The following is a 72089-nucleotide window of genomic DNA, read 5'->3' as shown; positions in this document are numbered from 1 at the left end:
ATTGACCAAAATTGTCAAATGACCCCTTAAAGAGTTATTGCCCTACAAAGACTTTTTTCACAATTTGTTCATCATGTTGACTTACTTTAAAAAATCTTCTCCTTTGAAACTGCTGTATCAATTTTAGCCAAACTTAGGCTAAATGAGTTTCAGAGTATCTAGTATAAATTTTATATTTTATTTCCTTGTATGTCAAGAAACATAGCTCCTATGGCTAAAATAGAACATAGGAGAAAATTGGACAATTCAAAGATCATTTAAATAAATTGAAAAGCCAAAATAATCATTGATGAGAGATTTAACAAAAACAATTAAGGTGAGCGATTCAGGCTCTCGAGAGACTCTTGTTAAGTTAAAATATGTTTGAATTAAAAAAAAAAAATTCATACAGACTTTGTCCCCTTTCACAGGTAATGCCTGCCTCATATTAAGCAATACGAGATCTGATAATAACTCAATATGAATGAAATCTTTAATCGAAATCCCGGTTTTATTAAATGTTCCTTATGTTACTATATGTCTTCATCGCCTCCCCCCGCCCGTTATAACATCAAATAGTTAAAATGGCATTGTAAAGTGACGTACAGCTGGATGCAAACCAAGCGGAACATAGAGTAAACGCACATTAACCTCGCGTGCACATATTTCATTTGTCAACTTCAATTTTTGATTTATTACTTGTAATTATGTTTACGCAGTCACAATGGCAATTTCAAATTGTACATATTTACCTGTGAAGTGCAATACGAAAATACGCTTTTACTATTCCCATTAACTACTTGTGATAATAATTAATATGTTTTTGGGGTTGACTGATGTTCAAATAATAAATACATAAAGTATTGTTTAACTTATCTTTTCAGAAATAGTTTTAAAAGGTAAATACTGTAAAACATAAAAACAGTTGTATACGTTAACAACAATTAATATTCATCACGGTATGTTTAACTATGCAATGATTTAAGACGAGACACATATTGTGCCTCTTTTCTTTTCACTGGTGGTCTTCCGCATCACCAAGTCAATGACAACCAGGAATAAGATGGGTGACATGATACAGCCCTGTCGTAATCCAGATGTTACTTTAAACCAGTCAGTTTTTCCTTGTTGTTGAGTATTACAGCACTGTCAAATGCCTTCTTGAAATCGATAGCGTTGATCTATAGGGTGTCTTTCAATCTTTACACTGCTCAATGATGTTCTTAAGAGTTAATATTTGATCAATGCATCTATTCCCTTTTCTAAACCCAGCGTGTTCCAGTCTCAACCTGTCATCCAGTTGTTTGGAGTCCATCCTGTTTTAGAGTATACCGCAAAACTTTTTACTTGGGATTGAGAGTGTTGTCACAATACCAAAGATCACATTTCTTCTTTAGTTTAACGATAAGACCTTTCACCCCAGTCTTCAGGGATTTCTTCCCTTATGTCTTTGAAGAGATCATGTATTATGACTGTTGCTATGTTGATGTCAGCTTGAAGTCCATCTATGCCTGCTGCCTTACCTGATTTAATGGACTTACTTTCCGTTGTTATTTCTTCTTTAGATGGTGGGTCAGTGCATATATTTTATTCTTAAAGTTGGGGTGCTCCCTGGAATTCGTATATTGGCTCTAAACATACTTAAAGTGTTCTACCCAACGTGCAGCTTGTTTCCTTTCTGTTGTAATGATTTTTCCATATTTGTCTTTAACTGGTTGTTTGGATTGTCCACATATTAGTAGTTCTTTTGTGATATTGTAGACTGTCCTAATATCACCTCTTGCGGCAGCCTATTCTGCTTCTTCAGCTCGTACTTCCAAAAGGTTCTTTTTATCTTTTCTAGCTTTTTTCTTTACCTTCTTATCTTTCTCTGCCTATTCTTTCTGTGTTTGTTCTTTTAACCTTGGTGACCTAGTGCTGAGGACCTTTTCTTTGAGTTTGCTCTTTTATCGATTGCTTTCCGTGTCTAATGTTAACCATTGTTCACTGCTGCTGTTACGGAAGCCAATGATCTGTTTACTTGTGATTTGATACACCTCTGTGATCTTTTCCTACTTTTTTTCTATGGAACTGTCTTCAGTTTGATCAAGATCCTCTAATACTCAAAATCTGTTTCTGAGTTCATTGACAAACTTTTGCGTGATTTCAGGTTCTTTCAGACGTTCGACATTGAAGATCTTTCTCACAGATTTGTTATTGTCTGGTACCTTTTTCAGCTTCACTTGGAGTTGCTGTTGACATCTGCTCTAAATGCTCGTGTATCGGGTAATATCGTCTCCGTTTGCCATTTATCTGATTATTTATGTGATCGATCTGATTTTTGTCCCTGTTGTTGGAAAATTCAACGTAGTTTTGTGTATGTCTTTAGGCTTAAAAAGGGTCCCTCCAATTACCAATTCATTAAAACACATATATGCCAGTCTCTCTCCATTCTGATTCATCACACCATGACCTTAATTTCCCATAACTTTGTCATATTCTGTATTTAAATTCCCAACCTTAGCTTTTTAGTCTCCTATAATAAGAACAGTGGTGTTTTGCCTTTCTGATCATGAAGATCTTCATAATAAGCGTCTTAATTTCTTCTTCTGCATCGTTTGTAGGCAAGTAGCACCGAATTGTTGTTGTCTTGGCATTGCTAGAATCAAGGCAAGCTCTGATCAATCGCTCATTTATAAGTTCCCATTCTATCAAGCTCTTTGTACATTCCTTATTCATAATGCCACTCCTTCTGTACGTTGGTTGTCATTTCTGCCGGAGTATATGATGGTATGACCCTGTGTGATTATTTTTCCTGACTGTCCAGCTGCATTCACTGATGCCTAATATTCATAATGTGTACCTTTCCGTCTCTTTTATTACTTGTACAGTTTTGAGATCTGGAACATAGTTCTTACATTCCACGTGCAAATCTTAATGGTCTTTTTTGGGTCCATGAGATTCCGGTTCCTGTCAAAGGTCTACCGAGTTGGGCTTTTCTCCTTGTACGATCATATTGCTGCTGGTGCAGCCCGTCATCCCATGTGTGTCTGCTGTTTATTGATTTTTTGTGTTGATTTCTGTAATAAGTTGTTGTTTTATAAGATGAGGGTATTAGCCTAATGATTAACCCCCGACTTGGAGGATCAGGGGTTTTATCTTTGAGATTCCCGTCCTCTAGATCAGTTGCCTCGCTTGGCTAATAAGTGGTGATCTACCCAGTTTGTTTATAGTTCTCTCTCTTATACAGGTTGCCTTACCTTGCTTACAATCCCTTTCGGGCTGACTATTCACCCATAGCTTGGGCAAGGTTGATGGGTGCTTGGGCATATCCACATACCGGTCGGCCCACACACTGCATCTCTGGTGTCCTTGCTTCTCCAAGATCATCTGCAGGTTTAGACTAGGATACAAGACCCTAGTTATCGAGTGTTTTCGCTAGGAGGAGCTGTAGAGGTCTTAAACTGGTAATCCCTTAATGTTTTACTTATCTATCGCAAGCAGTTTATTGATTGTCTTTAATTACTAGAAATGAAATGTGCACAGCCTCAGTTTTCAACATAATCATCTTTGTAATACAGGTATTAAGACATATGAAATAGTGATCTCTGGTTCTTTTAATTAGTTTTGAAAGATACATATAATTAGATCCTGCTCAATATTGCTTATTAGATACAAATTACATCTTATTTAACCCAGTCCAGGCAAATGAAACCAAAACAAACTTGTACTTTCAAAGACATGCATGTCCATATTTGAAGCTGATCTCACATAAAAGACCACTTTTACTGAATTATTTTTTTCTGTCTGTACTTAAAAGAGGGACGAAAGATATTAAAGGGACAGTCAAACTCATAAATCTAAAACAAACTGACAACGCCATGGCTAAAAATGAAAAAGACAAACAGAAAAACAATAGTATACATGACACAACATAGAAAACTAAAGAATAAACAACACGAACCCCACCAAAAACTAGGGGTGATCTCAGGTGCTCCGGAAGGGTAAGCAGATCCTGCTCCACATGCGGCACCCGTCGTGTTGCTTATGTCATTACAAATCCGGTAATTCTTATTCGGTAGGTCAAATCCATGAAAGGGAAGGGGATTGAAGTTACGACGTAAGGAACATATCCGATATCATTTGTGAAACGGTTATTCCATAACGGTCAACCAACTCGTGATGGCGTCCGTTAAATTTACGAAGGGACGATTTCAACTTCACCATTTGGAACTCTTGGTTTAATACTTCCTTGTGCGCAGAAACCCTCTATCAAGAAAATCATGATAGGAAATGCAAGCACGGGAATATCGTATCAATTGGGAGATATATACCCCGTATGCAGGTGCTGCTGGAATGTTGCTACTTAGAAAGGAAAGTTCACAATTGAAAAGCTGAAATCATCTCTTTTGTCGTAAAGTTTTGTTTTCAACCGACTCTCATTGTCAATTTCTAGATGTAAGTCAAGATATGAAACCGACTTAACTGTATCTGTAGTATCCTTTATCTTCAATTCGATGGGATAGATGCGTTCCACAAAGTCACCAAATTTTGAATTGTTTAGTGGAAGAACGTCATCTATATAGCGGAAAGTAGATATAAAGGATATTGCTAACTTCTTATCTTTCTTCCTAAGAAGTTCCTGCATGAAGTCAGCCTCATAATAATAAAGAAACAAGTCAGCAAGTAAATTTGTATTTGGTTTTTGTCTATAACCTTATTTTGTCTGACTTATGCATTATGTATAAGTGGAAGAGCCTTATTACCACCAAACACTGATCAAGTTCCAATAAGGGTGGTGTCACTTTATAAGTTCACTAGATATGTCATGTACAAAAGGGAAACATTGCTTAATGCAAGAACTTTGATTCTCCCGCGAAACGAGTGAGCTGATAATTGAATAAATACAGATCATGATAAAAACAGCTTTATGTTGTTATTTTCAATGTTTTGATAATCTTTCAATATTAATTATACATTTATCTTTAGGAGACCACTTGACAATTTGTTTTTTTTTAAATCCAAAATTGTTACGAGGACTTTTAAAACTACATTTAGTACATACAGAATACAGTAAATTCATGCACACATTTCAAATAAAGTGTGTGTATGTGGGGGGGGGGGAACCAACAGATTATAATACATCTAGAGGTCAACATTTACGTTTTAAACATCCACCTATTTTATTGTTAAGTTGTTAATCTAAAATATAAGAAATACTAGAACACACCCATATCTATATCGCTAGACCGCCATGACTGAATTTAAGTATCTTATTAAGTGTAAGCCTTATTGTAGCATGGATTTTTAGTATTGGTATTGCTATCTGATAAAGTAATGCTAATTATAAGATGCACAGTTTTCTCTGCTTTCAAAATCTGTCTGTTTGAACCCGTCGATCTTAAACTTATCAATTATTGGTATTATTAATTATTTGGAAAACGTAAGAGCCTGGAATGAAGTAATTTTTAATCAACAGCATTGTCATATACTAGTTACAAATAAAGTTGAATTCTTCGATTCGCCGTTTTTACGGTAGTCGGCATGGAAACTATTAAGTATTGTCTCTTCTTTTACCCAAAACCACAGCACACGTCAATACTGTTGGGTTTGCTATTCATTAATCATTTATACTCATACTCTTGACATTGTCTTTTGTTTATTCCACAGGAACAACATCAGATTGACCCTTATTTACTAGGTAAGTGTTATACATTTGTTAATCTGTATTTGTTTTCTCCAATTTCTCACTGAGGCATTAGATAAATTACACTAGTAGCACTATTTTAGTCTGAAATGGTAATTTTGGTCTTATGAAGTCTTACTTGTATGTTTATCCATCTGATGATTTAAGCCTTTTTCTATTGACTTTTATAGTTCGTTCTTATGTTGTACCGTTATACCACTGTCCTTGGTTAGGAGGAGGGTTTGGATCCCGCTAACATATTTAACCCCGCCACATTCTGTATGTATGTGCCTGTCCAAATTCAGGAGCCTGTAATTCAGTAGTTGTTTGTTTATGTTTTACATATTTGTTTTTCGTTCATTTTATGTACATAAATAAGGCCGTTTGTTTTCTCCTTTGAATTGTTTTACATTGTCATTTTGGGGGCTTTTAAAGCTGACTATGCTGTATTGGCTTTGCTCAATGTTGAAGGCGTACGGCTACCTATAGTTGCTAACTGCTGCGTCATTTTGGTCTCTTGTGGACAGTTGTCTCATTGGCAATCATACAACACCTCTTTTTTATATTATATATTCACCTTCAAATATGATCCAAGTTGTCAAAATGATTTCATACCACATCTCTTTTTTATATATTTGCATTTGCATTTGCATTTGCAGGTAGGGAAATTCGTCAAGACTTTTTTTAGACTTTCAGGGCCCGTGTAACACTTATCAATTCAAAATTTTAAAAAGTTTAGAAATTTTAGATTTTTGGGATTTTGATCAAAGTTTTAAAATATCAAAATTTCAAATTGTGTTAAAGTTTTGAAATTTTGAAATTTTAACTAAGTTATAAGAATCAAAATTCTAAATATCGTTTATAAATTTGATAGTTTAAAAATAGACTGAAGCAAGGATTTGTATATTAAGACAAATCATCGTTTGTAGTAATATGTGAGAATACAACTATCAGTCGAAAAAAATTGTTATAAAAAATTCTATTGTATGACTTACTTTTATAACTATAATCATATCAGAAATCCTTAAAATATAAATCGTACATTTTAATTTTCACGGCTGATTTTTTTTTCTTTCTGAATTATTAGTTGGTTATTAGCTACGCAAAAAGTCGTTGTTGTGCTATAAAACGCGCTATCAGATGATTAACGAGTAAGACTTAAAATGAAATTAATCCACTCCCGGCATGCAAAAAGACTTAAACTACGTCACATAAGTCAGAAGTTTGAATAAATAAAATTAATAATTTCCAATTTTATTCTTTATTAGATTTCATATCCAGATAAAACTTGGTGAATAAGTTTTTTATGGTATTATGAACATAATAAGATGATAGTTAAAAAATCGCGAAGTTTCCCTTTAATGCAATGTTCATTTGGGTATCTAGTCTATGGATTGTAATCGGGGAGTTTATCCATTCATATTTATGGCTGACAATTTCTTAAAATAGAACTTAGTGATCAAATAAAGTTTTGGCTTTCATCTCAAAAACTAAAGCAGTAAGTGTTTGACATGAAATAAAACATTTACTATACACACTAATAAATTTGAATTGAGAAATTAAATGTATATTTGCGGTCAAGTTCAAAGGTCAAGGTCGTGCTTTAAAGGTTGTTCTTTGTAGATGATTGCATTTCCTCTGATATAATGAAATATAGAAACAAACGAACTGGTGCATAATGTTCAGGTTATTTACTTAACATATGGTCCGAGACATTTAAATGAGAACAGGGTTTTCACTGGGAATTTGTCTTGTTTTGACACCTCTTTCGCCAAAGCAATATTTTACGACACCCTCAATTATTTTTTAACATTCCCACTCAAACGGTAACATAACCTTCTCTTGATTTTTAATTGATTTTGTTTAATCTGACCTTTTATTAGATTAACCGGACATAAAAGGGAATTTCTGCAAAAAAATGAAAAATTGATATTTTGTTTTTTAAGGCCACACCAATTTGATTCCTTGTTCGACGGACCCGCCCGCACCTATTTTTTTCAAAACAATTGTTATGCCCCACCTATGATAGTAGAGGGGCATTATGTTTTCTGGTCTGTGTCTCCGTTCGTCCGTCTGTGCGTCCATGCGTCCGTTCGCTTCAGGTTAAAGTTTTTGGTCAAGGTAGTTTTTAAAGAAGTTGAAGTTCAATCAACTTGAAACTTAGTACACATGTTCCCCATGATATGATCTTTCTAATTGTATTGCCAAATTATAGTTTTTACCCCAATTTTATGGTCCACTGAAAATAGAAAATGATAGTGTGAAGTTCAGGTTAAAGTTTAATCAACTTGAAGCTTAGTACACAGGTTTCCTATGATATGATCTTTCTAATTTTAATTCAAAATTAAAGTTTTGACCCCAATTTCACGGTCTACTGAACATAGAAAATGATAGTGCGAGTGGGGCATACGTGTACTATGGACACATTCTTGTTTGATTTTTTTTATATTCCCGCTTCCCGCATCCGGAAATGTAATCATGTCCATTTCCCGCACCGTTGTTTTTGTGAATATTATAAAAAGATATCAACATTTGTTTTAAAATCACAGTCTAATCTGTATATAACGACTTTAAACATAAAATCACCCCAACACCTTGGTGTTAATATCTGTGAGAATATTTGCTTCAGCATGAAACCTATTTATCCAAAGAGGGAGTGCTCCGATATTAATTTAGAACAGCGCGGAAATACCTGTAAAGGACAAACAATTGGTTTCTTTCCCTCTTACTTATATTCCCTGTCAAAACATGGTCGCTGTTAGAATTAAGAACGAAAAAATTCTGAAGGATTTGCCTTCAACTGCAATTATATTGTATGCTGACGAAACAAAACTATCTATAGCTACTGCATGTGTATGCACCTGTCCTGATTGATTCAGGAGCCTGTCGTTCTGAAGTTATCGTTTGTTGATGTTGTTCATAATTTGGTATTTTCCTGTTTGGATATATATATAAATTAGACCGTTGGTTTTCCTGTTGGAATTGTGTACGCTAATAATTTTTGGGTCCTTTATAGCTTGCTGTTTGGTCTGTATCAAAGCCCTGTGTAAAAGGCCGTACTATGACCTGTGTTTGTTACTATCAGGTTGAGAACAACCCTCCCTCAGATAAGGGGTCGTTTTATTGATGTAGAAAAGAAAAATAGAAATACCAAGGATGTGTATAGTTCTTCTATACAAACCTTTGAAACTTAGAATTTTGTACTCAAAAAGAGGAGAGTTGCATCATATTTTAAACAACTTTTTCTAAAAGAGGGGGTCCACCTATTTTGAATAAAATTAAAATTTTAAAGTAAATGTGTTAAAATTCTTGGACATATTTTGACCATTTAATACCAGATAGATATATAGTTCTTTGAGAAAATATGAGCTCTTTTATGCCAACAAATATATTATAACTTATATTGATCCCTCATAAAACATTAAAAGGGATATTTATAACAGTAAGAGGTTGCCCCCCAACTGATTATGACTTATATGGAGAATTGTCTCATTGTCTGTCACACACACATAGACCAGATGTAACTATTTCTTGGTGAACAGGGAAAAAATACATCAGAAATTAAAGAAATGTCAACGTACAAGTGATAAATCAAGATTTAATATTGTCAAAATCTATTTTTTAATGTTTACACAAAAAAATTATAATCGCTCGCCATTACTTTTCAAGCTTCGACACTAAAATTTGCAAATTAAATATTTGTTTATTAAAATTTTCCAATCGCTCGCTCGCCCCATATTTTGGAGTCCAAAAATCCGTAGAACAAGAAATTAAATTGGTGTGGCCTAAGCATAAAATACCACGATCATAAATAAAACACTTTTATTCTCTATGTAAAGAGATCAAAATAGATTTTTGAAATTCACTATCAGTTCTCGACATATCGCCATTTTGTCGGCATGCCCAATCTAAAAAAAACCACGTGATATCTGTAAACCACAAAGAACAAAAAGAATGGAGGATTTACGGACCGTGCGTTAAAAACTCCCATCATCCGGGGATTACCGTAAACAGTCATTCAGTGTCAAAATGTCTTGTCAAGCGTACGGTTGTTCTGTTCGACAAGGTTATGACAAAAGTCTACATAGTTTTCCCAATCCCACAAAAAAAGAAAGAACTGTATCAGACATGGTTGTACATTATTACATTAATGAAAGGGAAGGGGATTGTAGTTAAAACGTAAGGAACATATCCGATATCATTTGTGAAACGGTTCTTCCGCAACGGTCAACCAACTCGTGATGGCGTCCATAGAATTTACGAAGAGATGATTTCAACTTCTCCATTTGGAACTCTTGGTTAAATCACTGATTTAGAAAAAGATCCATGTGTATTCCTCTTTTATATAAATTGCATTGATCTATATAAATAATAGTTACGTATTAAGGCAAGATAATTTTTCAAATTATTAAAGTTAAAATAGCATATTTTTAATCATGATATTTAACGGCTATTGAGCAATGTTCGGAAGAGGTTTTAGATGGGACATTATATGTTGATATATTATATATTCCCAGATTGTCATGGTTATAGATATTGTTACGGCCAGAAATCGCCTTTAAATTGTAGCCAACAAAAGACACAAATCAATAATAAAATTTAACAAGATTTATTATACAAAAGTTTACAAAAGGTATTACACAAATATTACTGCCAACTTCACTGTCAAAATATGAATCCGTTCTTTTATCTTTATCTGTATCCGGAAATCATTCGGAATCCAATCTGAATGTTACGTTCACTACTAGGGTCACAATCCAGTATGATGCTGTTTGTAGAATAAAAGTGTCAATCCAAATGCTGTGAATACTAATATCTATCGATGTCTGAGTCTAAGTCTAATTCTAATTCTGAGAGTTTAACTTAAGTGACTGTATATATATATAGTTGTTACGGAAAACTCTAGAAACACTCTATAAATGGAAAGTTCTAAAGAAGTATAACGGAAGTTTCTGGAAAAATGTAGACGTTTAAATTACACATCTTTTATAAGGATCATTCTAGAATCGTCAAATAGAAAGTTCCAATCATTCCATAAGTATCTGAGATTGATCCAGTGATTTCTAAACTGCACAGTTATAGGATTATTTGGTAAACAACTATCAGGCCATACAACACAAATTAGGTCAACATAAATTAACATAATAATTATAATATCATAACAATATTATGTAAATATCGAAATATTGGAAATCTCAATTTGTTATTAAAAGTGTTTTTTTTTTTAACTAAATAATCTTTAAATTATAACAAATTGATATACGGGATTCATTCGGAAGGGTCACTTATAAAGACACTTGATAGTTAAATGTGTGACCCTATCCTTTAAAATTTATTTACGTTATCTTATTATATATATATACTTTGGCTTCCTCCCGAATTGATAAAAGTAAGTAATTATTGATAGATGTCGTGTCAGAGCGACACGTTCAGTTAGGTATTACAAGGACGTATTGGAAATTCCAGTGACATCCTGTCGACTAAAGTTTCGTAAAACACAATAATATATAATACAGGTTCATGCATGGCCTCTTTATTGAGGTACCCAGTATGGACAGGTAACATTTACTGAACCGCATGTATTTGTGTCTTACGTTGTTTATCTTGTGCGTGTTTGAAATTATAATTCCACCTGTTAATTATTGATGTCCTGAAAATAATATTATCCACTAGTTTTGGTGATGATAAGTTTAAAACATTTATAAACATGACTTTTGAAATTTTTGGTAAAATGAATACTGATTCTTGACCCTTGTTTTAAGAAAAAAAATTCTTCACGCAAATACAAGCTGTTGCCGATTGGTAAACATGCAGATATAAAGTAATGCAGCACTTGTAGTCACTATCAATATTAATTTATTGAGGATAAGAGAGTCCCTTCTATGTCTATGGCCCTATCTTTATAAGGATTAGAACGACAGGGGAAATAGAGAACAATATAGAGAATGATCGACGAAAAGGGAAATACTTATTGTATAGGATCGGAGATAAAGACAGGCATAGTGGTAAAAATGTTGGCTTGACAAAGTGATTGCTCGCTTTGATATTTTGAGTTATACAATATCACACATCGTGTTCCTAATTGGTATTAACGTGCACTAACTTGATGTGTTAAGTTTCTGCATAGCATTGTTAAAAATAATTAAGTATCCGATTTGTTTTATCGTAGCGTCACTGTGTTTCTTTGTTAAATAGATTTAGTTAATGATTGCATAATTAAGAATAAATTTGTATAAAAACTTAATACCCGTTTAGTTATTGCCTAAAGTAAAAAATGTATGTCTGAGTCAAACGACATAATAACCCGGTAATACTAGTACGACTCGAGTATAGCATATTATAATTCATAATCACTATGGTTGTATTGGAAATCTTTTCATACTGATTTACAACTCATGGTCCGACTTTTATGTAATATTTGCCACATGACGCTAATTTTCCTTTCTACCACCATCATCTTGTTCATTTAATATTGATGTATACAATACTCCTATATAAAAAATAGGAGTAATATATCTTCAGAGCTTCTCCTTGGTATACACTTGTGAAATATATAGACAAAATTCGGTATTGAAGTAAATCTACATCTCACAAACACAATTTTTGAAAATGATTTTGAATGAACACCCACCAAACCAATACAAACGCATGGCAAGATTTAATCATGCAGGCATTTGGTTTTCGTCAGACACAATATAAATAATCACTTTCATAAACATATATGTGCATGCTGTTTCAAATATCAAGAACAAGCTGTCAATGTCTATAATTGTTAATACCAAATTGTGGTATAGTAAATTAAACAGATGTGCAATAATTATTAATTGGGAAATGTAACATTTAATTTTTAAGATTTAAAGTACTATTTTTTAACTTTATATTTTAATTTTATGCTAATTGCATAGAATGTAATCAAAACTTGTTTCATTTTAATATTCACGGTATACACTTCCAGAAATTAAAATAAGTTATGTTTATTTTCAATTAATTTATACAATTTAATTATTGTTTCTCAATTGTCATCGGGTATTTCATCTTGATGCATAAAACACGCTATACTCTTTCTGCTAATCCATTCAAAATGACAACATTAACACCTGTGTACGCGTGAATGCACACCTGCGTACGCCTGATGCTATATTGCTGCAAGGTAAAAGTTAAGATGAATTCTCCTCAGATCGAGAAATAAACAATGACTTTAAAAACATAATATACACACTCTGTTTACACATATTTTGTATTGAATATGTTGAAAAGGTTATCAAAGTTATCACGGTAAATGAAACGTAAAATACTTTTAGTTTAATATTAGTAAAAAAAGTTCAATAGATATTTTAGGCAAAAATCTCAACAATAATTTATGGAATTCATTCGGAAATATTAGATATTTAGATAATTTCATACAGGAAGTTTTATTCAATCAATACAAAACGGTACACGCATAATCATTTTCTTGTATTCTCATATTGTGATTATTCACTACGACAAACGGTCATCTGTGTGCTTTTACTTTCGTTAAATTTAGATAAGCAATTAAGACTTTCACGTATTTTATTATTTCCCAGGATTCAGCAAATCAGGTTATAACGTCAAAACCCACACACGTAGGTCAACCAAAAAAGTTACAAATACTTGAGTTTCTTCGTTATTAGAACATTGTAGAAGGAATATAGATTTAAAACTTTGTGAATGTGTTTTTATGTTTACATGGACATATTTAGATGATAAGTAAAAATATTGCGGACTTTCCCTTTAACGTGGAATTATATCTTATCCGACAGTTCAAGTTGAACACGCTTTTTAATAATCCAACGTAAACATTTTACAAAAAACGCATACTAAATTATGAAAGAGAGGTGATCGTAATCCTAACATATTCAAGCTCATATTTCAATGACAGACTGACAACGCAATGGTAAAAAGGCAAAAAAAACAACAACAACACTACACAATACACAACTTAGAAAACTAAAAACTAATTAAAACGAAGCACACCAAAAACCGGGGGTTACCCTTCTATTTAAGGTAGATCATAAGTAAATAATTTTTGAGACAGAATTTTCTTTTACTTAGCCAAAATGAAGATTTTAGTATGCTCTTTTCAGAAATGTAATAAAAAGTATGGGTCACCGTGCTATTTTTCAAGCTATGTGTCGTTGAAAATTGGCTAAATTTGGTTAGATTGTTAATGGAAAAACACATTTGTGTGCATAAAAAAAAATCTATGAGATAGAATTTTTAAATAAATTGTGAAAAGATAGGTTTTGTACTATAGTTTAAGAAAATGAAAAGAAAAAATGGTGTCACCGCACTTGTTTTCTTGTTACAAGTAAAAATAAAAAATTTCCCTATCAGTCTAGTGTAAATTTTGTACTAAAAGGGTTATCTTCCCTTAAATGACTCATTTTAAAAATAATGATTCTAAATGCCAAAACAAATATATATGTTCAAATATTTTGAATTATAAAATAAACTACCAACTTTTCTTTATATTATCAAACATTCTAACCTTTAAATTGTAAATCTGTCTCCAAATATGCAGATTTAGTCAAATAACTAGACCGAATTTTTACTGTGATTATACAATCCAAGATGGCGGTATACGCTGGTATACCATGTATCTACCTTAAGACTTTGGTAAATTTTGTAAACTTACGAGAAAAAAAACGGTGTTTACAGGCGTTGAAGGCACATATTTTTCGTATTGAAAAATTTTTGAAATGACGCACCCAACAACTGAGAATGTAAAGAAAGGAATAACTTGCACATATTTGTTCAAATATTGCGTCAACAGAAAACTTGTTCCTACAGCATTGTATTGTACATTGTATTCATTATTTATTGTATGATATCACTTTTTTGTAGCTGATTTAATTCCAACTGAAATAAATTCAATGACTGACAAAAGATCTGTTCCTTTGTATCTCAACTTACTTGAGTCAGGCTCTGAAAAAAAGAGAGAAATACGTTTAGTCATAGTTGGGAAGAAAGGTGCTGGAAAAACATCATTCATTAAAAGATTGTTCAACAAAGAAAAGAAAGTGGATGGACAAACTTCTTTTACAGAAGATACAGGAGATGAAACAAGTACCAACGGAATCGAGATTCACAGAGTAAAATGTAAAGCGGAATCTAGTGATGGTACATGGAATATTTTAGACGGTATGATGTTTAAACTTTTTAACTGCTTCTCCATTTTCATAAATTAGAAAAAAAATAAGTGTTATCGTTTGGTTTGTTATATCAAACTGTCATTTATAATCAAAATTTACAAATATTTTGTGAGTTTTTGTATCATCCTTTTACGTAAGCAACAATAATTTTCTCCACTTTGTATTCATTTCAAAATTATCAAATTATTCCTTGTTTAGGTTATTATACTCTGATGTTGATGTACACACGATCACCTAATCAAATGCCACATTCATTTAAATGTTACAATGACGTTAATGATACCATAATACAACTTTACGTGTATCTTAACAACTTAAACCGTGTTGAGTAGCTGATAATATGAGACACAGACACATCGCCAACCAGTTATGGATGATGACTGTAAAACTTACACTTTTTTTCAAATAAAGTAGTTGTACGTCATCACCATATTGAAATAGTATTGTGTAAAGTATTATATCATACATCTGTTGATAAATATATGTAAATGTATCTTCTAAAAGAAATGCACTACGAACTAATTGTGGTCTCTGACCATCATGACCTGTTGTGTTCTCCACAACGACATTACTTTTCGAAGTGCTACCATTTCCACATCTTACAAGACTTTCTTGGATTCTTAGTTCTTCTGGTCTATCAAAAGTTCCTACTGGCATGGAATGGAAACAGCTGATGTGCGATATATGGTATCCCTCATGTGCGCAATTCCCTTAATAACAGACTGTGAGTGTTCAAGAATATTTATATTCCTTTTCCCGTTTTTAACTGCGCAAATGTCCCAATTACTAGATTTATTGATGTTCATTACAGTGTTTATTCGATTGACTTTGATTCCCATCGAAGATTTAAGAATTTCAGCGGCATCTCTATGCTTGTCCATGTAATGTTCGATTACGTTATATCCTTTAATCGGTTAATTCATGTCCGGATGTGAGCCAAGTAGGAATGGCACCTCTAAACTATTTTATTTTTCCTCTTTGCTTTTCAATTTGAAGTACAAAATGTACCCATCCCTCATATGGAATTTCGCTGCAATTTGCCGAACGGACTATTAGTTCACCATCCATCAATTTACTCAATGGTCTGATTTCAGTTTCATTCATCTTTCCTTTAGCCTTTGAACTGGGATGATTGATATCTGTGCTCCCGTCTTCCATAAAAGTCGAAAGTCTTTCTCGTTCAAGAAGCAGTCACGATCCAAATAGTTTCACTAAAAGTTTTGTTTTGTTTTGACGAAAGCTGAAATACAGTTCCTTTCAATTCACTTATAGACACTTTCCAAACACTCGGATCCTGTCTGTCTTGTTTGTCTTTGGCTCTGAACCTATTTTTGCATCCAGATTTGAAATGTTCGGAACTTCCACAAATCCAACAATGCGAACATTGTCCTCCATTACCTGATTGTTGACATTGCGGACATCCTGGCTTTCTCTCTCGTGTGGTCTTGTTTGCCGTATGTTGTTGTTGTTGTTGTTGTGGTGTAGGTGGTTTATAATCTTTTGTGACTAGCTGTCTGATTTCTGCCAATTCCCTTTTAAATTCATTCTTGAATTCTCCGAAAACATCGCTCTCTTCTGTCGCTTCTATTTTATTTACTTTACCCCTGGACCCTTTAATTTTTGCTAATCTTTCATTCTCTCGTTACACTATTTGGTTTAATGATGATATGAAGGTTTGTCCCCCACATTCTTATCGCTCAGAACTTGTCTCATCTCTTGCCTGATGTTGTCCCTTTGTATGCCTGTCATCAGACTGTGCAGAAACATAGCTTGAACTAGATCTGGATGATATTGATGTTCATCCTCAGTTTCATTGGATGCAAAAATCACTCTCCGTCTTATATCAAGAGCCCTGGAGGATTTTCTTTTTGCGATTGTGAGATATTGCAAAGTTCTGTATATAACTCTGTCGCCGTCTTTTCGCGATAATGAGCTATGAGTTTTCATCTCAAGGTTGATAGAGACAATAACCCCTACTTTCTAAGTAGTTACGTAAACTAGACCCTGCAGTAATCGACCGTTTTACAACTTGAATGATTTCTTTGTCATAGTATCCTTTTTCCGTCCCTTCCTCTATTTGACGAATTAGGCTTCTTTTGAGTCGCCAATTGTCCAGAAATCTTGAAATCTTTTCTCCATAATGAACATTTGTCCTTAAATAATGCTGTTATTTCATCGTTGTTTTTCTTTTTAAATGATATTTCGGGATCATCAACTTCTTCTTTCTTGTCTTTAGTTGTTTCTTCTTTTCTTTCAGCTACCAGTATTTCAGTTGGTTATTTACTCCCGATAAGATCATTGATTTGTAAAAAGTAAAATCACAAAAGAACTGAACTTAGAGGAAAATCAAAGTTAAAGTCCATAATCACATGACAAAATCAAATAACAAAACGCATCAAAATCGAATGGACAAGAACTGTTATGTTCCTGACTTGGTACGGGCATTTTGAAATGTATAAAATGGTGGATTAAACCTTGTTCTATAGCGCTAACCCTCTCACGTTAATGACAGTCTCATCAAATTCCGTTATATTTACATTAATAGGGTCGTGGTTCCTTTATCTCCATCTTTCAGCTTCTCTTGCAATAACTGTGTGATCAACTTAATTGCCTTTACCTTGGTTAATTGCGAAACGTCCTCGGCAGGTATTCCTAGTTCGGTAATCAGGATCTTTAAAACAACCAACCTGTCCTCCTCCTTCTCTGTTTCTTTAACCATTGTTTGATCTTTTAGTTTATTGTCATATTTGCAGACAACATATCTCGGACGAGCCCCAAGAAAATGTTACCCGGGTCTGGTTGGTACCTGGGAAAGAATAAAGAATTAAATACATGTTCATAATATTTATTTTACATTTGGTATGTCGGCGTATCAGCAATATAATGATAAGGAATTAATATACTGTTCATAGGTTTTACAAATAACAACATATCTGACATACTTAATAACCATATTCGTGTACTTGGTGAATAATTTACTTAATACATTTCTTAAACTCTGTTATGTCTAGGAGTCAATTGAACTTAAATGTTCACTTTAATAGGTCTTTAAATACTTTTTACGAATTGAACGAACTTCATTATTTAATTTAAATAACTTGTCAAAACATGTATTTAAATAACTAATCTTTCTTTTCACAAAACAATATATGTATTTCCGTAAATCAAAGATGTTTTTATTTCGCAGAACGTTCATCAGAACATTTACGGTAATCTATTTTTTCCTTGGAAACTATTCACTGATACCAATTCGTGGTAAACTTGAGGGTCTATAAGGGAAAATGAGATAAGAAAATAATACAAAATAATAACTAATTAACGGGTATAGAGCTACAAAAAAATGTATAAAACTAATCTAATAACACTAATATAAATGTAATAAAGCATTCAATGTATTTTATACTAGATCACAGCTCTATATCGAGGTATCACGCGAATCCCTTTGTTCTCTGAAGACACGTGTTATTCGTACATTCTCATTCATTTCATGAGAAACAATAATACACTTATCAACAAATTTAATACTTTCTATCGATAGTTTAAACTGGTGCATAGTGAATACTATAAAGAATAAAAAAATTATAAATACATTTTCATGATATTTCTTTTACATGTGGTATGTCGGCTTATCAGCAATATAATGATAAAACCCGATGCATCTCGCAGGATACACATGATACCGTAAATCACATATTAAGCAACTGTATCGAAGAAGAGGGACGCCATGGCTAAAAATGAAAAAGACAAAGAGACAAACAATAGTACACATGACACAACATAGAAAACTAAAGAATACACAACACGAACACCACCAAAACTAGGTGTGATCTCAGGTGCTTCGGAAATTGTAACTATAATGATATAATAAAACATAGGGTCCCTACTTTTTACAAAACTTCACTGTCACACATCTATACATTTTCCACTTTATCTTTATTTTTGTCGGGATTTTTCCCGAAATGTGTTTCAGATCCGTTTGTCAACATGCTTTGCCAACATATCTGTTATAAATAATAATGTTGAAAATAATTTTGGGACATTTCCCGAATTAAAAGTTGTCACATAAATCTTTCCCACAAATTTTTTAAAACTTTCATATATTTTGGGAAATTTCCCGAACATTAAATGTAAATTTTATCAATTATATAAAATTGATAGAATATTGTAAAAAAAATGTGTTTCTTTCTGAAATCTGCTTTCAATTGATGGTAAACAATGAAAAAGTTTATAAAAAGGGATAAAATGGAGTTTACTCTTTAAAATATATTTAGATATGTACACATGCACACATACAACATGATACGTAAAGGCCAATCGATGAACAGACTGTATGTTACTGCCAATTAGACAGTTGGTTTCCAGGGAAATGCTGTCTTATTTTTTTAATAACGTCCTCTCAATATGGAACCACTTATTTGGGCTAAGATAGAAAGAAGAAATAAGAAAGTAGGATGCTGTAAATAAAAAAAAACAATTAGGACAGAACCAATAAATAGTATGTTTAAATTGCAGATTTATTTGTTGAATATGTTATTTCCCTTGAACATGTTGAAGGATGATGTTTACCAAGTTGAGGCTTATTTTTTTGCTTTTTGAGGACCAAATTTGAAAATTGTCCCAACTAGCTGTCTTTTGTTTGTTTTATGTATGGCCTCCAGAGTGTGTCCATTAACATCGATCTGGTAATATTGATGTCAAATAAAAAAAAAACTATATTCTTTCGATATGATCCTGAAAAATCCTTGATGACAGTTGTAAATAAAGGCAACAGTAGTATACCGCTGTTCAAAACTCATAAATCAATGGACAAAAAACAAAATCGGGGAAAACAAACCAAAACCGAGGGAAACGCATTAAATATAAGAGGAGAACAACAACACAACACCGAAACGCAACACACACAGAAACGGATCAAGCAACAGACAAAACACCACGAGAATAACAAATATAACATCAAAACCAAATACATGAATTTGGGATAGACAAGTACCGTGCCACGTCTTATCTCAATATCTCAAAAATAAGAGAAAACACAAACGACTCAACGTTAAAATGCAACACACTCAGAAAAGAACAATATTATAACAATGGTCATCTTCCTGACTTGGTACAGCACACTTTTAAAGGGGAATAAAAGTGGTGGGTTGAACCTGGTTTTATGGCATACCAAACCGCGCACTTTAATGGCAAAGTTAAATATAACATTGAAATGACAACATAATATTACAGGACTACAATACAAATAAAAAGAAGAACATATTAGACGAAGAAAAGCATGATTAATAGATAACAAAAAGCATCAGGTTTAAAATTCAATACGCCAAAAACGCGTCTTGTCCACACAAGACTCACCAGTGACTCCCAGACATAAAAGATCGAAAGTGAAAAAAAGTACAAAGTTGTACAGCACTGAAGATCAAAAGTTGAAAAGGTTTTGCCAAATACGGCATTGTTTGTATGCCCGGGATAAGAACATTCTTATTATACAGAACAATTCATGCTATTGCAAATAGTAAATATTATCAAATGAATATGAAAGAGATATACGTAATGAAACTGAAGTATTAACTAATTACAGAAAACTAAACCCGAATACATAACGCCCAGATATAAAAGATCGAAAGTGAAAAAAGTACAAAGTTGTACAGCACTGAAGATCAAAAGTTGAAAAGGTTTTGCCAAATACGGCATTATTTTTATGCCCGGGATAAGAACACTACTATATAGAACGATTCATGCTATTGCAAACAGTAAATTTTAACAAATGTAACATTAATGCAAAGAGCTATAGCCATTTCCGCGTTAATTCTTTTCATTCGATAAGATAGGTAAATCATGTTTTAAATAGCCGATAGATGCTACTTATAGCACATGCACATACGTCATATTTTTTTTTTTATACCTTGAACAGGTATTTCTACAAAAAACAAGGCCAGGACTATTGATTTTGTTATATTGACTATATAACATCCTTTATGCGCATAAGGTACCATACCAGGTAACTTGTCAACCAGCCAAATAATATCGAACAAATTCAAATGGGATGTTGTTTTTCTCTTTTGAATATATGTATATCAGTCTTTTAAGGTTTTATCGTCTGTAAAATAAGATAAGATAATATATATTTTAACCGGAGAACATCTTACATCAGTTGGTCATAGAACACCTTGTGTTACGAACACATGTTATATTGCCTTTTCTGGCATTTTAACAAATCGACCCTTCGTTGTGATACAGATGCAATAGCTTTTTGATGCTTTACCTACAATCACGATTTGTAGTGTAATTGATTTGTTCTGTGGTGTTGTTTTATTTTCTGATGACTGTGCAGGGACGGTGGTAAAAAATTCAGTACTTAGTATAGTTTCTACACAGTTAGTGAATTTGCGACAAAATTGCTGTTGACTGCATTTGTAACATATAATACCATGTTTAAAAAAAGGTGTCGAAAAATTGTTTGTGTTGATTTGTATACAATGGCCTCATTTTAAGTTATGTGTATATTACATCCCTTCGTAAATTTTACGGACGCCATCACGAGTTGGTTGACCGTTATGGAATAACCGTTTCACAAATGATATCGGATATGTTCCTTACGTCGAAACTACAATCCCCTTCCCTTTCATGAATTTGACCTACCGAATTAGACTATTTACCGGATTTGTAATCACATAAGCAACACGACGGATGCCGCATGTGGAGCAGGATCTGCTTACCCTTCAGGAGCACCTGAGATCACCCCTAGTTTTTGGTGGGGTTCGTGTTGTTTATTCTTTAGTTTTCTATGTTGTGTCATGTGTACTATTGTTTTTCTGTTTGTCTTTTTCATTTTTAGCCATGGCGTTGTCAGTTTGTTTTAGATTTACGAGTTTGACTGTCCCTTTGGTATATTTCGTCCCTCTTTTACACTCAAATCATCAATTCAGTAAATAGATATAGCAAATCAGAAAATTGATGTTCCTCAAGATTATCTAGAAGTAGTACGATCTCTTGTAAAAGCAAATGAGGACATATTCGCTGATGGCGATTTAGGGGGAACTGACACCGTTAAAATGTTTATTGACACGGGAAATCATCACCCTATTAAATTAAAACCATATAGAACTCCTATACATAAAAGGCCAATATTTAATAAAGCAATTGATGAAATGCTGGAAGCAAATATTATAAGAAGGTCTAGATCACCATGGTCATTTCCAATTGTCGTTGTTGATAAAAAGGATGGATCTAAAAGATTTTGTATTGGTGTTCATTTATTGAACCGTATAACGAAAGTTATCTCTCATCCTTTACCATGGATAGACGATATTTTGACACAATTAGATAAATCAAGGTATTTTACAAGCTTGGACTTAAAAAGTGGATACTGGCAAATAAACATGAAAGAAAGTGACAAGGAAAAGACTGCATTCACTTGTCATAGGGGTCTTTTTGAATTCAATGTTATGCCTTTTGGACTTAGTATTTTTAGCCAACTAATATCTATTGCAGTGCAAGGATTAGACAAATTTGCGGTCGCCAATTTGGATGATATTTTAATCTTTTCTAAAACATTTGAAGACCATTTACGTCACATCTAGACAGTGTTTGATAGGTTGAGACAACATAATTTGAAGTTGAAATTAAAAAAATATAGTTTTATTAAAGAAGAAACTAAGTATTTGTTTTTTTTTAATAACGCGTGAAGGTGTTAGACCAGATCAAGATAAAGTAAAAGCTATTCAAACGATTCCGATACCCTAAACTGTGAAAGAAGTTAGAGGTTTTATTGGTAAGTGTAGTTACTACAGAAGATTCATTCCGAATTTTTCTAAAATCGCGGAACCTCTTGTCAATTTAACGAGAAAATGTGCGAAATATTCTTGGTCAGAGGATTGTGACGTAGGCTTTAATTACTTGAAGAATAGTTTAACAGTAGTACCTCTACTTGCATATCCAAACCCTAATTTGCCTTATGTCTTGTACACTGATGCAAGTGATACATGTGTTGGTGCATGATTGAAACAGATAACAGAGGAACAAAATGCAGTTGAAAAACCTATTTACTTTCTATCGCATGAATTAAGCGAGACTCAAACTCGGTGGTCAACTGTTGAAAAAAAAGCGTTTGCTATTAATTATGCACTACAGAAATTAGATTTTTATTTGCACGGAGCAAACTTTATCATCAAAGCGGATCATAAACCTTTGAAATATTTACAAGATTCTCCGATGAAAAACAAAAAGCTACAAATGTGGTCTTTAGAGTCATCTGGGTACAATTGTAAGATTGCGTACATAGCAGGAGAAACAAACTATTGTGTAGATCTTTTATCAAGAACTCCGCAAAGTGATGAAGATAAGGGAATAAGTAATGTAACTGTCGATCCCGATATAAATGATAATACGTATGAAATTAATTCAATTAATTCAAATAAATTAAACACAAGAAAATTTGCTACTTGCACTGTAGAACAACCAGATTTACCTAGTAAGGAGACTTTTCAAAATGAAGATTCAGATATGAATTAGAACAAGCAAAAGATTTGAACATTGTTAAGGTTAAGAGGGAAATTGAAACAGGTACAGCGAGTAGCTCTATACAAAGTCAATTCATTACTATTGAAGATGCTGTTTACAAAAAAAAATGTATTTTCTGTCACAGCCTGATATTGATCCTCTTATCCGATTATATGTTCCAGAACATTTAAGGGATATCGTCGTTCAATATCATGATAATAATGGTCATTTAGGTATTGAAAAAGCATATGACAGTATAAAGCTACGGTATTATCAACATTACATTACATTTTAGTATAACAACACAAAAAAATGCAAAAAGTCTATGCGAGATTCAACCTGATCTTCAAAACAATCTTTGATTAGTAGTTCTATGCCATACGGATGGAGCCACGGCGACACTTAACTATAATGTTTTCTTAAGGAGTTATATCAGTTCAATTTAGCGATGTTACATTTGTTTCATAAAAAAGTTGTTTTGTATGTAATAAAGACACCAAACCAATTGCATTTTTGAGGGGAAAAGTAGTATAAATTACAACAGTCACAAAAAACATAACTTTTTTTTTTTGGTTTCAAATGGCCTTCTGAGGGGATTCCCTGTTTTCCCACCTAAAAACACCCTAAATTCCACATATTGGTTTTTCATCCTTTTTGAGGGTTAAATTAACTATCTATCACATATATCATAATATATGTAAATCAAGATATTGATCAAAAAGCATTTTTATTTTTTGTTTTTATAGTAAATTCTATTCTGTCGGCTCTTTTTGAAAATGGCCCTTCTGTGAAAAAAATTCACGGCAAATTTATCTAATATACCTCTTTGTCAATCACCATGGTATTTTCATAAATATTTCTGAAGCATCTAGTAATTGCATTGTCTTGTCCTTCCTTAATGGTCACTGTCTAAAATATATATATAGTTATTTAGTAATATTATTCTGACTTGAATTGACTTGTACGGATGAAAGATATAAAGTTAGAGGAAGATTGTGGGGTTCATTGTCGAAAAGCAAACTTACTGTTATCATAAATATTATCAATAGTTTAAGTTGGATGATTACTTATGAAAGTGGTAGAAAAAAGATACGGTAGATACCAAATGGACAAATAACCAACGGTTATGACAAGAAAAGAAAAAATTACAAACAAAAACATTCACAAAAGACTAAATATAAAACTAAAGACTGAACAACACGAACCACACCACAATATGATGGTTATTACAGATCCTGCTCCTGATGTTGCCTCCAAAACAATTTTGGTAATAAATCACTTTGAACTTCGGTAATATCGAGGAATAATGGACATTAGGACTGGCAATTGGAACAGGTCTGTAGTCATCAATGACACAGATATTTCACAACAGAATGTTGCTACATAGAAATAGACGAATCGCAACTCTTTGCCATGGTGTTTTGATCTCGATTGGCCATCAATTTCAATGTCCTGAATATAAGTCAATATATGAGCTAGACACAAATATATCGCCGGCTCCTAGTTCAATATCATATAAGTTGAAACAGTATTCAATAAGGGGATATTATGTATATAGCACAATTGAATTGAAAGTATAATACCAGTTTGTTTTAATCCCTTTTTAGAAGCGATATACATGTAGGTATGAAGCTATATAGGTCACTTAGTCAAATGACCAGTTCATAGCTGTAAGCTGTGTAAGGTTAAAGATCCTTTGAAACGGAAATCTTTATTACTCGCATTGTATTATTCTTGAGTATTGTTACTGCGGACATGGTAGATGAGTCATTGATATGGGAACTTTTGACTAAAGACGAATGCCTACAAAGTCTTTCTGTAAATCATGACTTTAGAGAAAGTATTATGATATAACAGCTATATAGAGATTGAAAACGAATATTGAGTTAGAATATATACTGTTCTTTGTGCAGCAATAAATAATGACCCAAATTCCTTCGTCGTTTAGTTTCAGTCTGGTTTAAAAGTGTTTTTTAAATATCAAACCTTCATTGAATTGTATTCAACTTGGAAAAAACGCCTTTACATCGACGTTTTTACCTTGTAATACTGTTTATTGTATATGTGTTAATCAGTAATCAGATTTTGCCTTTCTCATTCTATCTTGTCAAATTTAAGTGTATCTTGGAAGAAGAAGAATACAACCTTTTTCAATTCTTGTTATTTCGAAGAGAACATTAAATTATGATGGGTGGCGAAGTTGCATTGTGATTTGAATGTTGCTTATTTGTATTATTTTTAGATAAACATGTTTTTTACTGTGTTTCTTCTTAAACACAAAATAAAAGCAAAAACAAAAAGTTGTTAGTTTAATTTTATAATGACAGGCAACTCTGAAGAAACTGAACTATATGCACGAATATTAAAACCATTAGAAGCTAAACTAAAAAAAGAAGCCAGCGGGACCACCAAGACAACAACTGCAGCAACCACAACCACAACCGGAGGTGTTTCTGAATCAACGAATTCAGAGAAAAAGCGAAAATCTCAAGTCAACCTGCAAGAAGCCAAACAAGTTAGATTTCAAGTCGGCAATAAACCTAAAACAGCAACTGTACATCAATTTAAGCCTCCAGTAGTCACTCCTAATCATGACAACCAAAAAATTGCTGATGATTTAACAGCCATGCTTCAATTTAGTGTAAATTTGCATGACAGTCAGGAGTATGCCACACTATTGTTTTGGGATTTTGCTGGAGATGAAGAATTTTACCATACGCATCAAACTTTCCTGTCCCCGGATGCAATATATGTTGTTGTTACAAATCTCAGTGAGGTTGATGACAAAGATGCACATGGTAAGTTTGTGTAATGTAATCTATAATTTGTTCTTTCCTTGAAATACAACAAAATCTGGTTCATTATCGATTAATTAAAAATTAGGTCATTTCTTTCTATGAGATTTAATTTTCTCGTTTTATCTACTCTTTATTTTAATATGTCTTTAAAAACAATTGCGGTTGAATAAGTTGATGTTTATTTTTTTCATTCTAATAAAGTAAGTTCTTTCGTTTATATCTTGATTTCCTCCGTATATAATGTCATTATATGACAAAGTATTCCAGTAGTGTTTGTTTTGTTGTTCGCTATATATGGACCTTACACTGTTAATATACTACATGTATATATAGTTTTATCCTGCAATTGGGTGTTCTTCTATACAGATACAGCCCTACAGATATCGCTATGCTGTATCTGTATACTATGCAGATATCGCTTTAAAGCGCCGACCACTGGCGGACTGAGTATTGTTTGAACCTGTGTGACCTCAGAATGTGTATTCCAATTGCATTCCAATGACGATGACAATTGTCGATTTCAAAACTTGAATGTGTATGATTGTGTTACAAATTCAACCATGTCAATTTCGGTATGCAGGTTTAGTGAATGTCAAGTCTGAAGCGTAGGACAACTCGTACACTTCTGTTACAAATTAGACAATGTTTTGTTATTTGTTTTTACTGTTGAAATTAGTTGTTATGTTATAATAGATAATTATTCACCTTTAGCGATGTATTATTGTTGACCATTCGAGATTCTTTTTTGCGAACCCGTCTTCAGCGTAATGTGTGATTTTGATATTACTACGCGGGCCTCAAGGGATAATCTCGATTACAAATCGAAAATAAATGCTTAATATGTTAGTTTTTGTGTATTTCAAAACACAAACAAAATACAGAATTAATTGCAGGATCAAGACAATAACCGTACTCGAAACAGGTGTAGTAGCTCGCTAAAAGCTCGCATACACCTTGTTTCCTAGCCTCGTACAAATACAGCTGATATTAAAAGACACTAAACAGTTATTGTCTATGTAACCATCATCATTGGTCATCAATGATACTTTCACCACCTACTGATAGCAGGATATATAGTTAATCTCACAAACAATGACTTAACGCAGATATACTAGATGACAGAATCACTTGTTATATTTTAAAAAAACCATAATGCTATTGTGTAAAATTCATCAAAGAAACAGGTTTATAATTTGGTACGGTACGTCTTCGTGAGAATCATCGTTGGAGGTATAATAAAAAAAAACAGGTGGAGTGCAAACCTAAATAAATCAAAAACTAAATTGTTGGAACTTGTTCCAAATACGACTGAGGCCATCTATACACAGTTTATTTATCACATATTAAAATCAAGGATGAGTCATATAAATACCAAAAAAATGGCAAATCCTTTAATCTCCTTTAAAGATTCACGCACAACTTATACCTGTTCTCCATCGAATCGTTCGCAGTTATTCCTACTCAGTTTTATTGTCTTATGGTATATATATATATATATATATATATATGGAAGTCTATAAAAAGGACCAACCAGCAAATTTTCTATGTACCGGATCGTCTAGAATAGGCGATACTATGCAGATAAGGAAACAATTATATCAGTCTAAAAATTTGCCCAACGGCACTGATAAATGATGTAATTATACGAAAATGTTGTTATTAAATCGTGTTGACAAATATTTCGGCTCAACTAATGGCCTTCCTCAGTGTCAAAAGTTTTATCAATACTGATACATATTGTATACAGTGTAAAAATAGATCAGTAATAATACAGGTAAGCTTTGGTCGATTGATTTTAATCCAAAATCCTGAATATCATAATATAAACAAAACACTATAATTCAAAATTATTACTTTGGGATTTCATAAGGCATATTTCGTTAAAAGTGACTAATAAAAAGGTAAAACATGCTACACAGAAAAACAAGTGGTCAGTATGCTGGAGTTTCTTATCGACAACATATTTGTTGAGTTAGGAGGTAGACTTTTCCACCAAGTTGTCGGCATTCTTATGGGAACAAACTGTGCGCCTCTTCTTGCCGACCTCTTCTTATTTTCTTATGAATCGGAGTTCCTCCAGACACTTGTCAAAAACAAAAGAACCAAAGAAGCCAGATTATTTAATTTCACTTTCAGATTTATTGATGATGTTCTTTCCATAAACAATCCGAACTTTTCTGATTGGGTTCCATTAAAATATCCTCCAGAACTAGAGATTAAAGAAACAACAGACACGGCTTCCTCCGCCTCATTGTTAGACTTCTATCTCCAATTTGACTTACACAGTCATCTCAGTACCAGAATCTATGACAAACGAGACGATTTTTATTTTGAAATTAAAAATTTCCCCCACCTTAGTAGCAATATACCAACTTCACCTGCATATGTGATATATATTTCCCAACTTATTCGATATTCAAGAGCTAGCAGCTCCTACTCAGACTTTGTAAAACGTCATCAGTGTCTGAGTAGAAAGTTGATGAACCAGGGGTATGTCAAAGAACGTCTCGTCCTTTTTCTAAAAAAGTTCATTGAAGGTACCAAGACCTTGTTGATAAATATTCCGTATCAACTTCACAATTAATACACGATGGTCTTGATGTAAAGATTCTGCGTACTGATGTTGTTTATCATCTTAACAACGTGTTTTATAGTTCTTTCATTTGTCTTTGTTCTATTATTAATATTACTTTTACCGTTGAATGGTTTTATGTGATATCCGTTTGACGTGGCTCGGTACTTGTACATCTCGTCAATGTGTTTGTATTGTCTTTCATTTTTAGCTGGTGAGTTTTGTATAAGCGACTTTTTGTATTTTTTTGGTTCTTATAACGTGACTCTGTACTTTAAAAGATCCCGTCAGTATGATTTTGTTCTATTTTTATGTCATTATGATATACATTTGTATTTATATTATGAATTACAAAATACGTTGAACCATAAACATAAAAATCATTCAATCGCGTAGTGGAATTAACTATTTGTGGATTCTTATACATTCTATATATACTTTTGGACTATTTTCAATCTCGGTCTTTTTCTGAAATTTATTCTTACATACTTTTGATTTGTTAACCCTATATGCTTACATTGCCTATGTAAATTTTTCAAAAATCGGATGCACATTGAAAGACAAATCTATGTGACGTATAAAATTTTCTGACGTCAGACACACAAATCAATGAATGTGTTTGTAGATAAATGTTTTTGTGTTTTGTTCCTTTTAAAATTGTTATACGATGATGACTGATGCACCCATATTTTGACTGTTTTATTTATTGTGTCTGTTTAGTTAACGCATCAATGTAAATACAACAGAATTTGATGAGACTGTCATCAAAGTGAGAGGGTTAGCGCTATAAAACCAGGTTTAATCCACCATTTTCTACATTTGAAAATGCCTGTACCAAGTCAGGAATATGACAGTTCTTGTCCATTCGTTTTTTATGCGTTTTCTTATTTGATTTTGCCATGTGATTATGGACTTTCCGAATTGGTTTTTCTCTAAGTTCAGTATTTTTGTTTTTTAACTTTTTAATATACGTGACTGTATATTAACAATAAAAATGAGTGAAAAGCTTTTGTATAAAGGAACTTAATGTGCATCATCCAAACGGCATTAATAAGAAATACTAACAGTATTGTTTTCCACTCATTTTTATTGTTAATATACACAGTCACGTATATTGAATTAAAGTGTTCTGTTTATATTATGATATTCAGGATTTTGGATTAAAATCAATGTACCAAAACTTACCTGTATTATTTTGGCTTTAATATAAGACAGACATTACCTGTGAAAGGGGATGAAGTCTTTATGAATTGATAGTATTTTTTTTATTTCAAACATATTTGAACTTCAAATTCTGTTTCAAAAAAAGAAATTGAAATACCATAACGTTTCCAATTTTGGTTCTGTTGCTGCGGATTTTAGTTATGACGTTATTTAAGTTATGACGTCATATTCAATGTAAACGCTATGACAAATGAGACCTGAAGAACCAAGTAGCCTTCTGCGCAAATGCAGGAAAATAAAAAAAAGTCTGAAAATAAAAAAGTTAACGATTTTGGGTTCGATAGTAGAATGATTTTTTTGTAGGATTTTTTTTTAAATTGAGATTATGTTTTATTAGGTCTTTCCACTTTTCTGTGGAAAGACCTATTGGTTTTCTTCTGGTTTTTAGGTCTTTTCATTTTTTCTTGGAAAGTCCTATTGGGTTTTCTTTTGATTATTATTTTTTCTTCCGCCAATTTTTTTTCCCTCGATGCTAATTTGTTTTCCAAGATTTCGCTTAGATATTTGAAATATGATATTGAACAGTTTATACGCTTTTAAAACTGACTTGGCTTAACCGTATTCTTTCCCATATAAGAATTATCTCCCTCAGAATGTTCTGTTTTATTTTGACCGAAGCCGTATAGAGATTCCATATGAGAGTTATTTGCCCTTATGTATTTGATATAAGTGAAATGGACTTTCAACAGGAAAACCATAAGTGATTAAGGCCTAGGGTCTTTTGATTTAAGGTCCTTGGTCCAAAAAAATGAAAATGAGATCAAGGTCAAAGGTCAAGGTTATGGTAAAAATTTTGATTTTGGCTTGTGATCTCTTATTTTCAGAAATTATATAAGGTATCGACAAAATATTTTCACCAAATTGTTAGTTGTGACATGTCGTCAAACTTAAATTTTAGTCGAAAGGGTACGTAGACATTTGATGCGAGTTTTCCCCCTCTAATATCCCATATCAATCGTATGCTAATATAACTCATGTACAGTAATAAGTAGAGGCCTGTAGTCGTTTTTGATTTGAGGTCCTTGGTCTATGATCTTCAAATTGAGCTCAAATTAAGTCATATGTTAATTTAACGTTCTAGATTTTGACGTTTGCTTTTACTTCATAAGTATACCTGATCAAGCCATGGGACTTTTGTAATAGGTTGCAAGCAATGTGACCTTAAAAAACCAACCGGAAGTGACCTTTTGTAAACCGGAAGTAGGTATTTTTTGTACTAAATTAATGTAAAAGTATATAGAACCATATGTTTTTGAAATTAGTTTTATGTTGACTGTCAAACAATACCGTAAGTAAAATAAAATTTTAATATTATCATTTTAAATTGATCCTTACTGGTGGAAAGACCTTCACCTGTTCTGTGAACAATTGTTTCTTAATTATTATTATTGTCTTCCTCCAAATGTCGTTATCGCGTACAATTTATGTTTCCCAATATGTCGTTTAGGTATTTTTATATAGCCTCATACAATTTATGCGCTTTTTTTTCACCCATTCTTAAACAAAAAAATTCTTTGTAGGAGTTATCTCCCCGAACACCATTTTCCTTGTGACTACATCTCCACCGTATGAACACTCCATATGAGAGTAATTGCCCCTTATGTGTTTGATATAAGTTATATGGTTTTATCTTGTAAACCATAAGTGAAAGATACCTTGGGTGTTTTGATTTAAGGTCCTTGGTGAAAAAAAATGAAAATTAGGTCAAGGTCAAAGGTCAAGGTAATATTTCAAATTTTGATTATGACTTATTTTGACTTATTTTCGAAAACCTTTTAAGATATCGACAATAGTTTTTTTTTACTAAATTGTTAGTTGCGACATGTCGTAACATGTAAGTTTTGGTTGAGAGGGTTCGTAAACAATAAATAGGAGTTTTGGCCAATCTAATAAGTATAATTTTTCGTAAAGTGATAAAACTCATTAACCATACATATAACAGACCAATGGTCTTTTGATTTGGGGTCCTTTGTTTATGACCTTGAATTTGAAGTCAAGGTCATTGGTTGATTGGACGTTCTAGATTTTGCTATAAATTCATATGTGTCCATCATCAATCAATAAGAACTGACACTTTTAACTGAAGTTTGAAGTTTTCCTTTCAAAATATATTGTTATTGGTTTAAAGCTGGATATGAAATTTCAAACTGAATTTTCATTGTTTTATATCAAAACAGATCTCTATGGGTGGAAAGACCATCAATTGTTCAGAGTTCATTTTTAATTTTTTTTATTGATTTTTCTGCCGTATTTAGGGACTTTGAAGCAAGAACAAATTTACCTTAAAACAAAACATTTGAGAAGCAACTACTCTTATAATAGTTATCAAAGGTACCAGGATTATAATTTAGTACGTACGCCAGACGCGCGTTTCGTCTACATAAGACTCATCAGTGACGCTCATATCGAAATATTTATAAAGCCAAACAAGTACAAAGTTGAAGAGCATTGAGGATCCAAAATTCCAAAAAGTTGTGCCAAATACGGGCTAAGATATTGATTGCTTCAAACTTAATGTATCCTATCTGCACCACAATCACGCAAATATATTGCACTAGTTTTTTTCATATATATCTTGAAAAAGTGTTAAAGAAAATGCTTAATTGTCAAAATGGGGAGTATGACCTTGACCTTTGAATTTTATATAACGTTCTTAGTTAGGGTACACGGACCTCAAATAACAAGACTCTATGTTTATACGGGTAACTGGTTTATGAGTTACAAAACATAACGAAAAATTGTATTTGGTAATGGTAGATAACAATTAACGATTTTAGGGAATTGCTTCGTTTCAAAATATCCTTGGGATGTAACGAACTAATATAGAAAAAGAATGTGTCGTTATCTTTTTAGTTAAAGAGGAGATACACTCACGAGTAAAAACAGTGTTTGGGGAGATTACTTGTCTAATAAAAAAAAGTCTTCGGCTAAAAAAGATGAGTTGTGACAGCGCAATGACTGTTCAAAATGCATTATCACAGCGAGATCTTCGTAAATAAATGTTTGCAGGTCATAAATCGATGCCATCTTTATATCGTTAGAAAAGGGTAATGACGGAAGAAAAAAAAAGATAAAATCATAACAAATACAAAAGTGCTCTCCACAGAAAGGTAAAAAGACCTAATAATGACAAGAATAAATACAAAAGGTATTTCCGCAGAAAAGTGTTTTGTAATGAATATTACCGTACAAGATTGAATGTGAAACACCTGAACGTATAAAATGTCTGCATTACCATTTGCTTTTTTATTATTTTTCAATTTAAAAATATTTTCTCTATTTTGTTGTATATACAAACCATCCGCTTATTATAAGGACATAAACATTGTTTTACAGTCATTATATAAGTCCCTGTTTGCACATTCAAATAAAAATATACACTATCGTGTTTTGTGGAAAAAAAAACATATGCTATATTCTTATTCATATACCTATGAAATACTTACAAAGCAAATACAAGTGCAGATGCTTTTCATGTATATGAACATTGTGCACTACCTACTTTAATGTAAGATGTTAAATAATGTACAGCTCATGCTGAGTGCATACGATATTTAAATTAAGGGTAACTTCAATTTGAGGAGAGGAAATCAAGACTAGCTGGCTTTTAAGTTGGGTAAACTTTTTTTTCAAAATTGGCGGCAACTTATAGTAGCTTGCGATGTTTCTGTCTCAAACTTGTTTGGAGCCAGAGCAGTTCCTGAGTATTTGTGAAAATAATACCACACATACTGAATTTCAGATGAACCGTTTAAATACATGTGTCAACGTATGTCCATCAACAAACCAATGGTGTAAAACAGGATTTAAAAATTCTTCGAGATGAAGATTGTAAGACATATTCAAGGCGTAACATTGTCGACCTGTTTTATAAACAAAATAACTATGTTAATTAATAAGTATCTACTGATTTTGTTTGCAACAAGCTAGGCCTTAAAAGGGTCGTAGCGCACCTCCTCAATTTAATATGACTAATAGTATTGATATGTTCATTATCAAGGAACAATTGCTGTCAGCAAGAGGTCTTGGCAACTTTCAACTAATATTTGTTTTAATTTTAACATTTATCGCATACGCATAGTTATTTGTAAGTTTAGATTTTTTTCTAATCCTAAAAGACCAGCAGCGTGTACAATACACAATTGAAATATTTGCTTGTAAAACCTGATTGCATTTTAGGTAAGTTGGATGCAATTACAATGCTGATATGAAATTAATATATTCTAGATATGTTTGAATTGTGGATGAACTCAATCCATTGCTATTGCACCCTTGAACATGAGAAAAATAGACCTGCAGGTACTACTGATGAAATGAAATCTCCACCAGTGATTCTTGTTGGTTCTCATAAAGATAAAGTTATGCCTACAGAAGAAAAGAAGGTATGTAAGAAACATGTGCAATTAACATTAAACGTTATACACAAAGCTACGAACCATTAATATGATTTCTTTTAATTGATACTGTTAGTTTTATATGCAGTGTTTTTTAAAAGATTGTATTTTCCGTTTTGTTTGTATACAATTGTTCAAGAGGGAAGATTAAATGCTCCGAAATATCATATGTTGACTAAAAAACAACGTTTACGCTAACTGTCTGTTTTTGCTAGATTGTATCGTAAACTGTTATATTATGTCACAAGATTAACACATCATCATTTATATCATTTTCAGTATGAATTATCTCCCTTTAAGATGCAATTAAATGAATGTTAGTATATTAATCAATTTTCATGTTATTAATAGATTTATTCGTGTTTAGTTCCTATTTCAGCACTTTTGGCTATTTTGTTGCGTTTTTTTTTCTTTTGCTAGAGGTAGCCTATGTGTCCATATTGATCTAGCCATCTTATACAAAGTATTGATTCCTTATGAACTTACTGTGCTAGGTAAAGTAAAAAGTAAAAGAGTTCCAAATCATTAAGTTCTGATACATGTTATTCAAAGTAAAATAACATATTCAATAAATTAGAAAAATAATGAACCATAGTTTTTGCAATAATAATACTGACAAAGAAGGAGCTTATTTAAGAATGAGATTTTTTATTAATTTTCAATTTTCAATTTCAAATTGTACAACCCTTGAATAATCTTTAATCCGCCTAATACAGACTCAAATTTGTTATTTTAATGTTAAAACACATATATCTTGTTCAAACATGAACACGTTGATATGTATATAAAATATGAAGTTAACATGAGATAAAATAAAACATATAATGCAATACATTATTATTTTGTATGCCCCACCTACGATAGTAGAGGGGCATTATGTTTTCTGGTCTGTAGCTCCGTTCGTTCGTCCGTTCGTCCGTCTGTGCGTCCGTTCGTCCGTTCAGGTTAAAGTTTTTGGTCAAGGTAGTTTTTGATGAAGCTGAAGTCCAATCAACTTGAAACTTAGTACACTTGTTGCTTATGATATGATCTTTCTAATTTTAAAGCCAAATTAGACTTTTGACTCCAATTTGATGGTCCACTGAACATAGAAAATGGAATTGGGAGTTTCAGGTTAAAGTTTTTGGTTAAGGTAGTTTTTGATGAAGCTGAAGTCCAATCAACTTGAAACTTAGTACATATGTTCCCTATAGTATGATCTTTCGTATTTTAATGCCAAATAAGATTATTACCCAATTTCATGGTCCATGGAACATGGAAAAGAATAGTGCAAGTGGGGCATCCGTGTACTTTGGACACATTCTTGTTTGTTAAAGTTCTTAAAACATTATTAGTTATGGAATCTTTGAAAATTATTGGGGTTTATATTATAAATAAGAAGGAGTCATCCATGTTCACCACTATTGGTATTTTACTATAATAAATGCACAGCTGATAGATTTCTCCTTTCTTTGGTATCAGGTTTTGTCAACAAGGCATAACGGTTTTAATGAAGTGTATACATACGTACGCGACATAATGGCACACCTGTTTTCAAATTCGTCCTTGTATACCCTTTTTTTTTTTTTTAAACATAATCTTTATGGTTGATAATTCATGTTTTCAAGCCAAAAAGTGTTTTGAAGCGTTTGTTTGCCAATATTCTTCTTTCACTTAATATGTTGTCTACTAGAGGCTCTTCTGTTGGTCTCTAGGCTATGCACAGCAAAATGAAATATGCAATGATTTCATCAGCATCGTCTCATTGGCAATCATACCACATCTTCGTTTGTTTTGATAGATGTCCCCTTTTCTATGAATTATATTTTTTAGCGAAACCTCGACTTTAAATTGTAAATTGCAATAACTCTGGGGATAAACGGGGAAAGTAGCTGGACCACAAACTGTTTTTGATTTATTCATTCTTACAGTAGGTCTGCTACCACTACACATGTAAGTGCAATTGATAAAGCCATTCGATGCCTCGGATTCTGTAAAAGAAAAAAAAATGCACGTAGGGCGGAAAGTCTTAGGAATTAGGAAACTTACTTGTAGAAAGAGAACAATATAAGATACATGCAAAAGTGAAACCTCAGTATTCATCACTGCTTTGGAATACTGCACAACCCTTTGAACATTTAAGCATTGATTTTAAACTAATACGAATTTCAGTTGACAATGTACATTGTGTGCATCTGCTTGTATTTCCTATCTTAAAAGCTGTTCAAACCACATATTGTTTATACTGGCATACGTAATATATTTATTTTCAATGTAAAAATGATTGAACTGAATAAAATTGTCATTTATTACAAAAATAGCCAGTCTTTTGCTTCAGTTTTACGTCATTCATGTTGGACGTTGAATGACAAAAAAAATGTGTTGCATGTTGATTAAGTCCTAACCTGCTTTGACCAATCTTTTTGACTGCTTTCCAAGTTAACGTTAAACAAAACTAAACATTTTTTGTTTGTTATCAATGGATATCGCCAACACAATTTTGGCACAACGTTTAGAATTTTGGGTCCTAAATGCTCTTCAACTTTATATGGCTTTATTACTTTCTTGATCTGAGCGTCACTGATGCGTCATATGGAGACGGAACGCGCGTCTGGCATATTAAATTATAATCCTGGTACCTTTCATATTTTTTTTTTCAAAAAAATCTGAGACTTTGTGAGTCACAACTTGGTAAGTGGTTACAAAAAAATCATGAATGTTCTTGCATTTGTACTGTTTTCCTGTCATCTAATTGTGTAAGTGCTATATTTAACATGACCAGTGTTATATTATAGTTCGTTTCTGTATGTGTTACATTTAAACTTTGTGTTTCTGTTGTGTCGTAGTTCTCCTCTTTTATTTGATGTATTTCCATCAGTTTTAGTTTTTAACCCGGATTTGTTCATTTCTCAATTGATTTATGAATTTCGAACAGCGGTATACTACTGTTGCATTTATTTACATATCATTGCATTATTTCCTAAATACGTTTTAACTTCAAAGTTGACAGCCATATTTACGTTAATATTTCGACGTATCACACACAGGAACTTTTTCAATAAGTAAAAATCTGAACATGAAGACATATAGTTTGAAGATCGAATTGTGCAACATTCAAATATAACCAGCAGTCCAAATCAATATAAGTACTATTGGTACGTTTTGTTGGGACTATCATAAAAGATAATGACTTGTGATTTTGATGAAAAAAAATAACCAATATTGTTGCTTTAAATTACTCAGAGAGTATTGAAATTAAACACAAGAAGGTAGGTTCTAAAATAAGCTATATAAGCTTTAAGACAATAAAAGAAAGAATGGTGTCACCAACCTTGTTTTCTGGCTGCAAGTACATATTGAAAAATTTTCTATAAACACAAAAATATATTTTACAACTATTCACTGCCCTTAGTGATTAGTGGATTGTTACAGGGAACATCAGGAGGAGCTTGGACTCCCGATGGATATTGTAACAAGACCATATTTGAAAAAAATATTTAATGATGTTGAAAAAAAAACAAGAGAAAAACAAAAAAATAACAAATTCAAGCATCAATTTATAGCATATAATACATCAATACATTTCAGGAAATTTCATTTTGAGCATTTCAGTTGATTGTCTTATAGATGCGAATCTAGTGCATTTATACGACATTATGTATGACAAATACCAAATCCCTCACAGATTATTTCAAATTATGTTATCTGAGATAATTTTATATTGTAGATTGAGACCATATGTGGAGAAAAACTGAAAGCATTTCTTGATGGTGTTTCACTTGCTGCACGTAGCCATATACGGTATATAAGATATATTTCCAATAGAACTGATAATGATGATATTTTTCGTGAAATAAGAAAATTCATCTTAGAATTGGCAACCTCAATGCAAACATGGAATACAGACCATCCTTTAAAATTCATACAGCTGGAAAAATGTCTACAAGAGAAAAAAAAGAAGTTGCACATTCCAATTATTTCTTTTGATGATATTCAGGACATCTCTAATAAATTATCAAAACCATTAAAAAAAGAGGAACTTAAGTTGTTCCTAGAGTATCACCATGCCACCAGAGCTTTGATCTATTTTGAAGATCTTCTCAAGTTTATCATTTTAGATACACAGTGGTTGTCTCATATCTTTAAATGTATAGTTACAACAGAGAAATGTCAATCCGAGTTTCTCAACTGTAAAATGAATCAAGAATTGGATGATCTACATAATAAAGGAATACTACAAATAACACTTTTAGACGAAATATTTAAAGATAAAACCAATGTTTTGCATCAGCATGTTGGACATAAGGATGAGATTCTAAAGGTTATGGAGAAATTTGATATCATTATACCTGCAACCGAAGACGGGGTTGGTAAAAAACCTTTGTATTATGTTCCTTGCATGGTCAAACGAAAACCAGAAGGGGACATTTATGATATGATAAATGCGACAACAGATAAGTGTAAAAAATCAACTTGGTTGTGTTTCAAATTTGAGTTTCTACCACCACATCTAATAAATCATTTGATTGCTTCATTGATAAACTATGGTGTCGCAAAGGTTGCTAGTTCTCAACAGAAGGAACCTCAACTCTGTTTATTCAAAGACACCGTAGTCTTTCAGCTGAAAAACACACAGTCTATGAAGTTACTTGTCATGGCAGGTGCAAATGTAGTTAAGATTCAAGTTCTAGATTTTAGGGACATAAATGAAAATATGGATGATGAGTCTATTTTCTTAACAATTGCCAGGAATGTGACTGAGAAATTAAAAAATATAGTATATTCGAGATTCAAGATGTCAAATGTATCATTTAAGACCAAGTGGGAATGTGGCCTTATAACGCCAGAGCTGGTTAAAGAATACCATGACTTTAGCAGAGACAATACTGAAGATTATCGCTGCGAAATATGTGAATCACACCACCGTTTCAAGAATGAATGGGCGGTAAGTGTATTTTATCTTCATAAAATTCATTCTGATATGCTATGATATAACCACATTTTACCGTTCAGTTTCCTAATACATTTTTAAAGTATATCTCAACCCATTATTTTCAAGTCCATTACTTAATGAGCTCACAAAGATTTTAAAGATGTGCTTTTAAAAGAAATTTAAAAATTTGTTACGGTAGCCCATCATGCGTGCCATCATATTGCGCAATACCTTTAAAGACTCTTTAAGATGTTGGTACCTGTTGATAATGAATTTGAATGACAGATTGATGACTTCAAATTTCATATTCCGCAAATAATGCATTACTTGTGTTATGGCCGAAGTCACCTTTCAATTGTAGCCAACAAAAGACACATATCAATAATAAAATTTAACAAGATTTATAATACAAAAGTTTACAAGAAGTATTTTGCAAATATTACTGTCAACTTAACTGTCAAAATATGAGTCCAATCTTTTATCTTTATTTGTATCCGGAAATCTTCCTCGGAATCCAATCTGAATATTACGTTCACTACTAAGGTTACAATCCAGTATGATGTTGTTTGAGAATTAAAGTGTCAATCCAAATGCTGTGAATACTAATGTCTATCGATGTCTAAGTCTAAGTCTAAGTCTAAAAGTTGAACTTTAGTGTCTGTTTGTATATAGTTGTCACGGAAACTTCTAGAATACTGTGAAAACGGAATGTCCTGGAAAACTAGAAGGGAAGATTCTAGAAACTGGTAGAAGTTTGAAAAACGAATCTTTTATTAGGATCATTCTGGAATAATTATGTAAGTTAAATGGAAAGTTCCAATCATTCCATCAGTATCAATGATTGTTCCAGTAATTTCTAAACTGTACAGTTCCAAGATTATTCTGTAAATAACTGCCAGGCCACGCATCAGATATTAGGTCAACATAAATAAATATAATAATTACAATATCCATAACAATGTGAATATAGCTATGTAATGCCTAAGTAATTTGTTTGACTTTTAGTATCGACGGACTCGCAATATTTCAATACAGAAGAAGAATTGGTTTAATGCTTATGCTGTTGAAATCGACCCAATGCGATCGGATTTTATCTGTGTATAACTGATTGACATACTGTATATATTATTAGTGACTGAAGAACAAAACAGCGATTGTTTTCCCCTAAATTCTTATCAACCCAGGATAATATTTTGCAAACAAATGCTGTCTGAGCGAATGAAGGAATATCAGATCAAGTAGGGGAGAATTTGTTCATAGTTCCTTAACATTATATCATAATACCATAAAGGAGACCAATTTACTATTATGCGCTAAGTTACGACATTCATTCTTTTGGACTACGATTTTTTTTAAATAAGAAATGTCATTAAAATATTGGATTGCTACTGAATAAAAATGGCCGCCTTGTAATACTTCGGGGACATTGAAACTGTTGACGTATTCTTATTAGGAGTGTTCAAGAAAAGGTTTTCCCATATATGTCATCTTATAATGAAACTGCGGAAAAGTGACATTTTAACCCACCTATTTCTCAAGTAAAAAATAAAAGAGTTGATATTTGTTATTTAATCAACATAATGTGTTTGAAGAAAATAATTATGGTTTTAATTTGGAACGCCTTTTGAATGAAATTCCTGTATTTTTTTTTTAAATCAGACCCTTCAAACTGTAAAAATTAGATCATGTTAGTAATTTTTATTCTTTGTGTAATTCGAACTATACACTTCCATGACTAATTCATTAAAAGCGACTTTGATTTGAAAGACATTGATATTTTGTCACAAAACGCGAAATTGAGAAGTTAGCAGCAAGAAATTATTTAGAGATGGTTTAAACAGGGGCACTATAAAAGAGTAATACAAAAAAAATGTACAATCATTTCAGAAGTCCCAGAGATCGGAAGCTGCTCAAGAAATCATCCAATACACAGGAAGCACTATTCCTAAACAGGCTGTTGATATTACGGTAATAGTCTATTGTTGAAAATATTAAGAAAGCATACAAATTTGTAACCAATTGGATATCACCTTTCTTTCTGAAGTATATAAAATAAATATCAGTGAATATTGCCTTAGTTCTATAGAATGTTATATAGTTTTTAGTATTATCAACATATTTACCCAGTCAGTTAGTGACTGCAATTGGTTTTCGACTCCATGTATGGATCCTTCGAGGAGGATTTTAATCAGTTTGTCAGGGGTTGTGGCGGCCATTTAGGTAGATACAGAAAACAAATAAGATAGCAAGAAATCATTAGGAAAATGAAAGTGTTTATAAAAAGAATAAACATTTTGAAATCGTATGTGAACTCTTTATATGATGTACTGCCCTTAATTACATCAGGTCTTTACTATAGTTGTTAATTTGTGTATACTTGTTGTTTATTGCAGAGTTGTTTCATTGACAAGCATGCTTCATCTTCCTAATTTTTATATTCAACAAAATAACAGACATGTCTTATATACCATATTAAACAATTTATAAGCTTTTAAATGTTTCTGTAATTTTCTCTATTTTAACCGTTGTTTTAATTTAATAAAATTGAGAATGGAAACGGGGAATGTGTCAAAGAGACAACAACCCGCCCAAAAAGCAGATAAAAGCCGAAGTCTTCCTATGGGTCTCCAATGCAGCAAGAAAATACCGCATCGGAGGCGTACTGTAGCTGGTCCCTAAACAAACGAGTATACCAGTTCAGTGATAATTGATTCCACTATTTTTTTCAGGAAAAGCAATTAGAAGGATATGTACTTTCGGAATCAGTAAAAAGGGGTTAACTTTTTTTAACAGGAAGTATCAGATAATAGAAGAACAGAAAAAAGAGCTATTTATTTCAGGAGTCTATCTTATGACACCGTTTTTTTTATGAAAAGATGTTTTTTGTTATTATATATAAGAAAAAAAAAGTTATATATATTGAAGTTTATTTTACTTTTCTCTTAACATGTTAAGATGACAAGTGTTTTTAAATTGTTTAGATCTTTTATAATTATTAAATTAAAACGAAACAATAAATCGTTGCAGCTGTCAAAGAGTTCTGAATATACTCCACGATCTCTTCCCTACGAAGAAAGCACCTGTCGACAACAAGCTATTGCTAAAAAGGTAATAAATGTTGTTAAATAACACACAAGCCGGCGAAATGATTTAAAACATTTTGGGTGATTCCTATATCTGTTTTCTGTTACATATAACTGTTTAAGGTGGTATGGGAGTCTAAAATAAAAATGATAGAATTTGTTCATACTTTGTCAAAATGTAGTATCTATTGATACATGTTCAAAAATATTATAAAAATGATAGGTCACCGCACATTTTCTCAAGCTACAGGTTGTGACAAAATGACAAATTTTGTATGGACTATACAGGAAAAACAACATTTTGTGAATAGAAACTAAACAAAATGATAGAATTGTAAAATAAATTAGGAAAAGATTGCTTTCAGACAATGCTTTGAGAATATAAAAAGAAAAGATAGGGTCACCGTACGTTTTTTCCAGATAAAAGAGAAAAATAGGAAAATTTCATGTAGAGTCCTTCAGAAAATGCACTGTTTTAGAGTTACCTCCCCTTTAATTACCAATTTGAAAATATTCAAAAACAACCAAAAATAATCTACACTTGTAAAAATATTAATATTCTTAAGTTATATTCTTATAAATTGGTTCTTTTAAATGAAAATTCACATTAAATATCTGCATTCCTGCATAAAATTTTGATAACTTGATAGAAAATATGGACCTTAGATTCTCTGTTTTTTACAATCCAAGATGGCGAAAGACACCCATACCACCTTAAATCATTTCTTAAAAAATTCAAAACGAAAAGTTTCTTATCAAAAGACAAAATTATAATCTCTAACACATCAAAAAGATTAAAATGGAAAACAACTATCATATTCCTGACTGGTATTTACATAAAATAGGGAATGGAAATGGGGAATGTGTCAAAGAGACACCAACCAGACCATAGAACAAATAACAGCAATAGGTTACACATAGGTCTTCAATGCATCGAGAAACTCTCGCACCCAGAGGCGTCGTTCAGCTGGCCCCTAAACAAATATCTATACTAGTACAGTGATAATGGACGCCGTTCTTAATTCCAAATTATACACAAGAAACTAAAATTGAAAATCATAAAGACTAACAAAGGCCAGAGGCTCTTGACTCGCAAAAATGATATACCCTTTATGAAGAAAGATGTAAGTAAAACCAGTTTTTTTTTAAACTTTAGATTAATGTGTTAGAGCTTTTGATTTTGTCATTGACTACGGACTTTCTTTTTGTAATTTTCCTCGGAATTCGGTAGTTTTGATGTATAGAATAGAAAAACAATGTTTATATTACCAACTTTGTACAGTTAGAAAAAAGGAGATTAAGACGTGGTTTAATAGCTAGCTTTTCCTCTCAATTGTACACCAGTCGCATATAATTTCCTTTTATTGACAACAAACAAACAAAATAAGTTTAATTGTCAAAAACGGGTGGGTAGTCAACATGGTGTAATAATCATAAACACTATAAAACAATCAAATATGCCAACAAAGAACAAAATAGATAACATAAATAATCAACAAGGAAAGACAAGAATACACACATTGGCCATAGCACAATAACACAGTGACGAAGTTGATGAAATCCAATCCATGACAAAGGAATATTACCTTAATTGAACTAAACAGTAAAGGTAATACTTTACAAATGCAAATAAAAGAACCCGATAAGACGCACCTAAGATAATTTACAACACCAGCACCTATCTATAAGTCAAGTCCATAATGTATTATTTGTAAAGTTGATACGGAATAATTTCGGAATATTTATCCTTTACAATCCCCTTCCCTTTCATGCATGTGACCTACCGAAATAGACCATTTACCGGATTTGCTTGAACACAAGCAACACGACGGGTGCCACATGTGGAGCAGGATCTGCCTACCCTTCCGAGGCACGTGAGATTGTTAGGCAAAATAGTGTCCTGGAAAATTGTGTCCACATGGACATTATTTCATAGAATTTAGGTATTCAAAAATGTCCATTGCCATGGATTATTGTCCCCTAAATGGACAGATTGTCATAGCAATATCTATAAAATAGTGTCCACTTGACTACAGAATGTTATGAAATAGAGGAAGTTATTTCATGGTGGACATTTATTAAATCCTACTATTATTAACAAATTATGTCCTCCAAGGGAAGTAATACAATGGTCATTATAATGTTTTATTATGCTTGAATTTTAATAAAATAAGAAAGTTTAATTAGAAATTGATTAATATAAACAAAATAAAAAATGGATGGAAAGGAATACAGAGAAATTTACAACTATATAAGTTATAAGAAATATCCTGATAATACAAATCTAAATGAAAGAAAAACTATAAGAAGGAAATGTGAAAAGTTTAAAATTAAAATTGAAGAACTGTACTATGACAAGAAGGCAAAAGAAAATATGGAAAAACTAGTGGTACACTGTGACAAGCTAGATGCTGTTTTATTCATATGTCATATTCAAGTAATTCCTGTCAAAGTAACAAAATTAGTGTATTATAAATTAGTAGGTATAGATTAGAATACATTTAGTAATATATTTTATTTAGGGGACGACCATTTGATATTCTGGGGGGGGGGGCAGGAGGATTTGTTTTTGATCGGTTATTTATTTTTGTTAACTGAGAGGACAGATTATTCATTTTCTGCACTATTGAAGCAAGATTTTTCATTTTTTATAAAGCAAGGGACTGATTATTTATTTTTTACCACTATATTTATGATATTCGAAAACATACATTTTTTTTAAATATTTGTTAATTAAGAATAATTACATATAGGAAGATGTGGTGTGAGTGCCAATGAGACAACTCTCCATCCAAAAAGCCATTTAAAAAGGTAAACCATTAATACATGTATAGTCAAGTCATTGTGTACCATTTACTCAGAATACTAGAAGATCATTATCCCCTTCAGAAATTTTAAGATGCAAGATTTCATTCATAACCTCAGTCACATAAGTGAGGACAATATATACAAACATTTTAAGATAGTACATATAAGCGAGAAAGGACAAACGAAACACAAATACATAGTAATAAGTATATTACAAAAGACAATTGGTATAATTAGATTAAGTATTTTATAATTTTCTTAATGAACTGAATCATTTATATTCCCAAGCAATATACACATATTGCATACATACATAGTATTAAAGTTAATTTAGTTTGGTTTTACCTAGCCTCTTTCAAAAGTATTGTCAAACATATCTCGGCGAGCAGAGCGAGGCAAACATTTTTTGAAGGGTTTTGGAACCGCTGAAGGCCCAATAAGCTATAGACCTGCTGAGTTATTTATTTTCAATACATTGCAAGTCAGGTAATTTATTTTCAAACTACCACAGAACAAACCATTTATTTTTGTGATTATCAAGGCTGAGTTATTTATTTTCAAAATCCTCCTTGCCCTCCCCAGAATATCAAATGGTCGTCCCCTTAATCATATATATATAAAAAAAGTCCAGGAGGACGAAAATGTCCTGTGAAAAAATTACCACTGGCAGGTGGACATCTTATCACTGAAGTATAGTATTTAATTATGTCCACTTTCAGGGACACTTTTTCATACCTGAGGACAGTTTCTCATAGAAAATGTGTCCAGGACACATATAAATAAGGAAATAGTGTCCCGAGACCGTATTTACTAGGAAATAATGTCCGGTGGACACTTTTCATTGGGGACATTATTAAATCCTACAAGATCACCCCTAGTATTTTTGTGTGGTTCGTGTTGCTTATTCTTGAGTTTTCTATGTTTTGTCAAGTGTACCATTGTTTGTCTGTTTTTTTTTTTATTTTTAACCATGGCGTTGTCAGTTTATTTTCGATTTATGGGTTTAACTGTCCCTCTGGTATCTTTCGTTCATATCTTTTATTTTAACAAGGTACTGTAAAAAACATTTAAAATAACCCTCGCAGTAATACGATTTACATACAAGGAAAACATGGAAAATAGTATTTCAGGTTATGTCCACAGGGACAACAACATCTTAATTATAAATAGATACTAGTGTCTCTTAAAACGGACTTTGATCGATCCCGTCATTATGTGTTGTTCTATTATAAATTTGATAATAATCTGAACGACAAACGACAAAAATTATCTCACTCGCCATATATGGATTCTGAAAAAATCTAAAGAACTTCTGGATAACTTTAAATGTTGGTCTGCTTCTGTAAATAATTCTTAAATAACTTGTGATTTTTTAACCCTGCATTCCACCATTCCCCATGTGAAGTTATGATTGTTTTGAATATACATTGAATGACAAAATTACTTCCTATGTGACGTTTATTTTTCTGACGCCAAACACGCGAAACAGTGAATGTGGTTTTTTTTTTAATTTAAGAGATGCTTTTTGTGCTTTTTAGTAAATGTTTGTTTAATCTGAGATTGCAAGACATTGATGATGGCTATAACCATATTTTCACTATTTTACCGATTATTTCTGTTTTGTTCACGCATCGTTGTAATATAAAATCGAAATTTGATGCAACTGTCATACAAGTGAGAGGTTTAGCGCTACAAAACCAGGTTCAATCCACCATTTTATATATTGAAAAATGCCTGTTCAAGTCAGGAATATGACAGTTGTTCTCCATTCATTTGATGTGTTTTGTCGTTTGATTTTTACATTTGATCATGAATTTTCCGTTTTGAATATTTCTCGGAGTTCATTTTTTGTTATGATTTTACCTTTTACACTATTAATCTGATTAATTTGATATTCTATAAGATACCTGCTTGTTTTTATCCATTCTCAAACATGTCTTGTACCAAGTCAGGAATATGACAGAAGTTATCAAATAGATCGATTCGATGTGTGTTGGCGTTCGATGTTGTTGCACTTCGGTGTATCTGTTGTTCATTTGTTTTCCTCTTATAGTTGATGTGTTTCCCAGGGTTTTGGTTTTCAACCCGGATTTGTGTTTTGTTTTCTCATTCGATTATTGACTTTTGAACACCTGTATACTACTGTTTACCACATCTTCTTTTCTTTATGTAGGACTATGAACCGCGATTTACTCAGAATCGCGATTGTCACGTTGAAGTGCGTTGGTTAAAATGCATCGATGGCGACATTGTGACAGTAAGTTGTTTTTAGATAAGTAGATACGACGAAGTGCGATGGTCTCACTGTGATGTTGTATATACTAGCTAAATGCGAGGGTCTCAAGTTAAACCCCCATTTAATGTTGCGATGTTGCCACGATCGCATTTTGAAGATCATGTTTTAATTCTGGCCAGGTGAAGGTAAAGACTTGTGTCATATTTTAAGTACATGACAGTATGGAGTCAGAAATAGACAGGATCGCTCGGGATAAGTAGAATGAATTTGAGTTGGATTACATGATTTAAAATTGAGTGTTCAATTGCGATTTAAAAAAGGGGTTCAGCGCGGCGGATAAAAATAATTGTATCAAATACCTGTATACTACCAAGTAACTTGTTCTTGTCATAGCTAAAAAATTGCTCACAACACTCATTTATCATTTCATCTAATATCATAACAGTTTTTTAGAAATAAAAAATACATGTTTGCTTGACTCATAGTGACACGTGACGCTTGTTCTGTCAAAGGCCTGATAATTAACTGCTTCTTCGCTGAGCAGAAATTGAGAAGTACACAAAGTTGGGACCATTCAGGTTTATTTTAGCCTTTCCCATTTCCCGCACCCGGAGGCGTCCTTCAGCTGGCCCTAAACAAATATATACTAGTTCAGTGATAATGAACGCCATACTAATTTCCAAATTGTACACATGAATCTAAAATTAAAATAATACAAGACTAACAAAGGCCAGAGGCTCCTGACTATACATGCTTCCGACCATCAGTTTGCACATGTGCAGACCATGATCATCTTTTAGCCACCTTGTCAGACTTCGATTATCATATGTAACCTCCACCTTATATGCTCAAAACTGTTCTGGTCTTGAATCGTTCGTTTTATTTTGTATCCATATGTGTACACATGAAACCTTCATTCTATTCTTATTCGTGTGCCTGTGATCCATTAAGTTTGATAACGTTATATTTGAAAACGCAATAATATGCAAACGTCAAGCACAACCATTGCACTTTAGAGAAAGGACAATCGCACTTCGCCGTTGACCATTGCACTTCAGCCTCTTCATCGTGTCCTTATTGACCTCCGAGTCCTACATGCATATTGCATGTTCTAAATACGCTCTTTTTTTCCTTTTTCAAGTTGACATGAAGAAATTATAGTTGTTGATTCACCTGTTACAGGTGTCTTTAAATAGTCGAAATTATTAACGGATCATGGTCAAAATTAATAGTCAGGACAGGTATCTTCTTTTTTAACTTCTGGCGGGACATTGTTGAAATAGATCACCAAACGGCGTTCAACCATGAACAAATGAGAACAGTAAGGCCCTTAAAAAGAATCACAGCCCTTCAAGAGTTAGAGCAAATGGGGTTTGTGGGATGTGCCCAAATCGGCACGAATTGTTTTCGCTCTATTAAACTGTTAACTTGTCTTTTACTGACATGATACGCAGGTGCATAACATGAAATAACAGTTATTATTAGGTATTTCAACTCGGTGAAAATTTACTAATCGAATACTCGTTGGATTTACCGAGCGATACTTGAGTATTCGCTCGGAAAACATAAACAAAATAGAAATAAAAAAATGTACCAATGTATTGCGGGTCTTTCTTGTATGAACACAAAACCATCAACGTTATCTGATATGTTCCTTACGTCGTAACTACAATCCCCTTCCCTTTCATGTGACCTACCGAATTTATTGGATTTGTTATCACATAAGCAACACGACGGGTAACTTCTGGCGGGACATTGTTGAAAGCAGGCGTATGTCGGAGCAACATTCCAGCAACACCTGCATACGGGGTACATATATCCCAATAGATAAGATATTCTCGTGCTTGTATTTCCTATCATTATTTTCTTGTTAGCGAATTTTTGCTCTCACAGAAGCTTTTAAACCAAGAGTTCCAAATGGTGAAGTTTAAATCATCCCATCACGAGTTAGTTGAACGTTAAGGAATAACCATTTCACAGATGATATCGGATTAGTTCTTTACGTTGTAACTACAATTCGCTTTTCCCTTCATGAATGTGACCTACCGAATTAGACTATTAACATGTGAAGCAGGATTTAATTGCCCTTCCGGAGCACTTGTGATTACCCCCAGTTTTTTGTGGGGTTCGTCTTGCTTATGTTTGAGTTTTGATGTGTTGTGTCAAGTGTAATATTGTTTGTCTGTTTGTCTTTTTCAAATTTTAGCCATGGCGTTGTCAGTTTATTTTCGATTGATGAGTTTAAATGTCCTCTGGTATCTTTCGTCCCTTTCTTATGTTCCGTGAAATACACAAATCAAAACTTGTAGTTCCGGGTGGCAGATAATGAATCTGGTAACCTGGGCTACTTCTCAAGATTCTAATACGAACAACAAAAACCATAATACACGCTTTAAAAAAACAACATCCAACAAAAATAAAATTACTCAACGGAATTATAGACAGGAAACATAAAAAAAAATTTTTTTTATTAAATTTTCAATTCAAACTTATTGGTTTTTTTTAGTGTTCACAGGACGCCCTCGATAACTTAGAATGTAGAGGTAAGTTTTGCTAATTTGTAAATGTGTTCCTCTAGTTCAAATGTGATATTTCCCATTCTTATATCCATAACATGTTATTCTTAAATGTTGATATTTACTAAAATAGAATAGAATGTTAACTGTTATACATATATTAATTTAAGACCCCCTGTTATGTTATATATGTATAAAAAAAAATCGAGTTTTATACTAAATCTTGTGTATATAATTATTGCGTTTGGGCTTGTATTATATTTTTACCTCCGGCTTATATAATCCGTTTATCCTTTTTCGAATCTTAAAAAATTCAGGAGTCTATTTTAAATTGATATACATTATATGGACTTCATTATATTTAGCTAAAACAACTATTTGTTTGGATTTAATAATTTCTATGTACAATAAACGGCAAAATATAGACAATCAATTAAAAGGTTAAACCTTTATTCAATTTTGTGTAGTTCAAGCTTCACAAATATTTTTTGTCATGCATCCGATTTCACCTTTAAAGATGCACACGCCTGATAAAGCTAATTTGTTTAGCGAAATATTTTGCGTGAAATATATCTAAAATATAATTTAATTTTGGATGTAACGCGTCTTCTGATTGGCTGGCGTAATTTTGTTATGAGCCCATAGACATAATTTAGTCATGTGACCGTGACATCATCAACGTTTTTTCATGGTTTTCTACGGTTTAAAAAGGAATTTAGAATTAAATTATAAGAAATGACTGTAAATAAAGGCAACAGTAGTATACCGCTGTTCAAAACTCATAAATCCATGGACAAAAAACAAAATCGGGGTAACAAACTAAAACCGAGGGAAACGCATTAAATATAAGAGGAGAACAACGACACAACACCGAAACGCAACACACACAGAAACGGACCAAGCAACAGACAAAACAAGAATGTAACTTTAACACACTTATGAGTGTTATAACATTAGTTGTTATTTAAGGAATGACTGTAATACGCGCGTAATTCAGTGTACACCAAATTTTTTATGTTATTTCTTCATAGACAAAAAAATATTACAGTCATTCCTTAAATAACAACTAATGTTATAACACTTATAAGTGTGTTAAAGTTACATTCTTAGACACTTATATAATCTAATTTAGTAACTGCATCAGTTTATTTACAAACTGATCAACTCCTAGATAGATTAAATGTTGATTGTTGCTATTTTTAGACGCTATATATATGATGTATAGAGAGAGAGTCTATAAGAATCTACCAACCAGTAAATTTAATAGGTATTGGATCATCAAAATTGACAATACTACACAAACAGGAAAAATTATATGGTATAAACGATTGTGTGAGATTCGCGAAAGCAAATTTACAGATCTAACATTGTTGGGTTGATGTTTAGACAAGTTGAATTTACATAATGTACACAGCCATGTATCACCATCATTGATAAATTTGTTGTAGAGTTGTCACTGACTCAGACATACTTATAAATATAATTATTTTCTGTGACTAAAATTTACATTAATTTGTAGGATCCTTTACTATAGATAATTGAGCTGATCTGTAACAATAATATCTCCATGCCTTATATATCATGTACTGTAGTACGACGCTAGATTAAAACTGACGAGGAAATGTAACACACGGCCACTAAAAGCTTTATTATTGTGAATCCCAGGTGGTCGTGTGGTCTAGCGGGACGGCTACAGTGCAGGTGATTTGTGTCACGATATCTCAGTAGCATGGGTTCGAATCCCGGCGATGGAAGAACAAAAAATTTGCGAAAGCAAATTTACCGATCTAACATTTTTGGGTTGATGTTTAGACGAATATATATATATAAACATATACAAGTAAAAATTGAAAACAACGTTCAAACCTATAACTGTCTTTGATAAAAACTACATTTTTATACTTGTGGATGTAAAACAAACAACTTGGAGAGGGTTCTAAATACAGCCATACCGTCACAACGCAAAACATATGTTGAAATAAAAAGATATGTATTGCACTTATATATTTAGGAACGACATTTAAGATGTTTTAAAGGGAAAATTCGCGATTTTTTACTTATGGTTTGAATATGTTCATTTTGGCATAATATATATATATATATATATTCACAAAGTGTTATCGCTATGTGTTAAGTAATAAAGGAGACATTCAATATTTAATGAAAAAATATTAACTACTTCATGTAGGTCGTGACGTTTTCTCCTGGTTTTTGCATGCCGGGATTTAAAATACAATCATTAAAAGTCTTGGTTTTTAATCATATTTTAACGTAATCGTAAGCGCGCCGATGACTAATGATATATCTAAACACCATCCAATAATAAGACAATAAAACGCACAGTTGTACACATTCATGAGATCAATTTTCTATGTTAAACATAAATATTCGATTTATTTTAGTAGAAAACAAAAAAAGTTATATATTTTTTTAATTAAAGCTGTTTCGGAATTATAAGGTGAACAAATTAAAAAATATATTTATCTGTAAAAACAATATTTGTGTGTACTCTTTTTTAACTTTTCCCGCTATGACTAGGTGTATACGATTTGTGTATGCACGGTTCTGTGACAACACTCGTGGAAGGCTTGTTAAATTATTATTTGCACTTCGGTATATAACCAGGCCTGTAGGACACACCTTGCTAGGTGTGACTGTCTTTTCGGATCAGTGGATTATGAAACAAGAGGTAGCATTTAATACACACATTTAAAATACATAGTCTAGTTGGTGACAAATAAAAGTACTTCGCCGTGGAATTATTTGTCAGAATGAAAACATCTTGTCCTTTCCCATTACTTGGCGTCTGTCGTCCGTCGTCGTCGTCGTCCTGCGTCCGTCGTCGTTAACTTTTACAAAAATCTCCTCCTCTGAAACTACTAAACCAATTCAAACCAAACTTTATCTGATTTATCTAGAATAAAGTTTGTGTTTTAATTCCCATTTCATCAAAAAAAACATGGCCGCCATGGCTAAAAATAGAACATAGGGTTAAACTTCAGTTTTTGGTTTATAACTAAAAAAACAAAGCATTTAGAGCAAATCTGACAGGGGGTAAAATTGTTGATATCTGCCCTGAAATTTTCAGATGAATCAGACAACCCATTGTTGGGTTGCTGCCCCTAAATGGGTAATTATAAGGAAATTATACTGTTTTTGGTTATTATCTTGAATATTATTATAGATGGAGATAAACTGTAAACAGCAATTTTTACTAACATTTTCCACTGAAACTACACGGACTGGCAAGAATACCCCTAAGGCGGACAAGCAGTTTAATCTTTGAATTTCTGTCATTGAATACCAAGAAAGGAAATAATTCCCGAAATTAATTTGAAACTTTGATACTCAATAGTTGTCCTAGAAAATATTCACATCCTTTAAAGCCATGATAATTAGTGTACGTCCATATATAACATTCATTTCGGAACATGAATTATGGCATGAAGCACTATCAGACACATGTTCACATTATTATACATTATACCCCACAATTGTGATGATGACGAATTTCTTCTATTTTTCGTGCACAATCTAATTGAAATATAAATCTGTGATTTTACTATGTCCATACCTTCGCTAAACCAAAGCAGAAACATATATACGTATATATATACATATATATTGCAAAAGTAAATAAACACATATATATATATATATATATCAAGAAAGGAAATAATTCCCGAAATTACTTTGAAACTTTGATACTCAATAGTTGTCCTGGAAAATATTCACATTCTTCAGAGCCATGATAATTATAAAAAGCAGAGACATATATACGTGTATCAAGTATGTTCAAGCATACATGTCTATATATTATATGTATTTGTATATTTGTCTCTGACCAAAGCACGTTAGATATCGACCTGCATTTAAATCAAATTGGTTCTCTTCTTCTTTTTCTTCTTTTGGTATACTCTAGTTCATCGCCATCCGATGATTAAATACTGTTGGCATACGTGAACTAGTCTTTTTACAAAACTTTTATTCAAATTTAAACAAACTGTATGTTTATTTCTTATGTTCTAGAATACATGTATGTATTTTAAATTACGATTATCTATATTCCGTAACTTTCTATTCAGGCGTACATGTATAAACGATGAATGAATAAATGATCGACAAGTGCGTTCATTATTGTTAAATCAATATTTCTTGTATGTTTAATTTCAATCTGTCCCTCGTCAACAAGTATATTGACAATGAGTATATACTTACATTTTCCCAAACTTACCCTTGGAAAAAATATGTGAATAGATTTTTATTCAAACAAATCTTCTTTTTTTCCAATTGTTTAGATTTTTATAAATAATATTATTAACACCTGAAATGTTATTTACAAACAAGCGTAAGAATTTAGCAATAACTAGTATATCACTATTGGACACGCAAGACGGAGATGTATATTAAACACCTGATAGTTCAAAAAGTGAAAAGTTACAAGTTATCGGCCGTGTACACTGATAAATACCCTTGGAAAATAAAACTTTAAAATTTATAAATTTGAGCATTCTTATACAGAATGGACATAATATCATTTTTTTTTTGGCGAAGTTTCTCTTTAATGTCATGATAACTTGACCCCAGGCCGTATTTTGCACAATTATTTGGAATGTTGGTTCTTCAATGCTTTTCAACATAGGGGCGACAGATACCATAAGGACATAACTGACAACGCTATGGCTAAAAACTAAAAAAAATAGTTTGGCTTTCTAACTATTTTGATCTAAGCGTCAATTATGAGTCTTATGTAAACGAAACGTGCATCTGGTACATTTGATAACTATATATTGACCAAAAGAAATCTGCATTTGTATGTGTGTCTGTGGGTTGGGTTTGTGACATACTTGAAATATACGGTATGGGATTGTTTTTGTAAAGTTTAAGTTTAAGTTAATTCTCGATATGTAAAAATAAGCTATTTTAGCATTGTTGAGGCCTTACACTTACTTACTTAAACACATTTGTGTTACAGGAATACCATGTATTAAACAAATACACGAACAACTTTAGAACGTCCATTGCCTTTGCATATTTGTTATATGTACAAGTCCATTAACTCCAATACAAATTCACATTTACTCACTTTATATTGGGTTAGACTTATAACTGAAATGCAATACCTCAAATAAGTAGTGTGTTGACTATTTCTGTTGTCGCATGTTTTTTTTTTGTATATTCATATCTCATTAACCTTATTCAATTATGTTTTGATTTTTGTAACTAAAGCCAAAATATTGGATAGCCATCATCATTCAGGGGCAAAACCTCTAATATGAGTCGATTAGCAATCTCGATATCTTGTCTTCCTTTTGTCGTGGTTTTCTGCTCCAGCAATTTTAAGCTGTCGGAAAAATTTACAAAAATGTTTAATAATCGATTTCAATTTTTCGTCACATACGTTCAATCATTTTGACCTTTGACTTAATTCACTTTGTCAAAAACTAAATTTTTTTAAAACAATTTTTACAACATCGCAACCGGGGGGGGGGGATTGACAAGGAGACAAGGAATAGTGTCTTCATTTCCATCCTGTAATCAAAAACAAATATTAGAATGATAGACTGCTCTTTGAAATATGGAGGTATTTTCGATTGAACTAATTTATGATGAAGGTTATTGCCTAAGTTGACGCCATCGAGACCTTTGTTGGCAAAGGAAAGGTTTAGAAAAGATCTTTTCTTGTTTTCATCTTTTCCAATGCGGACTGGCTTGAAAAGTCTGTGACTTGCAATATCCGAAATTATAGCTTCAAGTTTGTATTGGTTTGAATGAGGGTTTGTTACAGTGGATTCCAAACATAAATTGAACAGAGAATGAAGTTTTGAAAGGGGTAATGAATAAAGTTTCGTGAGATTGTGATGAATACCTAACGGCTTTTGTATGAATGACAGCAAGTCATTAATAGAGACATCATGCAGAGATGGTGATGTGTAATGACCATGACCATGACTGCGTCTACATCGAGGAGTGGAGTTGAAAATATCATCACATTCACCGAGTTGCACTAGGACTAGATATAATACCAATACCATCAATTTGTCATCCTAGTTACACGAAGGACTAGATAGAATACCTGTTCCATCAATTTTGTTTAAAATATGTCAAAACAATTAAATTTTGGAATTTTTGTATATCAAGTGAATATATATTGACAGCACTTGCAAAATATGTCTTATTCTTTAATGTTTTGGTGACACTGATCGGTGAATATAAACCAGTAATACACATAATCAACAATCCTTTTCACATACATCTTCAAATAGACTGACTTTATGCAAATTGAAACGTAAGCTCCACCCGATCAGTTAAAAACACGTTGGTTATACACATACAAAAAGAAATTGTTGTTTGTCTCAACAAAAGACCAAATCTCGCAGATATTAACGATTAAAGGTTAACGTGGCGCATTCAACAATAAGAAAATACTATACCTCAAAGTCAGCTATAAAAGGCCTCCAAATGACAAATGTTAAACCATTAAAACGAATTAATTAACGGCTTATTAGACTTGAATATATGAATATCATTCTAGTTGTGAAGCATGTTCTACAAAACTGTATACCGTTGCTCCATTTAGGAATTTTGGCAGAATTAGAAAACAACACGAAACACAAAAATCCAAGTTTTCCTCAATCTACGAAAATTGTTAAAAACGAAAAAATGAATCCACAGTACTCAGTGAAGATTAAAATGATCGTTTGAGACTAGGGGAACTACCATTTGATTTTCATGGGGAAGAGTAAGAAGGGGGCTTGGATGGCATGTTAAAATTTATAGGACAGGAGTTTTGAGTAAAAAAAAGGTATGATCAGCAACTTGGCAAAAACAAAAGCAGAATGACAATTTATGAAAAAAATGCAAGTCAGAATAGTGTGAAAAATAAAATGCAGGACAGTGATTACAACAGTAACAAAATCCTCCTCCCAACCCCCTCCTCACCCCATAAAAATCGAATGGTAGCTACCTTAAGTTCATCTTATCAGTTTTATCCTTACAAGCCACTTGTATGTTTTAATACATCTGTCTAAGAGGGACGTTTTTATAATATGGTATACTATTGTCCAGTCTGATTTACCCGTATGTCAACGTACGATACCTCAAATTTTTGTTAAGCTGTCTTTATACTTTTCTTCCAAAACTATAGGTGTAATGAAAGCCCCCCTCTCACATTTTGAATATCATTCCAGAATTGTAAAATGTAAGCTGTCAAACGAAAGGCTATTTATCTCACAATTCACACTTCTTTGAGTTTGCTGAGAGCGATTCACTTTAAACTTAACAGTGTCGTGTAGGGATTAAGAAAGCAGTGCTCACTTTAGATTTTAATTCAGATTTATTTATCTTTAAATTAAATCGGGAGTAACGGTACTTTAACTGTCGGATTAAGAGTGATTTGGCAAATCTCTCACAATAACCAGACTTTTTAACAATCAGAAGAGTTTTTTTATGCCCCACCTACGATAGTAGAGGGGCATTATGTTTTCTGGTCTGTGCCTCCGTTCGTCCGTCCGTTTGTTCTTCCCGCTTCAGGTTAAAGTTTTTGGTCAAGGTAGTTTTTGATGAAGTTGAAGTCCAATCAACTTGAAACTTATTACACATGTTCCCCATGATATGATCTTTCTAATTTTAATGCCAAATTATAGTTTTGACCCCAATTTCATGGTCAACTGAACATAGCAAATGATAGTGCAAAAGTTCAGCTTAAAGTTTTTGGTCAAGGTAGTTTTTGATGAAGTTGAAGTCCAATCAACTCGAAACTTATTACACCTGTTCTCCATGATATGATCTTTCTAATTTTAATGCCAAATTATAGTTTTGACCCCAATTTCATGGTCAACTGAACATAGCAAATGATAGTGCAAAAGTTCAGGTTAAAGTTTTTGGTCAAGGTAGTTTTTGATAAAGTTGAAGTCCAATCAACTTGAAACTTATTCCACATGTTCCCCATGATATGATCTTTCTAATTTTAATGCCAAATTATAGTTTTGACCCCATTTTCATGATCCACTGAACAAAGAAAATGATAGTGCGAAGTTCAGGTTAAAGTTTTTGGTCAAGGTAGTTTTTGATGAAATTGGAGTCCAATCAACTTGACACTTATTACACATGTTCCCCATGATATGATCTTTCTAATTTTAATGCCAAATTATAGTTTTGACCCCAATTTCATGGTCCACTGAACATAGAAAATGATAGTGCAAAAGTTCAGGTTAAAGTTTTTGGTCAAAGTAGTTTTTGATGAAGTTGAAGTCCAATCAACTTGAAACTTATTCCACATGTTACCCATGATATGATCTTTCTAATTTTAATGCCAAATTATAGTTTTGACCCCAATTGCATGGTCCACTGAACATAGAAAATGATAGTGCGAAGTTCAGGTTAAAGTTTTTGGTCAAGGTATTTTTTGATGAAGTTAAAGTCACATCAACTTGAAACTTAGTACACATGTTCCTCATGATATGATCTTACTACTTTCAATTCCACATCAAAGTTTTGACCCAATTTCACGGTCCACTGAACATGGAAAATTATAATGCGAGTGGGGCATCCGTGTACTATGGACACATTCTTGTTTTATTATAGTGTTGTTATAATCAGGCCTTTGCATTTCTCTCTTTTCAACATATGTTGTCATATTAACTTACCGTTATGCTTATTGTTTTAAGCCTTATAGTGACTTGCAATTGTTAACTTAGTTGATGTGTAGTTGATAAATTGCTTTCTTACGTTCATACATTACATCTCCTTTTCGTATTGCATTCGTATATACTTTTTTTCAGTATGTGCAATTGTATCTAATTTCAGATAGCACGAAAGAAGTTGTACATCACAAATCAGACTTCAGTGATATATTAGATCAAATGATGACACAGTTAGTAATATCAATCGACGACAGACGCACCATTGAACAAACTAATGATCAAGCAAACGCCATGTTGGATATAGTAATAAAACGAGGAGAGCCTAATACATCCATGTGCATTAATGTTTTAAAACAAAATCATGGATACGAAGATCTCGCAGAAAAATTGCCTGATTCATCAAGCTTAGTGTCAGCACCTACTACAACAGGTAAGAACTGTATCAGCATTAGAGACAATTGTAATAAAGCTTGCAAAAAGTAAAATGGCAAATAAACTGTACCATTGTACCATACGCAACAACGTGTGGAGAATATCATGATTTGAAAGTTCACAAGTTCGTTTCTCAAATGTTATTGTTAGCACTTTGTTGCCACGATAGCATATTTTGTAATTTCAACTTATTATGTCAACAAAAATATCAAGCAACTTCCGATGGAGATAGCTGTCATTCCAGCTGATGAAGTCAGTTTCAAAAAAATAAATTGACCATCTTTATTTTGATCCCCAATTTGTCTATTCTTAACAAGTAGACATTGTTGGGCTAGTTATTTATCTGTATAAATAACGGTGCATGCATGTACTTCATTAACATTTTGACACTGACTTATATGAAAACGTGACGTCTTTTTATAAGACTTTATAATATAATTACATCCTGAAAATCAATAATGATACTTGTTCTACCCTTTTCATTTGTAAGTCTCATCTGTCAGTTTATTTTCTAGAAACAAGTGTTGCTGACAAAGAAATCTTACTATCGTGAATTTCGCATTATAAGGCAGTAAGACCGATTTATAGCCAACATCATAAAAAAACACATCTCGAGATGGGACAAGGCAATAGATTAAACACATAAATTAACTATTACAACTCTTTAACTACCACCAATATGTTCTATATTTGCGGTCATGATTTTGAAACATAAAACGGTTGATGTAACTTTTTTTTATTGATTTGAAACTTTAAAAAAATAAAAAAATAATCAAGAGTATTATATATATAAATTTCTATTTTGAACTGAAACCACCAAATGCTTTCTTTGATGCACTATTGCTTAACTTTATCCATTGAACCATATTACATCACATTTGTAAATATTATTGATTGAAAAAAGCTGACTATGCGGTATGGGCTTTGCTCATTGTTTAAATGTGATGACCTATAGTTGTTAATTTCTGTGTCATTTGGTCTCTTATGAACAGTTATCTCGTCGGCAATTATACCACATCTTCTTTTTTATACATACATACATTATGCATAATCAGACAAAATTATATTACAATAAAAGCATAACTGAAAGCGACAATCGGATCTTCAGCAGAAATGTTACTCTTAAATATCGGTATATTCAAGTTATTGGTTTATCATGGGAACTATTTTAAACAGCAGTAAATGGAAGACAGCAACAAGTGTTACTGGTAACTGAGGTATAACATACATTTATTAATTATTTTAGGATTAGAAGATGTTCCAGATTATAAAATACGTCTACAGAAGAATTACTCAAAAATAATCAACACGTTAAAGCACAACAACCAGTAGATGCACAACAACAATGAAATTGAAAGTACAGAAAAGAGATAGACATAATTTTTAAGAGGAAGAACATGTCGTAAAATGATTTTTTTTTTAATTTTCCATCTACGAACATAACCTAACAGATCGGATCAGAATAATAAGATAAAAAGATGTATCTATCAACCCTTGAACCATTATTCAACTCATGTGAAAAGTGCAATGACAGGATATTTAGAAAAAGCAGTTTCTTTTTATGATAATGAGTCCGATATAGGTTCTTTATTTATGCTATAGGTTGACGCAAACTTATGTGTGTGTGTTTTTTTTTGTACATTTGTATATTTTCTAAGTCAATTGACTGTTCACCAATAGATTGATGCTTCATTCTGTTGTTCCGAACATTCTGATACTATTTCGTGATAATATGATTTTTCAGTGCAGTCTAGTGTGAATACTTGTTTGTTTCACTTTTAATGACATGTAAATATATGAAGTATTTTAGGTAGCACTTCAGTCTTGTTTTAAATACCCATCGGGTCGTACAACAACCCGTGAATTCAGACAATGACCAGTTTTTGTCCGGATTCCTGAGCCTTTAGTTAAAAATACACAGTTTGAAGTTAAGTTTCGCATTATGGTAATGGTGAATTGTTTTATAGATGAAAGCTTTTTGTACAATAATATTGATTTTTAGATAGTTGAAGAATAATATAGCTTCCAAGTGGGTTCATATGAACATTAATATTGTCCTAAGCATATATTTTTCTGTTTTACAGTCCATATATTTCTATCCGTACTATAGGTCAAGAAATGATTGTAGTGTTTTCCAAAAAGATTTGACGCTCGATCATTTTAATTTAATTTTATGGAAAAACGAGCAGAAATGAAAATTGAAACTCTTGATAGATAAATGTATATGGTTTTAGGAAAGGTATCACTCTAATTGATTGGAGTTTCCTTTGGACCAAATATTGAAGACCTTTGTGACATTTTCACACCTGTTTTTGCAATATTTTGTATGAAATTAATGCAGATTGTTGTCATGGTTTTACCAAAAAGAGATTATAATTCATCATTCTAACTATATGAAATCAAATTCATGGAAGATTCTCTTTCCATAAATATATACAGGCATAACACAAATATTGAGCCTTATTTTTGTCGAGCCTGCAACTTTTGTTTTTTTTTGCTTGACATAGGGATAGTGATCTGGCGGCGGCGGCGTTAGCTCACTTCTTAAAAGCTTTATATTTTAGCAGGTGCAAGACCTGGATGCTTCATACTTTGTATATAGATTATTCATGTTAAGTTTCCGTCAGTCACATGTCCAATGTCCTTGACTTCATTTTCATGGTTCAGTGACCACTTGAAAAAAAAGTTCAAATTTTTTGTAATGTTGAATTCTCTCTTATTATAAGTAATAGGATAACTATATTTGATATGTGCGTACCTTGCAAGGTACTCATGTCTGTCAGACAGTTTTCACTTGACCTCGACCTCATTTCATGGATCAGTAAACAAGGTTAACTTTTGGTGGTGAAGTCCATATCTGAGATACTATAAGCAATAGGGCTAGTATATTCGGTGTATGGAAGGACTGTAAGGTGTACATGTCCAACTGGCAGGTGTCATCTGACCTTGACCTCATTTTCATGATTCAGTGGTTATAGTTAAATTTTTGTGTTTTAGTCTGTTTTTCTCATACTATATGCAATAGGTCTACTATATTTGTTGTATGGAATGATTGTAAGGTGTACATATCTAGCGGGCAGATGTCATGTGACCTTGACCTCATTTTCATGGTTCAGTGGTCAAAGTTAAGTTTTTGAGTTTTGGTCTTTTTATCTAATACTATATGCCATAGGTCAACTATGTTTGGTGTATGGAAATATTTTATGATCTTTATGTCAGTCGCGCAGGTTTTATTTGACCGTGACCTAATTTTCACGGTCCATTGCACAGTACTAAGTTTTTGTGTTTTGGTCTATTTTTCTTAAACTATAAGTAATGGGTCAACTATATATGTTGTATAGAAGCATTGTAAGCTGTACATGTCTGCCTGGCATGGTTCATCTGACCTTGACCTCATTTTCAAGGTTCATTGGTTTTTGTTTAGTTGTCTTGGTTAATTTTTTAAGTTTATGTGACAGTTGTAATAAAGCTTAGCTTTATACTTAGAACTATCAACATAATATCAATGATAAGTATACAAGGCGAGACATTTCAGCGTGTGCTCTCTTGTTTAGAAAGGAAGGAACAATTATGAGTGTCAATTTTAAGTGTTTTTCCTAACTGTACTGCTGCCTTTGTCTGATTAAATAAAACAATTCATTGAAACATCGGTAAACTTGTAATTCGTCCTATACACCAAGTTTGAATAGCTTTGTTTATTGTCAAATAAGGTGCATGGTTCAATTTACAGTTTAAGTGTCAAATACACTGTTAATTAACACCAGTTACTGGTCATCAATAATTTGTCTCTTTCACAGTAACTTGATAATAAATTTGAGTTACTTCCCCTTTTTGCAACCTTGAACAATATACTTCTTTATCGTTTGGTTTATTCTTGTAAAAAATTAAATCTTAAACATATTAAATGCAAATACAGACCAGAATTATACATTATTTACTTTTTGCTATCAAAGAACAACTAAAAAATATTTTGAGACGCAAGCACTTTAGTCAAGTTATCTTCACAAGAAGGAATTTACTTAAAAATGTAAATAGTAATGTCAATTTTATAAAACTTTTCAAATAAACAGTGTATAACTGACCTTTGTGAAAATTTGTGTGGAGTAAAATTTATGCTAAATGTTTTGAAAAACTTTTCAAAGTGAAATATTCTTGTGCAAGCGACTAAAGTTGTCATTACATTTATTTTTTTATTATTGTGTTGATGTGTTTGTCATTATACTTTTTACTACTGGTTTGTGAATATTCAGGTATAATATGTAATAAATTTTTTGTATGTAAATGCTGAATATTTGGATAGAGATTACAAAAAAAAACACTTTAGCTTCTTAATTGATATAATACAATGAATGATTTTAGGAGAGACATGTAATGAAAAATAATACACCTCAGAGAACTTATTCAGGAAAGTGGTAGATTTAAATAAAAAGAAATGTCCCCTCAATAATGAAATTGAACTGATGTTCATATGCGTTATAACATGATATTTCTTTTTTTAATGGAGGTCATGAACTGCATTGAAAAAAGGTTGACAGGTATGATGTTATATTTATAGGAGTTCGGGGATATTCAGTTTTTAGGTGATTTTTTTCCCTCAACATTATTATTAACAAATGAAAATAGAAATTATAAGGGTATCCCTTTGGTTTAAGCTTTGATAAATGTGTGATAAAAGCCAAGTATTTTGTACAAAACAGTGTCAACGTTTTTGAAAATTAGTTGCATACACTTCTTCCGTTTTATAGCTGTTTCGTAAATCATGAAATTGTTCATTTCATTTAATGCACCTTTGTGAGACATTGTATTCCTCGGTACCTTTGATTATTATACGTTTTTTGTCTATTGTATATAAGTTAAAATGTGAATACTTGAGTAGTTGTAGTTTCTGCGACGTTTAGTTTCTTGTTTATATACTTCAGTATGATTTTTTTCAGCATTTTATGAAGATTCACAAGTCATTTGGTGGGGTAATACATTGCATACGGTATTTCGGGAAAATATCTGTTAATCAATTTAGGGTTAAACCTCTATTGGACAGGATGGCAATCGTTCTGTCTGTTCTTGTTTAAAATTATTGATGAACAGCTCAATGAATTCTTTATTCATTTTTGTTAAATTGAAAGATATTAATTACCCAGTTAAATAAAGACTGATAATTTCACATGTGAAATAAAAGTGATTATTTCACTCCTCTGATGTCATAAAGCAATAGGCGTTGTCAAGACGTCTGATCAAAACAAATTGTGAATGATAAGAAAAAGATATAATCCCTTTCATTGTTTTACTTTAATTACATATAGATACACAAAACGGTATAACTAAAATAGTCACGTCGTTATCGAACAACCCTGATTAAAAAAACACATGCACTATGCGCAAGGTTGAATTTATGTTTTGTTCGGTCACTCGTTGATAATTTGATTTCTGGGATTAGTTTTCCTATAATTAATATTTTTTTATTATATATATTGACAGAATGATGTCATGATAAATACTATTCTTTTTTGCCTTTCCTAATGGTCTAGAATTTGTTTGAAATTAACTCGATTTGTTGTTTCTGTCCAATGAAAACTGAACTGTATAAGATATATTTTCGACATTTTGAATTATTTAAAAAAAAAAAATAAGGAATGGATTGAAAGTGAGAATTTTTATGTGATCTGTCCATGTAAAGCTTTTATAATAGATTTTTTTTTCGAATTGAGGTTTAATTCTATGAGGATGATGTTTTATCAAGCATGTACTATCTTTAATATATATGAGTATAGCAATATTTACCAATACAGTTATAAATCTGAAGGATGTTTTATCAAGCATGTAATATATGTAATATATATGAGTATAGCAATATTTACCAATAAAGTTATAAATCTGAAGGATGTTTTATCAAGCATGTAATATCTGTAATATATATGAGTATAGCAATATTTACCAATAAAGTTATAAATCTGAAGGATGTTTTATCAAGCATGTAATATATCTGTAATATATATGAGTATTGCTATATTTACCAATAAAGTTATAAAAATACATGTCATTATTTACTTCATCAAACTTAAAACTGTTGCATTACAGAGTTATCTCCCTCTACTGTTAGGTACCACCTTAAAACTGTTGCATTAAAGTAAAGAATGTATTATATGACTTTTATACAATTAAGATTTGATCAACTAAAACAATAATTAAATGTAGTACTCTGTGTTTAATTGTTGTTGTCATTTTCCTGAAATAAGCAGTAAAAGTAAAGGTGAAAGATACCACAGACACATTCAATTTCATAAGTCGAAAAGAAACCGACAACACCATAGCTGACTAAGAAATAAAAAACAAACAACAAACAAACAATATTTCACTTAACATAGAAAACGAAAGATGATAAAAAAAAACTAGGGGATCACATATGCCCTGGAAGGGTACGCATATCCTGGTACACATGAACAATTACAAAAATACTGATCTAGTAAAATTCAAAACAGTAAGTCCCTGATAAAATGGCAAACTCAAAAAGTCAAACACCTCAAATGAATGGATAGGGGAACAGCAGTTACGTGTTATACATAATTGCATGCTTGCATCACAGCTGAAGATTGACCAATCAGATGATAAGATTGTGTTTATCTATTTTAATATTGGAGTTGAAGCGGTGGCAAATCCTCGGGTTTTACCATATATAAGTACACAAACTTAAAACTCAATTACATTTTGTTGAATCATTAAAATTAAATTTGAGATCCTTTTTTCCAAATCTTATCATATTAGACATGTGTTATAAAAATCTTTGTGATATCTTCTACCGTTTGGTTTTAAATTGGAATTAAAAATTGTATTTTCCCATAGAGTTTGAGGTAAAATCACGAGAATTTCACCCCCTACAAATTTAAAGTGCCAGGATGTTCGAAAATATGTATAATCGTAAATACAATACGAATGGATGGGGGAACAGCAGTCAACATTGTGTTATAATCGTAAATACTATAAAACAACAAAAAAAGGTTACAGAGAAGCAACAAAAGGCAAAAAGACGAAGTACATTAGTAAAAATAAAAAACAAGAATACACGAAAAAAATGTAGCATAAAGACACAATGACGGAATACAACTCAACGTTATTAATCAATTCCGGATAACTTTTTCATTCAATTGAAGCTATCTGTGACCCTCTTTAAACAATGCACCATGCATGATACTTATTTAATGAGACCTTATTAAACCATTGTAAATACTTCAAACAAATGGGGATATATAGAAATGGACATCAAACAGAGAAGTTTGGATTGTTATTTGGAACATTACCAATATATCTAAATGTGAAGTTGAATTAACTGGCTTCTCCGATTCATATAAAAATAAGAAGAGCTCGGCAAGGAAATGTACATGATGTATGCTACCCTTAGGTAATACATATATAGCGTATGCTTTTATTTTTATGTTGAATACCGTTGTGGATTATTTCTTGTAGTTAATGTTTCAATCTCACATTGGGACAAAGTGGTTTACAGGGTTTGATTATCAAAAAAAATTTGAACTCAGACTTGATGTCTATAAAGAGAATTTTACAATAGGAGTTATGCCATCATTTAGAATTGCGGAAACCATCACTAGGCACTGACTATAGTGTATAGCTTAAGCATTCTGATATTGATTTAGTATATTTGTCGTTCAGATCAGTCTGCTACTTTAAAAAAAAATTAAGAATAACATATATTGCTGACCACTTTGAGAAAGCCATATAGCATGCATAAAGAATTAGCTGGGAAAATTAAACCAATTATAATCAGAAGTAAAAATTAGTCTGAAAGGGGTAATCAGATCAGCAAGATGCACAAATATTAACTGGCGAACAAACAAAGCCCATATTATATTAAACTATCAAACAAATTATGCCTTCTCCGATCCAGTTATAACATAAAGGATTAAGTATAAGGAGGTCATCATGAATCATAATAAAATACGATTGTTCCTAAATGCCAAATTATAAGTATCAACTAGTTCTAATCCCATCAATATGTTTAACTGTAATTTTTGCAAGCTTATTTGTTTGGCGTAACAATTCATTTTTGTACACTGACCATTTTGTCTTTCTGTCAATTCGTAATCATAAGTACCATATCGTTCCCAACATTTACCAATTCTTATCAATAATCAAACCCGTTTCGCACCTATTTGGCTATTATAACAGCCTTAACCCCATATTATAAATATATGATATCTTTGTATCATGTGTTTGTAAATCCTTGAGATCTTATTCCAACATTGGTGTTGGAGAAGTTTTAAATAAAATGGGACAATTAAAATAAGGGACAATATTTCATACTTTGATCGGTTCAATGACGCAGTACTTGGTATCTTCAATAGTTTTAATAACATTTTTTTTGCAGGGTTTATACTTTTTTATTAAATTAATTTTTGAACTCTAAAGTTCGTTCACTTTGAAATCGTGGATACTACTTTGTGTATGATATATATGGTAACGCGTTATTTTTTAGCAAAGTGTTTGTAATCACTGTGATTTAAAGCAATGCTAAGTAAGCTTGGTGTTTTTGTAGTGTATCAATCTACAATTGATAGTAAATGAATACAATAAAACATTTAAAATCTGTCTGTCTTCTCATTGAACAGATACTTACATACAAAAATAACGACACCAGTAATAAACCGCTGTTCAATAGTTATAAGTCGAATAACAGAAAACAAATCCGGGATACAAGTTAACTAAAATTGAGGAAAACATACACTGTAAGAGGAGAACAAGGAAACAACAGAAACCCAGAGTTGTTACAAAAGCAAACGACAATGCAAAATACATCAAAAAGAACTACAAGATAACGAATGCATTTTCCTGACTTGGTCAGGTCATTTTAAAAGATAGACGAAAGATACCAGAGGGAGAGTCAAACTCATAAATCGAAAATAAACTGACAATTGCAAGGCTAAAAATGAAATAGTACACCTGACATAACATAGAAAACGTTAAAATAAACAACACAAACTCCACCAGCAACTAGGGATGATATCAGGTGTTCAAGAAGGGTAAGCAGATTCTATTCCACATGTGGCACCCGTCGTGTTGCTTATCTGATAACAAATCCGGTAAATAGTCTAATTCCGTAGGTCACATTCATGAAAAGGAAGGGTTGTAGTTACTACGTAAGAATTATATCTGAAATCATTTGTGAAACGGTTATTCAATAACGGTCAACCAACTCGTGATGGCGTCCGTAAAATTTACGAAGTGCTGATATTAGCTTCCCCATTTGGAACTCTTGGTTTAATACCTTCCTTGTGAGCAGCAATCCTCTATTAAGGAAACCATGATAGGAAATGCAAACACGAGAATATCTTATTATTGGGAGATACAGATGGGTGCGGTCCTAACCTTGACAAAAGTTAACTTAGAGTTAACTTGCTGACTGCTTTCTAAGTTAACTTGAGAATTTTTAAGCAGTCAAGCAAGTTAACCTCGTCGTTGGCGGACCAGACCTACGGTCTGCTTTTTGAGGACTGCTGCAGACCTATCGACAAGTCTGCTCCAGACCAGACCTGTGGACAAGTCTGCTTTTGACCAGTCCTGAGGACAGGTCTGCCCCAGACCAGACCTGTGGACAAGTCTGCTTTTGACCAGTCCTGAGGACAGGTCTGCCTCAGACCAGACCTGTGGACAGGTCTGCTCCTGACCAGACCTGAGGACAGGTCTGCTTCTGACCAGACCTGTGGACAAGTCTGCTATTGACCAGACCTGAGGACAGGTCTGCTTATGACAGATTATCGTTATAAGAGTTTTCATATCAGACTTGACCTTTCATTAAAATATGTAAACAACATTCGCATTGTTTTTCCACAGATATCATTTATTATTTACTCGCTAGACTCTACTAGATATTATACAAATGCTCTCTTTTATTTGATATACATGTATTCTTATATAAATAAAAAAATGGCTATACGATCACACAGAGTTTTTTTTTTTTTATTGGAAAGCGGATAGAAAGGTTATCCAACGCATCGGAACAATATTCTTATATCACGGGATATCGGCAACATTGTCTACGTTACTTCGTTCCCCGTTGTTTACCTGTCCCTTCCTAAATTTCACTTTATGCATAAATTTATACTTGCATGGATATTTCATTGATATTCAACTTGTTTGCATTGGATTTACTATTCTATTTCCCGCAGAATATTCTAACAGAAATTGTACAGTGTCCGTAAGCATACGGTGTGGTAAAATTATCAACAATCTCGTCAAATTCGTCAAATTTGTCATTGCCGATATTTATATTGGACGTCCTAAAATTATACTCAATGCGCACTTTAATGAAACAGTTGCCACTTGACGTTTAACTATAAACAAAATCATCAACCGACATAATAGATTCCAAGAAGAGAACCTCGTATACTTTTTTTTATTAAATCATTGTAAATAGTAGTAGTACAAATGAATTCAGACATGTCAGTGTTAGTACGGATTCGTTGGTACTTTGATGATGTGGCATAATAGTTTTGTTTTACACGAACACCATCATGAACTCCTATAAATGATGTGACTGTTATTATAAATAAAGAGATGAAATTCTGGTATTCTCAATTTATTCAGAATATTTTTTGCTTTAATAGTTTTCCAATATTATTGATAACATGAACATTTACGGTCCTACTAAAATGTGAACAGGAGCGCCAGGAGAAGACATTAAGGCGCTCGTTACAATGGAAATAAAAGTGCACATATGATCAGTTTTGGTCAAATAGTTTTGTTTTCCAAGTCAGCATGAGGTATTAAAACTACTGAAATTTTGTTACGTATCAATATTTTGAATAAAAGGAGGACACGCTTGTATCCTAAATTTATGCGAACAAAATTTGTTGTTATTAAATTGCAATATTGCTGTCCATTGTCATGATTATAAGATACATTGATTCCTGACATAAAAAATATGGCTGATTAATACTATGCGGGTACGTCATGGTGTATATAGATTTACAAATTAAAGTGCACATATGGTCAGTTTTGGTAATGCGGTCAAATAATTTTGTTGTACAAGTCAGCTGGAGGTATCAAAACTACTGAAATTTTGTTACGTATCAATATTTTGAATAAAATGAGGACATGCTGGTATCCTAAATTTATGCGAACAAAAACTTGTTGTTATTATATTGCAATATTGCTGTCCATTGCCATGATTGTATTATACATTGAATCCTGACATTAAAAATAAGGCTGATTTACTGTGCTGGTATATAGATTTACAAATTAAAGTGCATATATGGTCAGTTTTGGTGGATGTGGTCAAATAATTTTGTTGTACAAGTCAACTGGAGGCATCAAAACTACAGAAATTTTGTAAAGTATCAGTTTTCTAAGTAAAAACAGGACATGCTGGCACCCTTAATTTAGGCGAACAAAAATTTGTTGTTATTATATTGCAATATTGCTGTCCATTGTCATGATTGTATTATACATTGAATCCTGACATTAAAAATAAGGCTGATTTACTTTGCTGGTATATAGATTTACAATTTAAAGTTCACAAAATTTGTTGTAATTATATTGCAATATTGCTGTCCATTGTCATGATTGTATTATACATTGATTCTGGCATAAAAAATATGGCTGATTAACTATGCTGGTATATAGATTTAGAAATTAAAGTGCATATATGGTCAGTTTTGGTGGATGCGGTCAAATAATTTTGTTGTACTTGTCAGCTGGAGGTATTTGTCCAAGCAGAAGTTAACTTTGTGGCAGGACCGGTTTCCAAGTTAACTTATGTTAACTTTATGACAGGACTGGTTCCGAAGTTAACTTATGTTAACTTATGACAGGACTGGTTCGAAGTTAACTTATATCAATAGCGGACTTGTTTCCAAGTTAACTTTTTGGCAGACATAAAAACAGTCCTAGGACCAAGTCCGCTTTTCAAGTTAACTAGATTTTGGTCCTAGGACTGGTCAGAGCAGTCCTATATTCGGTCACAGGTTAACTTTGACCAGTCCAAATGACTGGTTATCAAGTTAACTTGCTGTACAGGTTAGGAGTGCACCCATCTGTATATACTTCGTATGCAGGTGCTGCTGGAATGTTGCTATACTTAGAAATGGCAAGTTCACAATTGGAAAGCTGAAATCATCTCTTTTGTCGTATTTTTTTAAAAGTTCTGATTTCAACCGACCCTCATTGTCAATTTCTAGATGTAAGTCAAGATATGAGACAGAATTAACTGTTTCTGTTCTGTCCTTTATCTCTAGTTCAAAGGAATAGATGCGTTCAATATAGTCACCAAATTTTGATTTATTTAGTGAGAGAACATCACCTGTATAGCGGAAAGTAGAGTCAAAGGATATTGCTCACTTTTTATCTCTCTTTCTAAGTTCCTGTATGAAGGCAGGCTCATAATAATAAAGAAACAAGTTGGCAAGAAGATGATGTATTCCTCCCTAAGACAAGATACTTGTATCTACATTGGCCATTCTTTCTTTTTTGTCGAGCCTTCGACTTTAGTCGAAAAAGCGAGACTAAGCGATCCTACATTCCGTCGTCGGCGTCGTCGTCGGCGGCGTCCACAAATATTCACTCTGTGGTTAAAGTTTTTGAAATTTTAATAACTTTCTTAAACTATACTGGATTTCTACCAAACTTGGACAGAAGCTTGTTTATGATCATAAGATAGTATCCAGAAGTTAATTTTGTAAAAATAAAATTCCATTTTTTCCGTATTTTACTTATAAATGGACTTAGTTTTTTCTGCGGGGAAAGATAACATTCACTCTGTGGTTAAAGTTTTTAGAATTTTAATAACTTTCTTAAACTATCCTGGGTTTGTACAAAACTTGGATAGAAGCTTGTTTATGATCATAAGATAGTATCCAGAAGTAAATTTTGTAAAAAAATAAATCCATTTTTTCTGTATTTTACTTATAAATGGACTTAGATCTTCTTCCAGTTAACAGTTAACATACAGCTAACATACAGTCTGCAGTTAAAGTTTTCAAAACACTTATTAGATTCATTAATTATTCTAGATTTTTACCAAACTTGGACAGAAGCTTCTTACAATCATAAGATAGTATCAAGAGGAATATTTTTATTGATTTTTTCCCTCATTTTTGTTGAGCCTGCGATTCCTGAGACACTGGGTTCCGCGGAACCCTTACAAATT

The 72089-nt window shown here is 32.4% G+C and overlaps 1 protein-coding gene across 1 annotated transcript; it reads left to right on the top strand.

Annotated features, from left to right (window-relative positions):
• Positions 1 to 25636: 25636 nt before the first annotated feature.
• Positions 25637 to 60268, top strand: LOC134699912 (uncharacterized). The gene is made up of 8 exons (XM_063561309.1): positions 25637 to 26114; positions 34138 to 34292; positions 38011 to 39228; positions 41104 to 41184; positions 42244 to 42324; positions 49850 to 49886; positions 58668 to 58934; positions 60183 to 60268. The coding sequence occupies exons 1-8, from the start codon at positions 25637 to 25639 to the stop codon at positions 60266 to 60268; spliced, it is 2403 nt and encodes an 800-aa protein (XP_063417379.1).
• Positions 60269 to 72089: the final 11821 nt, after the last annotated feature.

Source organism: Mytilus trossulus, unplaced genomic scaffold (assembly GCF_036588685.1).
Source record: "Mytilus trossulus isolate FHL-02 unplaced genomic scaffold, PNRI_Mtr1.1.1.hap1 h1tg000103l__unscaffolded, whole genome shotgun sequence".
In the NCBI taxonomy this organism is placed as follows: domain Eukaryota; kingdom Metazoa; phylum Mollusca; class Bivalvia; order Mytilida; family Mytilidae; genus Mytilus; species Mytilus trossulus.
Note: the sequence above shows the minus strand (reverse complement) of the source record. Positions and strands in the feature narration are given on the sequence as shown.

Bases quoted from the DNA above. Each gene is read 5' to 3' on its own strand.
- LOC134699912 (XM_063561309.1), top strand. From the start codon at position 25,637: ATGACAGGCAACTCTGAAGAAACTGAACTATATGCACGAATATTAAAA. The intron at 34,293-38,010 runs GTATGTAAGAAA...TTTATATTGTAG, and splicing joins TGCCTACAGAAGAAAAGAAG to ATTGAGACCATATGTGGAGA. The intron at 41,185-42,243 runs GTAATAGTCTAT...AAATCGTTGCAG, and splicing joins AACAGGCTGTTGATATTACG to CTGTCAAAGAGTTCTGAATA.